This window comes from Ictidomys tridecemlineatus, chromosome 8 (genome assembly GCF_052094955.1).
Source record: "Ictidomys tridecemlineatus isolate mIctTri1 chromosome 8, mIctTri1.hap1, whole genome shotgun sequence".
NCBI classification, from domain to species: domain Eukaryota; kingdom Metazoa; phylum Chordata; class Mammalia; order Rodentia; family Sciuridae; genus Ictidomys; species Ictidomys tridecemlineatus.
In genome coordinates, this window is record NC_135484.1 from 143179247 (window position 1) to 143251335 (window position 72089).

The 72089-nt window shown below is 39.9% G+C and overlaps 1 protein-coding gene and 1 long non-coding RNA gene across 12 annotated transcripts; one reads left to right on the forward strand and one right to left on the reverse strand.

Moving 5' to 3' along the window:
* Positions 1-4846: 4846 nt before the first annotated feature.
* Mak (male germ cell associated kinase) lies at positions 4847-59731 on the reverse strand. Of its 11 annotated transcripts, XR_013425419.1 has the most exons (16): positions 59462-59615; positions 51505-51834; positions 43364-43418; positions 42596-42717; positions 40277-40356; positions 37818-37950; positions 30536-30707; positions 29054-29221; positions 27369-27680; positions 23203-23375; positions 19433-19581; positions 13845-13976; positions 12023-12097; positions 10568-10672; positions 8629-8780; positions 6263-6364 (listed from the first exon to the last, which is right to left on the reverse strand). XR_013425419.1 is itself a non-coding variant. In XM_078020523.1 (15 exons), the coding sequence occupies exons 2-15, from the start codon at positions 51603-51605 to the stop codon at positions 6210-6212; spliced, it is 1932 nt and encodes a 643-aa protein (XP_077876649.1). In that variant the 5' UTR covers positions 51606-51834; positions 59622-59731; the 3' UTR covers positions 4847-6209. The 11 variants fall into 11 exon arrangements, 10 of the variants coding, with proteins under 10 accessions (XP_077876649.1, XP_077876650.1, XP_077876648.1 ...); XM_078020523.1 differs by lacking the exons at positions 8629-8780; positions 59462-59615 and adding an exon at positions 59622-59731 and having other exon boundaries at positions 4847-6364; XM_078020524.1 differs by lacking the exon at positions 8629-8780 and having other exon boundaries at positions 4847-6364; positions 12023-12094.
* Positions 15655-23194, forward strand: LOC120888959 (uncharacterized). The gene is made up of 3 exons (XR_013425422.1): positions 15655-16640; positions 20109-20273; positions 22359-23194. It is a non-coding gene; the product is annotated as an uncharacterized LOC120888959 (long non-coding RNA).
* Positions 59732-72089: the final 12358 nt, after the last annotated feature.

Here is a 72089-nt window from a genome sequence, read left to right on the forward strand (position 1 = left end):
ACTTGATTTGGGACTGGAACTTCTGGATGGTGAGTCAGCTTGGGCAACTTAGCAAGACCCTGTCTTGAAATGAAAATTGCTGGGGACGTGGCTATGTGGTAGAGTGTTACTGAGTGCAGTTGCCAGTACTGCAAGAAACAGCTGTTTCTACCTGTATATTCTTGTAGTTCACCAAACTTACTTATGTTTCACATGGAAAGAAAGCTTATTTAATTGGACACGATATATAGTTGCAGGCATTTAAAGCATATGTAGTTCTTCATCATGACTCCTTTACAATTTATTCCCCTCCCCCCCTTTTCTTTTTTTGCCTGGTACTGGAGATGGAGCCCAGGGGAGCTTAACCACTGAACCACATCCCCAACCCTTTTTATATTTTGCCACAGGGTCTCACTAAGCTGTTTAGGGCCTCACTAAGTAGCTTAGGCTGGCTTTGAACTTGAGATCCTCCTGCCTCAGCCTCCCGAGCTACTGAAATTACAAGTGTGCACCACCATGCATGACTTAATTGTATTTTCAGTAGATATTTTTAATCTGTTACAATATTAAATGATTACTGAATTTCAATCATGTCATAGACCTCCATTTCTTTCTCATTCATTGTTGGTGTTTTATTGGTTTCTTCAGGAGGTATTGCGATTCCCTCATTGCTTATAATCCTTATTATGTTCATACATTTTTGTCTGTGCATTTGCCCTGTCTTGGCCTTTACAGGTGCTCTGTGGCAGGGATAGACCTCATTTAGTGAGCCTGGAAGGACCACTTGGTGACAATCCCTAACAGGCAGAGCCTATGGTGAATTCCGTAGTTGGCTGAGCCACTAACTTCGCTCTGATGCTGGGTGAGATCGTTGGCTGGGCTTTGCTTTGAGGCAGAGCTGGGTACGAAGCTGGTTCTGGGATAGATTCCCGGGCAGGGCATCTTGCTGTTGGGACCTGCAGTTGGGCAGGGCTGCAGGCTGGACTCCAAGGTTAGGTTGAGTTGTTTCTTTGGATGGGCAGGGCCAGAGGTTGTGCTCCTTAGAACTGTACAGTCCAGGATTGTCTCCCGGGTGGAGCCCAGGTGTACAGGCTTTTGACTGAGCTGAATGGCAGTTTGGCCTCCTGGATCAAGCTGGCCTCGCCTCCTCCTTCTCTGAAATATATGGTGGCAGAAGTCTCTTTGCCTGGGTGGGGTCACTGGGGAGGCTTTTTGGCTAAGTGAAGCTGTTGCGTGACTTCCTGGATCCAGCTGGTCTGTCCCCTTCATTTTCTTGAAATGCACAGGGATGGGCATCTCTTTGCCTGGGTCTTTGGAGTGGGCTCTGAGGCTAGGCAAGGAGACAAGCAGTCTAGACACTTAAGCTAGGTTGGAATTCCCATTGTGCTCTGAAGCTCAGCTTCACAGGAGATGCTGGGCTGAGGTTCCCCGTTTCTCTAACCTGGCACCACAGCTGGCAGGAGCTGGTAGGCATGAGCAAGATGCACACACGGGTCGCCTTGCCCACTGCGACCCTGGTGGTCTAGTCATGTCCTTTCATGTAGTATTTCCTAATGAGGGGGGCTGGAGTGGGTTTCTTGGGAGGCATCTCAATGCCAGGGACACTGCAGGACTGGCTTTGCTTCTCCTTTCCCCTGTGGAAACAGTGGCCCAAGGACATCTGCCTGGTGGTGTGTTGATACCAGGCTTCAAAGTCAGGATCATTCCCCCCAGTGCTGAAGATGAAGGCCAAGGCAAGGGCGGAAAGTAACAGGAGAAAGAGACACACACTCTCTCCTCTGGAGAGGAGGGAGCCCAGAGCTGGTACCCAAGGGAGTGGGGATGTTTTGCCTCTTTATAGCTTTGAGGTTTTCTTTCTTCTCATGCTTACGTGATCAAAAGGCAGGAAGAGAGCCTTCCAGCGGGTGTTTGCTTGTATTGGAAAGTGCATGCCTTGGACACGCTTTGCTCTGTTGTTCATGTTCAGGTGACTGAGATTAGGTCACCAACTCTGTTCTCTGGGACAATCCCCCCATTCTGATCATGGTCATACAGTTTTTTCCCAAACTTATGAGATCTTTGCCTTATATATTTGTATTGCTTTAATATTTTATTTTGGAAATTTTCAAATTGGCTGAAAAGTCTCAGCAGTTCTCATAAACACCCTTATGCCTTTCCCTTATTTCACCAACTCACCAATAACATTGCCACATTCTCTCTCTCTCTCTCTCTCTCTCTCTCTCTCTCCCCCCATCTATAAACCAAATCTTCCAACATAATATTAGCAAATCTGAGCCTATAGTGTTTATAAAAAGAATCGCATACCATGACCAAGTGGGATTTTACCAGGCATGTGAGGTACATTTGAGAATAAATTAATGTAATCCAACATATAACAACAGATTAAAGATGAAAATCACATCAATAGATGCAGAAAAAAGGATCTGGCAAAATTGCACATCTTATTCATAACAAGCTCCCCTCCCCCACCGCCAAAAATGAGGAATAGAGGAGAACTTTCTCAATTTGATAGAACATGTCTGCAAAAATTCTACAGCTAACATCATACTTAATAGGGAGAAATGAGATGTTTTCCTGCTAAAATAAGAAACAAGGCAATTCCAGTCTTACCATTTCTACTCAGTACTCACACCAGAAATCCTAGCTAATGCAACAAGACAAGAAAGGGAAAAAAAAGGTGTACTGACTGGAGTGGAAGTAATAAAACACTTTTTTCTTGTAGATGATATGACCATCTGTAGAAAGTTCCAAAGAAACAACAAAGAAACTCCTGGAACTAGTAATTATTAGAATATAAGATTAATATAAAAAATCAGTTGCTCTTACATCCCAGCAATGAACAATTGAAATCTGAATTTAAAAATGGAACACATTTACATTAGCACCAAGAACTCCCAAATACACACTTATGTATAAATCTAACAAAACATGTACAAGATCCGTATGAGAAATACTACAAAACTGATGAAAGGTATCAAAGAAGACCCAGATAACGGAGAGAGATTCCATGTACATGGCTAGGAAGACACAAGGTGAAGATGTCGGTTCTTAACCAAGTTGATAGACTCAACCCAATGCCAGTCAATATTCCAAGTAAGTTATCTTCTTGATGTTGATAAACTGATTCGAGAGGTTATACGGAGAGGCAAAAATCCCATGATTATCAATACAATATCAAAGGAGAGAAACAAAGTCAGAGAACTGACAGTATGGTGTGGTATTAATGAGAAGAAGACAGGCAGATCAGAACAGAATGAAAGGGGCCAGAAATAGACCCACATACATATAGCCAATTATTCTTTAACAACAGAGCAAACTAATTCAATCGGGAAAGAATAGGCTTTTCAACAAACGATGCTGGAATCAGACATTGATATAAAAAAGAAGACACAGAAACTTACATTATTTACAAAAATTAACTTAGAATGAATCAGAGATCTATTTATATAAATGTAAAATACACATCTATAAAAACACCAGATGATAACATCACAGAAAAATCATAAGTGATCTTGGGTTTGGTGAATGACACTTTTTTTTTTTTTTTTTGGTGGTGCTGGGGATTGAACCCAGGGCTTTGTGCATTCAAGACAAGCACTCTACTAACTGAGCTGTATCCCCAGCCCTGGTGGTGATATTTTAAATATAGCATCAAAAGTACTTGTCCATGAAAAAAAAATTGAACTTTACTAAAAATAAAAACTTCCTCTTTACAAAAGACACTGTCAAGAAAGAAAAGCCACAGACTTAAGAGAAAAAAATTGCGAAAGACATATCTGATAAATGACTCTTTCCCAAAATATAAAGAGAACTTGAACAGAAAATGAACAACCCAGTTTAAAAACTAACCAGAAGATCTGAACAGACACTTCATCAAAGAAGATATATAGATAGATGGCATGTAAGCATGTGAACAGATGCTCCAAAACATGTCATTAGGGAATTGTGAATTAAAATGAGACACCACTGTATACCTATTAAAATGACCAAAGTCCAGAAAAATGACACCACCAAATGCTGTTGAGGATGTAAAGCAACAGGAACTCTCATTGCTAGCAGGAATGTAGAATATCATAGTCATATTGGAGGAGATTTTAGCAATTTCTTACAAAACTAAACATAGTCTTACCACACAATCTAGCATTCATGCTCCTTGATATTTCCCCCAGTGAGCTGAAAATGGATGTCCACACAAAAAACTTGCATGTAAGTGTTTATAACATCTTTATCCAAAATTGCCCAAATCTGGAAGCAACCAAGATATCCTCCAGCAACCAAGATATGAATAAACTGTGGTACATTTGTTCATTGAAATATTATTCAGTGATAAGCAGAAATAAGCTCTCAAGCTTATTGGAGGAACTTTAAATGCATATTGCTAAGTGAAAGAAGCCGATCTAAAAAAGTTAACATATGATTCCAACTATATGGCCTTCTGAAAATGGAATGGTTACTAGAGACAGTAAATAGATCAGTGGTTGCCAGGAATTTGGGGGGAGGTAGGGAGGGATGATTGGGTAGAACACTGGAGTGTTTTAGGACAGTAAACCATCTGCATGGTACTATGATGGTGGATACATAACATTATACGTTTTGTCAAAACACTTAAGAATGTACAACATGAAGAGCTGATACAAAATGGATTTCAATTATTGTATCAATATTGGCTCATCAGTGTAACACGTATCATGGTGACATAGATGTTACTAGGGCATATCTGAGTCAGGAGGAGGAAGAGGGGAAACATGGGCACTCCTTTATAGAAATATAACAAAACTGCCCCCCCCCCAAAGGCTACTAATAAAAACAACATTTAGGTCTCAGGGTATAAAATTTAAAAATGTAAAGAAAACACTAGTTAGCCATATTTATTTAAATATATATTCAGAGTTTTAGTTTTTCAGAAACAAAATAATTTTTATTAGCTTTGGGGACATTAAAACTTTACATATAACCATTACTGACAGGTATGTTGCCCTTTAGATTTCAGCATGTGAAACCTGAACAGTTGAATCTTCTATACAAAAATATCATTATTTTATAATGCCTTTGGATAATGCCCACAATATTATACCAGTTACATTAACATTTGTTACAAAGCCATAAAATACATAAAAATGTCAGCAGCTGATAACATTATTTTTGAAAAGGAATATACAGTACTAATGTCCAGTCCATAAGGTGGCAGGTTTAAATAGAATAGCCCCCTAAGTTCAAAATGTCTGTTTTATATACCAGTTTGAGAATAAAACTAAGAAAAAAGCTGTACTAAGTGAAACCACTGCTATGGCAACTGAATGCATCTGCTCTGTCAAGCGAACACGATGGTCAAAGCCGAGTCAATGGCCTGCGGTGGCAAATGTTGCTTTGGGGACCGGCTGGCCCACTTCATCTTTGCCTGTGGTAGGAACATGTTTGAAAAAAGTATTCTGCAAGTCAAATGAACAAGCATCAGACACAGTTTCAAAAACTTTCTTGATGCGATGACAAGAGAACCTTGATGTGTTCAATGTGAAGTCATTAAGCCACTGGGTCAGACAGGCCACCAACTCACAGCCCTTGTGTTGGTCAAGTTCAAACAATGGGCCTTTTCTCCACTAAGATCTAGTGGAGAAGACATCTTCTATGTTAAGTGGAAATTTATTTCCAAGGAAACATACTGCTCAAGATTGGAATTGCCATTGGGCTCATAGTGTCAAAGTAGAAAAAAATTTTACAGTCCTGCCATTGCCAAAGTGGGAGAGCAGAGCAGTAGCCAAGCAAGACCCAGAACTCACAGCTCACAGCAGTCTGCCTCACTACCAGGAAAAAACAAAACAAAAACCCTCTCAGCTGAATCACTGCAAAGTGATATCACATTTCGAGGCCAATATACAACAAAGGAAAATCAACACTTGAAACACTTATTTTCTGGAGGCATTTTTTAAAAAGAAGCGTCTTATTGTACTTACTATCTGTTAATTTGTAGATCAAATACTTGATACTTTGGCAAATAGTTTATTCAATACTTTGTAAAGTCCTACCCACACATCAGCACTGTGGGCAACGATGCTAAGAAAATGCATTTCGTTTCCAGGAAAGAAAATAGGAGATGATTTTTGCTCTTTGAAGTACCCACTATTGCATATTTCTTCCAGATCTCAGTAGAAATAGACATCTGTAGACATTTCCCAAGGTCAGGGACTTGCACATACTCTGTGGAGCAATGCTAAGAGTTCCCACCAGAGGTCCTACCGGTGGCCTCCGTACTTGGCCACCCAGTCTGTCCTCCCGTGCACTGAAGGGACTGGCTGTGCACGATTCAAGATATTTAGATTTTTTGCTGTAGGATTGTAGGTAGGTCCTGAAAATGGCCCCCGGCCAGTTTTTGTGTTCCAAGCATATTCTGAAAGAAATCAGAATCAGAAATTAGAATGTTATTCATTTGATTATCAAATTAAAAACAAGTCAGTTCATCTTCTCATTTTATGGGAGAAATTCAAATTTACCTTTAAAAGATTAAGATCTGAGATTTTTTTTTTCTAATTTTAAAAGCAAAAATTGTAGTAGTACAGTGGCACTATTAGGATTTTCGGTAGCATGAGAGCTAACGTTTCTGATTTATCATTCTGCTGCTGCTCTATTTCCAATAGTTCACATTAAGACAGGCAACATTCAAGAAAGAAGAGAGATTCCTGGTTCAAAGTCAGTGAGCAGTACCCACAATGCAATATTCAAATGCAGCATCATTACAGAAAATATATTTGGTATTGTGGGTCCTATAAAACCTTGGCTTCATGGAAGTACCCATATAGGGTCCTATTATAGATTTTTTTAAATGAAAATATGATTTCTAGAATTAAGAAACTTCATTTTTCTTTTTTTGGGTTTCTCTCTGTTGCCCAAGCTGGCTTCCAACTTAAGATTCTCCTGCCTTAGCTTCCCAAGTAGATGGGATTATAGGTGTGCACCACCATGCCTAGCAAAAAACTTCATTTTTAAAAAAACTGGGACAATTATGGGTCATAACACAACTCCCTTAAGTGATGACATGTTCTAGAATCCCAGACCTTTAATCACAAGTTTTGTTTTATTTATGAATTTGACTACTTAAAAATTTACAAAAAAATTCAAATCTGCTAAATACTTGTTATCTCAACAATTGATAAAGTAAAATTGCTTAAACATCTCAAATAAGTGACAAAACAGTAAGTCAATTTTTACAGAGAACATTCTTCTCTTACCCCTTCCTTACTTCAAATTAGGAGCCAGTTTTCATAGGCATTTTACCTGCGGGATGCTCAGTCTTTCCATTTGGGATTGAATCTTTTCACACTGACTAGTAGCTGCCATTCTGGGAGTACACTGAAATGAATCTAAGCATTTGACACCCCTCACGTGAGCAATATTAGACCTACTGGCATGGTTCCCTTGTTTTTCTTACACTTTACTGTAACACTGGGTAGCAGGAGCAAACCATGTGAGTACGTGGCTCTAACCTCAGTTTACAGTGAACAAAGCATGAGTGCAGAATGCCCTGGACCAAAAGCTGCCCTGACTGCTGTGTAGATTGGCTGGGGCCGGAGGCCAACAGCTCTCCAAATGAATGGGCTGTCGGGTATTTCATCCTACTCTTAGGAAGCCTGAATCTCTCAAAGTCATTCAGAAGCTGGCTAAAAAAAAGCAGAGAAATATGTAAGGCACCGTGTTTTCCAAGAAAAGCCCTTTCATTGTAATCAGTGGAACATAAAAAACATCAATCAGTTAAATGATCAAACTCACCCAAGAGGGCCACAGGTCAAAATGGTACCGTGGGCAGAGCAGAGAGGATGTGAGGTTGGGAGCAGAGGGAAAGGGAGAGATGATAAGCCTGCCCAATTCAGGGAAGCGGAAAGGGAACATGGTCTTAAGATAGTGGGAGAGGTTCCTGGGTTAGATGTGAGGGGTCTGAGAAGTGCCAAAAAGAAAAGCCTTCCAGGTCTCGACAGCCTCTGTCAAGTCCTAAATGCACTTAAGTCCAACTGTGTTCAGGCCAACATTTTTTAAAAACTTCTTAGAAAAGGAAAGCGTTTTGCCAAGAAACTGGAAGTGCTGAGACTTAGGATTCCTTTTCTAGAAATTATAGTGTTTTGGGACTCAAGCACCCTTCAAGAAGAACCTAGTAGCTGACACCAGAGCCCAGATATCACCGCAGGGCCAGAAATGCCTCGATGCCCAGCTGGACCATGACCTGCACGTCAGGGTCTCCCAGGAGCCGGGCAGTCAGCCCCATCATGTCGGGCTGTATGTTTCTTATAAAAATTGCATTTGTTCTACCAAGGGCATTTAACTTTTTGTAGAAAATGCTAAAGGGGTTACAAAGAATTTTATCAATGCCATGATATAAATCAGATATAAAACTTCTGTATGGTGGAGACCATGAGCCTTTGGTAACAGAGTTAGTGTACACAGAGTGCTTAGCCCAGGCCCTGGGCACCCATTGGTGCCTGTATAAGAAGTTACTCCTCGCCATTCCTGTTGCTCCTTTCAAAGCAGGGGATGAGGAGGTATGAGGAAGTTTGCGGGGAGAGACTAGTTTGATTTTTCTTCTCAAAACTTGAGGGTGAGGAAGAAAAGCAGAGAGGGAGACTATGAGAGGAGAGAAAAAAGTCCAATAAATATGGTAATGACCTGGTTTTACTTTCTTGTGGGAAACTGCCACCCAACGGGCAGACTGGAAGACACGTCTCCTACAGAACAGTGTCTTCCTAAGTATTTGCCTGGACCACTTGAGAGTGATTAATATTTACTTCTTTTTGTTTTACCTCTCCTCCTATCACCGTCTGTAGGAAAATAGGATAAGCAGAGCAAATGAAGAGAGGAAAAATTATGGGAAAGTATTTACTTTAAAAATGAAAACAGGAATACACATGCTAATCTGAGAATTAATAAATATATAAAGGCCTGTAGAGTTTTTTAAGACCCACTCAATTTCTAAGAGCAGGTATCCAGATAACAGAATGCTTTGACATGATTTTCTGCTTTTATATTAAAAATTGCTGCTAAGTCATGGTGAATGACTCGTTGAAAGGCCGACTTAAATTATTTGAGGAATTCTAAAAATGACTGCTATATAGAAAATGTTTACTTATATAGATAGATTTTGTTTCAGCAGAGAGATAATGGAACAATTATTTTTACAGATAAAGCAACCGAGTACTATTTAAGACTTTACAGTATGGTAAGAAAAAGTTAAAATGACTCAGTGTTTTTTTTTTTGTTTGTTTTTTTTTTACATTTTGAGCTGTAATAGTATGAACTTTAAAGACTGGAAATTTGAATCCATGGTTTCAATATATGATCCTAGTTAGTTTAGGCTGAGAATACTCTAGGGGTCAAATTGTAAATGAAAAGACAACTTTTTTTGTTGTTGTTGTTCCAGGGATTGAACTTACTTAGGGGCACTTGACCTCTGAGCTACGTCCCCAGCCATATTTTGTATTTTCTTTAGAGCCAGGGTCTCATCGAGTTGCTTAGTGCCTCACTTTTGCTGAGGCTGGCTATGAACTTGTGATTCTCCTGCCTCAGCCTTCCAAGCCACTGAGATTATAGGTGACATCTAGTATCTTTACCCAACTTCTGATTATCTCTTATGCTTATTTTAGGTGCTTCACTAAGGATATCTATTTTAGATTAAAATAATTTAGAGAACACTCACAGCCAGACCTGGGGAGGCTCAGGCACAGATTTCAAGAGTGAACCTCTGCACATGGCTGTCATATGCCATGCCACCAGGGAGCACGTGACTCAGTTAGCTGTGACACTGGAGAATGGAGGAACAAACCCTCCCTCACCTAACACTGCCATCCAACAAAGGCCAGGTGGGAAGGTTCTGCCACGTGGACTCTGTCCTTTGAGGGAGCCTGCAGAGACGCCCTGACGCCCAAGGCCAGCGCACGCTACTGACCAAGCCTTTGCTCTGCGCCAGGGGCGTGCGGCAGGAGAGCGCTGACACAGGCCTCCTCTCACATCCTGGCATGTGGCAAAGCCCCTCTTCGCAAATGGACAAGCCCACTTGTTTCTCTTCTTTCTTTTTGTGTGTCTGCATGGTACTAAGGATTTAACCTGGAGCACCGCCTCTGAACTACACCCCAGCCCTGTTTTTTATTTTATATTGAGACAGGGTCTTTGCTAAGTTGCAGAGGCCAGCTTCCTGTTTGCAGTGCCCTTCCCTCAGCCTCCCAAGTCGCTGGAATGATAGGTGACAAGCCCAGTTTCTGTGCTGGCTCCACAGAACCTTGTGAGCTTGGGTAAGTAGCTTAGGTCAATTTCCACATCCATAAAGAGAGCACCACCCCCCCTGGTGGCTTTGGGGACTAAATGACAATTCCACAGAGCCTTTTGTGGCTGGCAAACAGTGACCACTTAATTAGAGGCAGCTCTTCTTTTAATTATTAGACTTTCAAACCACATTGTTAGAAGAAAAACAGAACATTTTGACAGAACCAGCTAGAACTCCGTTAATAAGGTGACACTGGTTAAACAGTCTCATTCAGAAAAAGTGACTGTATGAACTTTTAAAAGCTCTGCTCTGCTCAGAAATCTCAAACCACCTCTGAGTCACTCTTACCTGAGGCTGTGGCACCGAGAGGTGCTAAGTGGATCCTCTGGCCAGCCGACCCCACTTCTTTTTTGAGAAAGGAAGGATTGTAAGTACTGTAACTTCCAAGATTTCCTAGTGGCGTATCCAAAGTTTCAGAGTCAGAAGGTGAATATTTTAGGGTGCCAGAGAATAACTTTGATTACTACCCCCATTACTTCTAAATGTTATTTTCTGAGCACCTGCTATGTTCTAGGCACTGTGCTGCACTTGCCAGAGACTTATTCACTCCCTAGAACAACCCTCTCAGAAGAACAGTAGACACACTGCGGGTTCTGCAGTGCTCAGAGACTTGCCTGGGTTCCCACAATTAGTAAGGGGATGAGCTAGAAGCCCAAGTCAAGGCCAAGGTATGCTCAGTTCACCCCAAACACACCAGGCTTTATGATGCTAGTTCTTAACATGGGGCTGCATCTCCTGCCAGGAAGCTCTGTCCCTGATGTGTTCTCCCCCTTTTTTCATTTTGTAAGTCTGTTGGAAGTGGACTTATGCTCCTAAGGTTGTTGTAGGGACTGAATAAGATGCATGCAAAGCATTTAGCACAGAATCTGGTATTCAGTGTCCGTCCTCAACATCGTGGTGCCCATCACCACTGTGGACCTTTCTTTTCACCTCCGTCCGGTACACATTTTGAATCACATTGTCTTTCACTTTTAGAAGAGAAGTTCGAAGCCATGATGGTATTCAGTAGTGGCATCAGGACACATCAATTGTTCTCATTCTCACCATTGAACACTTCCTAGGTCCTTACTGTGTGACAAAATTCTATGTGTAGTTATATCGTAATGCCTAGGTAAACAGGCTTTCCTCCATTTTATAGATGGGGAAACTAGCTTAAATCACTTGTCCAAAACCAGAAAAGCGTGTGAGAGACAAAAGAGGGCACATCAGACATTAAAAGCAACGCAGGAGCAGTTACACAATGCAGAAAGAAGCTGCTGAGGAAAAAAATGAACAGAAAGTTAAGTCTTCTTAAATTATTTTGGCTTATTATTTGAAGTCCTGTGAGCCACAGAGTTTTGAGTTGGAGTTAGGGGTTGGCCTTGTTGAAAACAGTGACATCAGCTCCCTATGAAATCCACCATCTCCATTAACTTGACTGAAATGGTTGCTAATGCCCAAGATAGGAACGTCAGAATCAAAAAAATATTAAAGGAACACTGGTCACAAGATTAGAAAGTATTCTTTTAATTCTTTTCAATAGAATTATCTACTTGATTTCTATAAATTGCCATAGTTAATTTAAGAAGACAAGCATAGAGCTTTTTCAGAGTGAGTCAGTCTTAAAATCCCAACTACTAAAGGAGGATAATACAGACGAGAGGAAATGCTGAAAGCTGGTCACCTTGGCCTGTCCTGATGGGATCGGGTGGAGGAAGAGAGGGAAACTAGGCGACAGAGTCAAAGAACAAGCCCAGAAATTACCTTGTGGCTCCTCTAATTTTTCAGGAAAACTTTCATTGCATGATAGTTTTTCAATTGGTTTAATTATGCTTTCTTCTAAAGAGAAGGCAGGTGGAAAGAAAGAGCGAATGGTAAGGAGAATGTTACAGGAAAAGCAGGGAAAATGAATCAGGTGATTAATGAAAAGATCCAGAATGAGCCCTTGAAATGGGAAGACACTCCCCTGTGTCGTCACGGCTTTCCTTTGATGCCAGGTGAGTATTTCCCTGAAACTCAAGCTTCATTCTAATTGATCTGTGTAAATGGTTGGTTCTGTGAATGTCACTTTATATACCCGAGAAAAAATAAGTTAATTACAGGCCCCCAGTGTAAGACACCTCAGCTTTATCAGATGGGTGAGTCCTTTCAGAGTCTAAAAACATTGTGGAAAGTCTAGGTGTGAAAACGTCCAACCAGAACACCTCACTGGACTGCTCCCTCATGAAAACTGCAGTCATCAAACTTGTTTGGCCATTGCCACCCACGTTTTTAAGGGTTCCATACCTCTTCACACACTTGCTGATATGTAAAACTTTTCATCCTAAGTTTAGGAAGAGGATGTTCTTTTTCTTCCTTTTAAAAAATGTTTTTACTTTTGAGACAGGGTCTCACTAAGTTGCCCCCGCTGGCCTTGAATTCTCAATCCTCCTGCCTCAACCTCCTGAGAGTCAGGATTTCAAGCAGGCACCACCAGGTCCGGCATGCAAGAGGATGTCACCGCCGGCATATTGTAATTGTCAATATCCACCTAAAATCAGTGTATTTCTCCTTTAAATATAACCAATGAAATCTAAAGACCATAATGATTTCATGCCCATATTATTGATGTAAAAATACATGAGCAAGTTCTTTTTTCACATTTTATATTTTCATTCATACTTCAGCTTCCAGTTTTTATCCAAATATAATTTAGTTTTAAAAGTCTTTAAATTGATCACTCAAAAATCCATATAAACTTGAAACAAAGTCTGATTTAGGTTAGTTAAAATCATAATGATTCATTGTACATAATTACTAAAAAAAGATGAGTATTATAAATTTTGATAACTAAATAAGAAAAGTTTTCTTAGAAACATCTCTTAATAAGAAAGATGAGACTTTTTCCAAATAGCTTATGTTTCAGCAAATGAATACTTGTTGTCGGGACTTTGCGGGCTCCAATACCAGTGCTACTTCTCTGTCTCTGACTCTCTCTTTGTCTCTGTCATTTATGGAGACAGAATCACTGAGAAACCTTTTAACTCAAAAGGGAATAAAGGGTGTTTTGTGACAGCCTTGCTGATATATTCTTTGTACTCTCTTCAAATTTATGGACCAAGAATCATAGCTCAGATAAAAGGATTTAACTGCCTGTCAACTAACAACCCAATTAGATTCTCCTTTAATTTTTAGAAAGCTTAAAACTAGAAACCCCCTGCCATTAGAAAGGATTTGCTTCACAGGTACCTGGGATACTTACTTTCTCAACTCTGACCTCAACATATCAAAGTGTCCCTTTGATTGGCACCCAGATATTTTACATTGGGGGAAATATAAAAGTCAAAATCTTTTCTCTTGTAAAGCAGAATTCAGAAACACCCTCCAATAAGGAAGATCCATTTAGGAAGGAACCCAGATGGAAGATGAGGATCTGGCAAATGATTCCCTTGGCACTCTTTGTGCTCAATAGTTCATAAGCTTTGTGTATCCCTTGCACGGCCACACCCATCTCCACTGGAAGAAGGTAGGTGCAATGTATTTAAAAGCAAACATCTGTAGAAGGCAGACTACGTACATTTACATTTTAAATCTATTCTTGCATTACCTGCATTACTCCTTTTGAAAGCAAATTCACTGCCAATGGGTCCCAGAGACTTAGGAAATAGGTGATTATTCCAAGCATATGGGTTTATATTCTTTCCACTAGCTACGAAGGATACATTCTTGGGATTCACACCTTAGAAGAACAAAACAGTCATTTCAAAGATTAGCATGTGATCATAAACTTGAAGGAAAAATACACATGTTCAAATAAAGACTAAACATACTATGAACAGAGAGAAATTTAGGTTCACGTGTAGCTTTCGAAGAACCCTAACATGACCCCAAGCGCTTGACACACATCTGAGCACGGACAGACCATACTTGCTATATGGAAAGTAATAATGAACATTTGGCCTTCTTGCTGAATGACTCATAAAAATTGAGGGGGTATAAACATTTTTCTTCAAAACCAAGACAGTTCCATGTCACTCACTCGCTTCTGTACACTAGGGCAGACCCTGGGGGACAGACATAGAGCTGGAGCTCAGGGCAATCCAGGGACTTCCAAAGCAGACATGAATGGAGCCTGCCAGATGCTTCTGTGTCCATGGGATGTCATCACCTGTGGACTGGGAGCAGGTGTTAGAAATGTCCGAAAAGAGGAAAGTTGACATTAGTCGTGAATTGCTGAATCTATGAAGTGTCAAGACAACCTTGGGCTTTGGTACTAGAAGTCAAGGGGGTTGGTTGGAGTTTGCAGTGGCACTCTCAAGATGCTAAAGACCTCGTGCTGCCCACCGCCTTAGGTGCCCACGGTGCTGTCACCAGCCAGTGTAGACATCAACTCTGAGGACTCCGTGATTTAGGAAGTGGTGACTCTCCAGGCAGTATAAGCTTTTGCTTTTCACAAATGGAGTTCCTGGGAAGGCTTCACAGTTATGAAGAAGATACACGATAATTCTGTTTTGAAATCAGAAACACTGAGCCTCAAAAGCCACCTGTCATTGGTTCTCCAAGGAAGCACTCCTGGTGGCCAAATCATGTCCCTTATAGGATATAATGCCTGTGGATTCTGGCTTCTAATAAAACGCTTACAAACAGAACTATAATAAGAAATTACCCAATAAATAAGGATGCAGTAGGTAGCAGTTAGTCATATTCAAAAACCTTTACTCAAAAAGACAAATACAAGGTAGAAAAAAATATAAAATCTCCTTAAGTGAACCCGGTATACATAAATATAGTTCCATAAAGAATGGATCCTGAATATTTATTTTTTTAATCCAGTTAAACTTTTTAATATCCCTAAATAGGTTTTTTAAAAAGTAGATACATACACTATTGAAGATAATTGGTTTAATTAAGATAAAGATTACAACTTTATTGGAAATATATCCTAGAATTGTAAATTATTTATCAGTGTATTAGCTTTTATTGGACACCTATATACCTAACAAGAAGAGGCAGACATTAAGATAATTTGATATTACATTGATGCATATCACATGATGACCATCTCTTGCCTCTCAGGAGATTTTACAATCAGTTAGCAAATATTTACTTAGTACTCGCCACATGCCAGGCAGTGTGTGTGGCATTAGGGAAAAAGCAATGAACAGAATGGACCAGTTCCTACTCTCTGGGCTCTTACAACCTAGTGAGGGAGACATGTATGGTCATAATTAAATAGGGAGTTAGCAGTATGCAGATTGTCTGGAAGGATCTGGGGTGAGGGAGGTAAATAAGAGGACAACTGAGTCTTTCTTCTAAAAAAGCAACTTTGAGCTGAACTGTGAATCCTGACCCAGGGGTGGGGAGGTCAGGGAGAGGTGGCAGTTTGGGCTGAGGGTGGGAGAGGGTGGGAGAGAACTCAAGAGACAGTGTAGCATGGGCACAGCAAGAACAGGGTGTGGAACGACAGGAGGCTGGAGAGCAGAACAGGGACAGGTCACACAGACTGTGTGAAATGTTAAGAGGCAAACACAGAAGTGCCACAGGACACTGAATGAACAGGTGGAGGGAAGAAGGTAAGTGATATGTGGGGGGAGACAAGGATCCTCCAACCAGGGTTTTAATCATCACCCTAGGTACGTGTATGACTGTACACGTGGTGCGGTGCGACTCTACATCATGTACAGCCAGAGAAATGAAAAGCTGTGCTCCATTTGTGGACAATGAGTACAGATGCATTAGCTGTCATAATTAGAACAACAACAACAACAAAAGTGCTATAGAGTAAACTGCTCTGCTGGACAGCAGTGGTGACATCAACTGGATCTAGGAGCAGAGGGTGACACCAGAAGGTACCACTGAGACTATTCCATTGCATATTCTATTTGCAACTCCCTTATGATAATGAAGTACCTAAGGCTTACAAGGTAAACCAGTGGATGACTGCAGTCCCACTGAAAGAAACAGAGAACTGAATCTCAAAAGTCTTGTTCCAAGTACACAGCTGGTCAGTAGCAGCTCAGTAACGATGACACGTGCTTGTGTTCTTTCCCTGAAGGCCAGTGTCACAGATCTGCCAGTCCTTGTGCTATAGTATCATGCTGTCCTGTAATCATACGGTACATTTCTAGAGCTCTCATAGTCCTAAAGGTCAATGCTTAATCAGACCTTTTATACTTGGTTTTAGGGTAAAGAAGAGTCCACAATGATATTTTTATCCCTGAAGACATTCACTTGTGAAATTAACTGTGGATTTAAAATGTCAAGGATTGCTTCTTATCTGGATTTTATCTTCTGCATGGTTACTGCTTCACAACAGGTGCTCAGTAAATGTTTCTCCAAGTGACGGAACTGAGCCCAATTCTAGTTTCTAACCTCTTCCAGCTTCCGACAGGCCATCTTCAAGGTAAAGAATGCAGCCGGGTGACAGGACAGCTCAAGCTTAGATTTTAAGGAATTTTTTGTAATTTTGAATCTAGTTTTTAAGTGTCAATTACAGCCATACTTCTGACCCCAGGGAATTTGCAGAATTTGTTAAGATTTTTTTTTAGTTAAAAAATAAATGATCAGACAGGTCTTAGATACCATGAAATATATTCCTGAAAATCCCATTAGGAAGCAGAATATGAAAATGTGTGCTTTGGGTCCACTTACCCTCTGCCAACAATTTATAGTAGTCACCCTTCAATAAGTCAGAAGACTGATTTGTAAATTTCAGTCAGAGAAGTGGATTATCTTATTTAAACAAGTGTATTTCCACGAGACTCTCATATCCCTGCCCATCCAGGCTGAGTAGAACTCTCACGGTTTCAACACCAAACTTTACAAATCTACCGGTACCCAGAGATGACAACACAGTGTTTTTGCTGCTTTTGAAAGTGCACTCCAAGCCTTGTGGCCTTCAGTCTGAGGCCTCTGCCTTCCTAAGGGCTTGCATCCCTGGCTCAGCCCCTCCTCCAGCACATTAGCGCTCCTCCCTCTCCAGGGAGCATCTCCAAACACCTGCAGACCTGCTCTAGGTCTCCACTGTTGATGGCCCCTGCAGTCCATCCTAGGTTCATTTCTAAATGCCACACCTCCCTTCTAACCTCATCCAGTGCAGAGGGGCCATCGTCAAGACAAAGCATGCCATCTGTGTGACGGGTTTAGATTTCAAACAGTTCTTTGTACTTTTGGGTCTATCTTCCAGATTGAAACTAACTCAAGCTCACCAGGGACCTCTCTCTCAAATTTAATTAGACATTTCTATCCCTCCTTATCCAGCTGCTCAGCAGCAAACTACTCTTTCTGATGAATTTCCCCTTTTTGGCCTCTGGAAACCACCTTCTCTGGCTTTCCGACCCTCATCTGGCTGGCTGTCTTCTCCTTCCTCTACCTCCCCAGGAAAGCCCATGTTCCCCCTCGTCTCTCGGTGGGTGATGGGTCCTGTCTGGGTCTGAGGATGTACAGACTGCCTGCTGCTGGAGATTCCCAAGTCTGTTTTTCTGGGACCTTTTCCAGGCTCTTCTATTCCACTCCCATCCACCTCTCCTTGGTCTGTTTCCCAGGCATCTCAACTGCAATTCCCCACAAATGGGAGGCACAGCCTCTTCCCTACCCACACTGTGCCTCCCGAGTCCTTCCCATCTCAGTACCTGGCTCCACCATCCACCCAAGATTCAAGCTCCAGACCAGCTCCTTTCCTCTCACTGTCCACCTCCAATCCACCAGCAAGTCCACTTCCACCCTGTAAGTCTTCATTCTCTTTCTCCAGGTGACTGCAGGAGCCTCCCAAGCCAGCTCCCTGCTGCTCTCCTTGTCCCTGGGTAGTCTATTATTTATACAGCAGACAGTCTTTTTAACACATACCTCAGGTGCCACTCACCTCCTGCAGTGGACCAGGGATAAAATGCAAATTCCTTCCCCTGCCCTAAAGGCTGAATTCTGCTCTCCCCTCAGCTCAGGGAACTCCAGATGTTAAACCTTCTGTTCTTAAATAAACTCTGTCTTTCAGACCCCCTCCTCCCCAGCCTGCAGTCAACTTTGGTTCCCCTCCTCTGCACCATCACTCCATCACTGTTTCTTACAGTGTATGTTCACACACACACACCTGTCTCACACACACACACACACACACACACACACACACACACACACACACACGATGGTGAGCTCTATGAGAGTAGAGCTGGGAATCCCCAGCACTACAATATACGCTGCTTGAATGAGTAAGCCACATAATGTCTGCAACACAGGTATTTTTAAGAGGCACAGTTAAAAGGGACGTCAACAAAAAAGAAATGGGGAAAGTCAGGAAATGTCTTAGTCATCCAATAAGTACATTTATAAAACAGCTGATAAATGCTATACTTGGCTAAGTGGGAGATCTGTATCCAGCTTTGGGGAGTTTGCAGAGAAGACTCCTTCTGGGGCCTTAATCCTCCTCCAGAAAATCCTGAATAAGAAACTAACAATAAAGCTATCCTGAGACCAGAGTGGGGTTCTGGAAGCTTTTGTATAGTATCTGCCCATGAGAGAACCATGACTTTCTTGGACTCTTTAGGAACCTAAGATGAAGAAGCATCCTGAGTGATGGCCGACAGCTTTAGTCTGATGACAAAGGCAGAGTGGGCAAATTCTCATCTCATAACGTAATGACATGAAGATTCTCTATGCAGAAAATTAGAACTCCAAAACTCTTTTCTCAGTTCAAGAACCAAAATAGAAGGTCATAAATAGCAGTCTTTCTCAAATTTTGACTTAATGAGAATGAATAGGGATTTTAGGTCAAGAATATATTTCCTAAAAAGAGTTTCCAATTTTTCAAAAGGGATCAATCAGGTAATGAATGGTAAAAACCTAGCAAATACCATGTTCATGTCTTATTGATAAAAATTTTACTATAAATGTTCTTTTTTGAGGGAGGGGGATACTTGGGATTGAACTCTGGGGTGCTTGACCACTGAGCCACATCCCCAGCCCTATTTTATATTTTATTTAGAGACAGGGTCTCACTGAGTTGCTAAGCACCTTGCTTTTGCTGAGGCTGACTCTGAACTCACAGTCCTCCTGTCTCAGCCTCCAAAGCCACTGGGATTGCACGCGTGTGCCACCGTGCCCGGGAGGAGTGAATTTTCTAATCCCATCCTTACAAGAATCGGACTATTTTGATGAGACACTTTTTTTACAAGTAATAAACGTTTTATTTTCTCTACTTACCTGGAAGGTATCTTGATTGTTTCAAGTAGTACTGTTTAGCCACTGACGCAGATGACAGCTGGGGGTCAGACTTTAGGTGGACGGCAGCAGGTAAGCTCTTGTTCTCCTCTGTGGAGTGGTGGAAGCCTGAGGGTACTGCCTCTGAGAGCCTTGAAAGGCAACAGAAGGTGGCTGTAAGGCCCAGATCAAGAAGTTCCCCCACCTCTCTGCATCCTTCCATCAGCCAAAGCGACTCACTTGGAAGGCTGCGCCCAGTCCTCTGGCTGAAGGAATGCTGAGCACAGGCCCCCGCTGTGGAGACTCAGTGGCACACAGAACTGTTTCTGTTACTGGATGGTATGTGACACAAAGCTTTACAACCGAGCAGCAACTTGCTTGTGTATGATATGTATCTGTATTTACTGAAATTGCTGCACTTTCAAAATGTGGGACAGTGGTGAGCTGGACAGGAAGGCAGTAAAAGCCCCTTTTCCATGTGGAAATTGAGGATTTTCAGCTCCCAGGCTTAGCTCTGCCTCGTTCCCAAGGCCATCTTGACCACACAGCAGTACACAAGGCAGCCGTCACCACCTGAGGACGGGCTGTCATTTGTTTTGAGACGCACACTCTGGGTTGTGAGGAGCCTCAGGACTGACCTCTTCTCCCCCGCCCTCTGCCTGACTTCTTCCTTTGCCAGGACCTGCATGTACTCCCAGCCGGTCCCCACCTCCAAGCATCTCTGGCTACTCTCTAGAAATCCACACTGCTACAACCTACTCATCAAGCCACCCGTGGGCAAGGGACACTGACTTGGATGGCCTTTGAACTTGGGCCACCCCCTGTGTGGGAGCACTAGACACAGGTAAGGCTGCAGTGGAAACACCTCCCTCAGCCACTCTGGCTGTGCCATCTAGGAAAGTTCTCCTGTTCTCAAATCTGCTTGTCAGAGACCTGTTCACAGGCAGAACTGTGGAGCTCCTGTGGTTGTCTCACAGTGGCACCCAGGACACTCTTGCCCTGTCCTACAGGTCTTGAAGGTCTTGTTCTGCTGTGGTGTATTTGATGGGTTGAGGACAGCTAAGTCATGTTTAGACCTTTGCTTAGTACCTACTACATATTCAATAAAAGTTTACCAAGTATACATGTCTACAGGTACAAATAAAATATAAATATCCTGCTTTTATTCACTTTTAAAAAGACAACTGTTAAACAAAAGGTGTACACTTTAGTATTTGGCACTCTGTATTCTTGCTGGGGAAGCCCTGGCTGTCTGAGACTCTGAGCAGGAACAGCAAGGCTGTTCACTTCACCAGGTATGTGGGCTCCATTGTGTAAGAGGTGGTGTGGCATCAGTGAGGGAAAAACTTGGGTTTGAATTAAGCCTCATCTGATCTTTGGTAAGTTACTCAACCTATCTGAATATCAGTGCCCTCTTCTGCAGAGATTTTTAGTGGAGCAAATAAATTATGAATAACCCAATGCAGTAGTGCATGCCAATAATCCCAGCTACTCGGGAGGCTGAGGCAGGAGAATTGCAAATTTGAGGCCCATCTCAGCATCTTAGGAAACCCTGTCTCAAAATAAAAAAAGATGTAGCTCAGTGGTTGAGTGTCCCTGGGTTCAATTAAAAAAAAAAATTATGAAAAAAGTTTAGGGAAATGGTATCATATTATTAATAATAACCATATGCCTAAAGTTGTATAGGACCACTGAAAGGTACCAGAAAATAAAAATGTGGAAGAAATGCCCACATGAGCATTTTATTGTCATACAGTTTTTATTTTACTAAAGAATTTCAAGAGAAAAGGTTCACTGATGTTGAGAAAATTAACCAATTGTTCCCTTACAAGAATCAGGCAGATTCTAGATGTTAGCTTAGGTCTTGCTTCAGACCTTTACCACCCTCAAAAGACATGAAGAAGTTCAGTAAAATTAAAATGAAGTGGGTTTAAAAGGTTTTCAGATCATCTACATGCTCCACCTATGTTCTTCAAACTCTTGGGCTCCCAGATACAACTAATTAAAAAAGAGAACTATGCAAATCACTGCACATTTTCAAGATTTGGTCTCTATCTATACTATCTGATTTTCATCATAAATGAAATAAATTTATTTTCTTGTTCCTTGCCAAGAGTAGATAGAAAATTATACATAGAAGATGGAACGTTGGGAGGGTGTACTACAGTTAAAGTATTTCACGGCGTGACTTGATTAACTAATCTTTTTTTTAATATTTATTTTTTAGTTATAGGTAGACACAATATTTTATTTTTATGTGGTGCTGAGGATTGAACCCGGTGCCTCACGCATGGTAGGTGAGCACTCTACCTCTGAGCCACAACCCAGCCCCATTAACTAAATTTTAACCACCTTGGTCCATAAAACACACTCTGAATCATCCAAAAAATTATGCAAAATTTTTATCTTTGGGTTTTGCAAAATCAGATAGTCCTACAGAACATTCTAGTACATCTAAAAGAATAGTCAACACTAACCCCTAACCCCTCATGCTCTAGGGTTTTTAAATCACTATGCTTTCCAACAAAAGCTAAAATTCTCTCTCCCTCTCCCTCTCCCTTCTCCCTCTCCCTCTCTCTCTCCCTCTTTCCCCCTGCCCCTTCTCTCTGAGTCTAATTTTTTGCATAGGCTGGTTTCAAGGGATCTCCTGTCTCAGACTCCCAAGTACCTGGGATTAGAGGTATGCACGACTGAGCGCTGCCTCTATTTCTAACGCAGGGGACAACATTAGGAGCATAAGGAACAACGGAAAGCCTCTTGAACTGAAGGCACCAGGCTTCTGGTTTCTCCCTTTGTTTAACACCCCAAAAGTTGTTACATCTTAATGCCCGTGCAAGACCAGAAATATTGTAGAGGGGGGAAACTTTCTTGCCTAAAGTTGGAGAGGGCTTAAATGTAAATGTTTTTCCCTCAATTTTGTGTATTTTAGGGAAGAGGACGCATGGAACCTGAGGATCTGGAAATTGATTAAGAATGACCCCAGCATACATAATATCCTTTAGAGATTTATTATCCATCTCTTTGGGACATGTGTACCCCCTGCCCCAGGTGAAGAATTCAGCACTGCACAGTGCTAAGAAGCTATTAGATAATAAGTGACTCGGGATACTTTCTCCCTATTCCTCTTCTGGTCCAAAGATGAAGAAAACAAAGTATTTTCCCAAAATGTTCACTAAAATTTAACCTAGACTAACTTCAAAGATCATGTAAATAATAATGACATAAATCATAGAAAGAAAAGGAACTGCTAGAGACGTGTAACTCTCAGAAAAGGTTCAGAAAATGGTCAAAAGATGTTTGAACACAAAGGAAACTGAGAACTCATCTGAACACCATCAGAGGAAACCATCAACTCTGTGCACGGTGTTCTGCGTCTGCACACTGGCGTGGGAATTTCAAATGGGTGTAATGATGACCAAGAGTGAGCTGGGCCTGCTGGCGGGCACGGGTAGCCCCAGCTCTGGGAGGCTGAGCCCAGGAGCTGGAGACCAGCCTGGGCAACACAGCGAGACCCTGTCTCAAAAACATAAATGCACCAGAGCATCATGAAAGCTGAAGAGTAACCCTTCCCTACACACATGCAAATCATCATCCATCACTGTGAAAACCTAAGTTTTGTAGCTTTTCAGAGGTAAGCAGAAAGATTCGTGTTTCAGAGAAGAGAATGTTAAGCTACCTCTTTGTCCTTTATGGTATAGTTCATAAAAGGAAATGAGTAAAATAAAGTTGATGCATGGTAAAAATATCTTTTCCTGAGAAAACTGAGATCTTACCGAAGTGGAGAATCTTTTTTCCTCTTTTCTTTGAAAACACCCATGCTTGGCTTCTTGGAATGGGAGGCTCCAAAATCACAGTCCTCAAACTCTTCCCAGCTGTCTCCAGCCTTGAGGATAGTCTGACCCCAACGCCTTCTAGCACTTTTATGAGCCAGTGGACCATTTAGCTTCTGTGGGAAAATCAGTCGTCATAATCCTCAGTCCTTTGTGAACGCCTTTTACACAAGCTAGTCTATCAGGCATAAGAGTCACATTCTCAAGGAGCCTTCATCCAGTCCTGTGCCTTCTAAGACCGGAACCCATTCTGAGAAACGCACCCTGAGGTGATTCTGTCATTGTGCAAACATCACAGAAAGGACTTACACAAATCTAGATGGTCTAGCCTACGACACAGGTAGGCTGTAAGGTGTAGCCCATTGCTCTTAGGCTACGAGTACAGCACACTACTGTACTGAGTACTGTGGGCAGCTGTAGCATAATGGTTAGTACTTGTGTATCTACATACATCTCAACATAGGAAAAGTATAGTAGAGGGGTTGGGGGTGTAGCTTAGTAAGAAAGCACTTGCTCAACAAGCACAAAGCCCTGGGTTCAAACCCCAGCACCAAAAAAGGGGTGTGGAGAGACAAAAATATAGTATAAAAAATGATACAGGGCTAGGGTACAGTGCTTGCCTAGCACATGTGAGGCCCTGGGTTCCGATCCTCAGTACCACATAAAAATAAATAGAGATTATTGTGTCTATCTACAACTAAAAAGTTTATTTTGAAAAATGATACAAATGATACACAGGTTCAGGACACTTACCATGAGCAGAGGCTGCAGGACAGCAAGCTGCTCTGGGTGAGTGAGTGGTGAGTCAATGTGAAGACTGGACATTACTGCACATGACCGCTGACATTTTAGACACTGTATACTTGGGCTACGCTAAATTTATAAGACATATTTTTCTTTCTTCAATAATAAATTAACCTTAGCTGACTATAACATTTTTAACTTTAAAATCTTTAAACTCTTTTGATTCTTTGCAATAATACTTAGCTGAAAACACAAACACATTCTAAATTAACAGGGATCTTTTGGCTTCATTACAATCTTCCGGGGCCACCATCATACTGTGGTGCATTGTTGACCGAGACGTCGCCATGCAGTACGCGAATGTATTTAAGGAGATAATGTGCACATTTAAAAACATTAACAAAAATAGGTAGCACCTGCCAAAAATGTGACATGAATTCAGAGGGAGGAGAAATCTGAATTTAGGAGGAGGAAAGACTTCCATATTTAGGATCTGGATGACTTTTTATTGATGTAAAGGATCCAGAAAACCAAGACTTGACTGTGTCTCTTTGGACAAATGACTTCACTTCCCAAAGCTTTAATTAATGGCCTTCTCAAGTGGGGACAGCCTGAAGGAGGGGGACATGGAGACAGATATTTTCTAGTGTCCTTCATGATTCCGTCTCCCAAGGGCAGAGGCACACTTGAAAGAGCAATGGTCATCTTGCCACCAGAGGCACGAAAGCCACCTGCTAAGGGGTGGAGCTTCTTTGGAAGCGGCAGGAGCTCTGGGTTGCTGCCTCCCAACTTCAAATTATGTGAGAAAGACAATCCCTATGGGTTAAGGCACAGCGTTCAGGTTTGTGTTAAAAAGGCCCTGAATATAATCGTAATGTACAGAGGGAAATGGGAGGGATAGCTTTAAAAGCCTGAGTCTGAGTGTCTCAGAATAGTGGCACCATTAACAGAAAGATGGAATGAGGAACGAGTCCTGGTTTGGGGCAGACAATGAACTGGTTTCATACAAATTTAAAGAGACACAGATGAACTGAAAAATCCCAAAGGCAATTGAAAATTGGGGAACAGAGCTCGGAAGGAAGGGCAGCTATGCTGGGAGGGGATGGGCGGGCTACTGCGTGAACCGATAGCACCATGTGATGATGGCAAGCAGTGGAGCTTGCCAATTTCTCTTCTGTTATTTTCGTGGCCAGGGAGAACAATCTCCAGACTACAGAGAATGAAACCTCTAAAGTCCAGATGAGTGGAGTTGAGGAAGATTACAATTAGTTGCATTCTGGGCTCCTTCCATTTGAACTCTGTGTTAGGTACCAGTGCTGAATGGGGTCAGCGACACCCAAGTGATCCTGTATGTCTGACAAGACTGCAAAGGGGCAAACAGAAATAGTTTTTATTTCAGTTTTCAAAGTAGAAGGTATATTTTTGCAAATATCACATCAGTAAGTTTGATATAGAACGAGGGCAAAGATTTTAAAGTCATCTGTTTGTGAGCACTAAGGAAAAAAACCTGGTGAATCTGTAGGCCACCGTTTTCATAAAAAGCAAGCAATGAATTCATTAGATGGGTATGTGTGGACTTCATTCAACTTGGGGACAGAATGTTTCATATCTTTACTACAATGTAGTAGTGAAGCAAAGGTGGGTCAGGACAAGGGTCAATCATTGGACGAGTACCATTTCAAGGATCAGTGTCAATCTAGAAGGTTCTAGTGGCCTGCTCAAGGGCTCACTGCATTCTTTTCATCATGAAGATACAGGAGGAAAATAAAAAACAAATCTGTAGCTGGCAACAGGTTACATAGAATGGTTAGACAGAAAAGTAAAAGTAAGGGTTCAAGCATAATTAGAAAATTGGGAGGTAAAAACGAGGTCCTGCAACTTTCTCAATCCTAAAGATCAAATGCCCAAGTAAAGGTATTTAACATGTTTCGCAGAAGCGTGTATAAAAAAAATAGATTTAAAAGTTTTAGTTGAAACAATGCTCAAATCCAGTTCTGGAACTTGTTAGCTATGTAAAACTTTAGGGTTAGGTTATTATTGGTACTTGAACTTGTGTGAGAAGGCACACCCACGGGCTTAGCATCATGCCTGGCTTGTAGCTACTTCTACATGTAGCTGCTCAACATATCCGCTTCCTTCCTTCCCTCTCAGATTGCATCAATGTTTGATTTGTCTTCTAAGAAAATAAAACAACCACCACAACAACAAAGAATGTAACCCTTAGTGGCACCAGTGGACCCGTGATTCCAGACAACCTGTTTTTCCTCCCTATCCATCCTTGCTCTAACTCGGGCAGGAAAAGATGGGAGGGGACTTGGAGGCTTGTCAGTGAATGGACATCACATGCAGAGCTCATGGGGGAACCAGGGCTGTTTCTCCTGGAGAAAGGGAAGGTAATGTAAGAGCTATTTTGGCTCTACCTAAAAGACAGCCTTTCCAGAAGAGTGTTCAGCTTTTGTTAAAAGCCAGGGGAAACCAGAGTTCAAGTCAGTATAATAGGCAGAAGCTTCTAAAGTTCAGTACTTTCTCAAAGATGAAGAGGACTCCTAGGACCTTGGAGGTAGTTTTTTTTTTTTTTTTAAATTTCAATTGATCTTTTATTTCATTTATTTAGGAGGTGGTTTTAAAATAGAATGGTAATCACTCTTTCCTTCAACAAATATTGAGAATGTACCACGTGGCAGGCAGCACTTTAGGTTCTGGGCTGTCTTGATAATAAAACATTCCCGATCTCAAAGAGCTTGCACACTAGGAGGAAGGGCCAGGTAATACACAATAAACACACCAAACAAGTAATAATAGTATGCTAGAAATGCTCAGTGCCGTGGGGGATGGGAGGCTCTCACTTACTAGAGGATGGTGAACTGATAAGGAATTAGATAAAGTGTTTTTCAGATTTTTCAGTCCTAACCAAATGCAAATGGATGTGGGGGTGTATACCTGAGTGGGCAACTAAAACCTTCCCGCACCTAATGAGCTCCTGGATCTGCCTGGAAGTGGGAAGAGGAAGTTTTATACTATGCCTGACACTTAAAACCCATTCAAGTGCAATAGAACTTAAAAGCAGCGCAAAATTCTTGTTAAAATTCCTGAAATTTAGAATCAGGACTCTTGAGTACCCAATTATTTTCAGTTCTTCTTTGAGTTCTTTTGTATGGATGTAATTGTTCAAGGAAAACTATGGCATGCAAACTTTTTAACTTTCATTCAGAAAGTTTTTCTTTCTTACAAATAAAATGTTCTCTCACGTCATGCACCTCGCAGAGGAGGCAGGAGCTTTAACACAGGATGATCTTTTATATCTTCCCCAATGTTATTAGAGCTGCCTGGCACTCAATGCATTGGCTCAATCATATGCCACTTACAGTTGGCAGGTTTTTGACGATGCTAGGAAACAGTGTTTGTGGCGGTCTCGGTTGACTCTGTTGCTTTGGAGGCTGCTGGAGGTCCCCGTCCTGTGGCGGCTGAATGGACTGCAGTGGTAGGTGGCTGTGCTTTGGCTGGGGCTGTCCGACACTCTGGTCGGTTACGTCTGGCAGAGGCTTGGGGTCTAGGTCAGCAGGAGCTGGCTTGCATTCTAATGACTGCAGCTGCTTATTTAAAGTCTGTTTTGATTCCAGAAGATGTGAGGAAGGGCCTAACACCTGTCCCACTTGAAAATATGGGTGTTTCAATGCCTATAACAGAAATATTAAATTACATTAACATTTAGTTCATCGAAATGTTTCCAAATTTAAATTATGTACATCCTTAGCTTGAAATATGTTGCCCACCCTTAACAATGCATTCCTAGTGCTGTCTTAAAAAAAAAGTGTGGGGGGGATGAGGATGGGTGTAGCTAAGTTGCCCCCAGGCTCTCTCCGAACTTGTGATCAGCCTCCTGAGTCACTGGGATAACAGGTGGGCACCACCCTGGCTAAGTCCTCCAGATTTTAATTCTTAAGTAATCAAATCTTATGTGTGTTCCCCTTTGTGATTTCTCCTATTACTTTAATACCCATGCTCTTCTTACCTTGAGATCAAATGCATATCCTTTCTTTTAGTTTTTAATGACTTAGTTAAAACACACACACACACACACAGTGATTTATTTGTGAAGTATGGTGAGAGATAAGAACCTAAATTCACTTTTCCTGAAGCGTTAGCAAACTGTTCCAGTGAACTGTCATTCACTGAACAGTCCCACCCTCTCCCTGCCATTTGTGACACTGTGTTTATCTTATCCTGACTTAAACATTTTGCAACATGGGAGTTATTTGTCAATTCTTATGCAGTACTTTCACTACTGTCATTATGATCACTTCAAGGACCATTTTTAATGACTGCAGGGCAGGCTGACCACCTACATGCTCTCTACTTGCTTATTCTTGTTCAATCGTGCCTTGACTTTCTTTCCCATTTGTTCTTCCAGATGGCCTTCAGAAAACATATTCTTAGTTTATTTTAAAGTTTAAAAGAGAAAAGCAATTCTTAGGTAATTTTCACATATGATTTATGTTTAATCATTAGAACATAATGAAACTCATCTATTTTTAACTTATTTGCAAATAAAAACTTGTAAAGACCCTGAGACTTGCAACAGTCACAGAGGAACAAGGGTGTGCCCCAGTGCTGCCCTCTTGTGGTAGCTGGAGGCTGAACACTGTGACTCCATTCTCTGGAGAAATGATTACCAGAGTGTGAAGAGAACAAGAATCCCAAGCCTCAACCAAAGGAGAGAGTAGAAAAGTCTAAAATGACAAATGATTGAAGAGATGCCTTTTTTGCTACCCATGACAAGGTCTTCCAAACTTCTCTGTTGCATGCCTGAATTGTCTTTAGAGATCGATCCCTTTCAGACTCAACCTCCTAGAAGCTTCCTCATTTGAATCCCCAAACAAAATCACCTTCGTGGCTATCTTTGCAATTCTCCCAAGGATCTTCCCTGTCGAGAAGCTGATCGACTATACTAACTGGATGCCCCAGGGATGCATTCTCTTGGTAAGCCCTGGTTAAGCGTGTCTATGCAGGTGAAAACATCCCTGACATGTAACAGAGAGATTTGCCTCACCTGGCTTGCTGTTGGTCGTTTCTTTGGATCCCAATTCAACATTTCCGTCATTAGCTGAATGGCTTCATTACTGGCATTGGGAATAAGGGTTTTTAAGTTTATAGGAACACACTGAGGAAAGCGGAAATTCATAGAGGATGCAAGCTGGTATCCTTCTGGCCAGTCACTCTGTTGAAAGAATATATATGTGGGGGTGGGAAGCAAAAAGAAAATTGTTTTAGTAATCAATTTAAAGACACAAAAGTAATTCAGGTATGAAAATTTGAATACTGATTCATATAAAAGAATGTGAAATAAAATATCAGCCTTTATTTCTGATTAGGTTCTACCAACCACATAGAAAAAAAGAACAATGAATTGAGAGGGAAAAAATGAGAAAGCTCCACGTTTCACAATGTTACACTCTTGTCTGGTTTTGGATCTTGATGATGACATTGGTGACTTTGAACACATAGGACAATACTTCACAAACACTTGATCCTATAGAGATCCTCAGTATATATTATATATTGTGTCTAATGTGAAGAATTACATAGCTGGAAAATAATAACTTTGTTAGAGCTTAAATATGTACATTTACCTCTCTAATATTAACTTCAAGGCACATACTGATTTATTTAGGGTGTAATCAAACATAATTACGACACTACTAAGTACATCCCAGAAAGTAAGGTTCACCTGAAATGCAATATTAATTAAAAAGTGCCAACTACCCCTGGCCAGGGTATGTAAATGGAAACGAGAAAGGGTTAAAAGGAAGTAAGTCCAGGGCCCCAGGGATGTTGGTTGATGCCCGGGGACCTTCACAGAGCAAGGAGGAGTCTCAGCCAGTCACCAACCCCAAGGTACACTCTAAAGAGAACTGTCCCTTGGTTCTTTTTTTTTTTAATATGAATTTTTTATTTTATAAGAAGCAATATCTCAATTACCATGTATAAAAGGAAGGAGAAAGGAACATTACAGTGATTATGATTGACTTCCTTTTTTATTTGAGATGGGCTAGTTTGAATGAGGTTACTTCCATTTAGTAAGTATTATGGTGTTGTCTGCTTCTGAGTTTTCAGAAACTTTCTTAAAAGCAAAGTTTTGCAAACAAAACCAAGAATCTTAAATAGAACCATTATGGAAATTTCTTTTTTTAAATTTTTTATTTGTTTTAATTAGTTACACATGACAGTACTATGACCTTGACATATCATACATTTGAATCAGATGTGATATAATTTCTCATTTTTCTGAGTGTAAAGAAAGGCAGCAACCTCTTACTCCGTCTGGTGGGATTCTGGCTTCTGGTGATCCTCATCCTACTCCATTTTAAAAATGATAGGATTGTGATAAAATCACTGAAGTATAAAACTATTTGAAAATGAAAAAAGTCAGGTACCTAGCCAAAAGTGATAATCAAAAAGTTATAAAATTCAAAGCAAAGTAGCAAGTTGGAAATAATGTAAAGTTAGATCAAATAAGAGTTACTTTACTTACTTTCTTGGGAGTCCCTAAAACTTGGCAGATTTTGAAGATTTCATCAATTTCACTTGTCCCGGGGAACAGAGGTCTTAGGGTATAGAGTTCGGCCATGATGCTTCCCACAGCCCACACGTCAATGGGGGAACTGTACACTGAAGATCTTAGTAAGACTTCAGGAGCACGGTACCTTGAAAAACAAGACAAACACCAAAAAGACTGTTTGGAGCACGACCTCACAGGTGGACGGGCAGTAGAACAGAACTCTAGTCATTAGTTTCAGTCAAGGGATACTTATTTTCTCCCGTGTGCCAGGCATGTGCATGTGTGTTGGGATGGGCTGGACATGACACATTCACAAGGAATGGGGCTCTACAGGAACCTATGAAATGCCCATGAAGCCTGAGATAGGAACTCAAATGAATAACAGGGAAATAAGTACTCTCTGATATTTTAAGAAAAAAACAATACCCCAAGCATCATGTCCAGCATATATTCACATTAAGGGTAGGAAATGAAAGGTTGACAAAGATTATCCCTGAGTAGTACATTTTTTTCTTTCTTTTTATCAGTTTTAAAGTGCTCATACCAAACTGGAAATGGAACCACCATTTGACCCAGCTGTCCCACTCCTCAGTTTAGACCCAAAGGACTTAAAAACAGCATACATTAATGTTTATAGCAGCACAATTCACAATAGCTAAACTGTGGAACCAACCTAGATGCCCTTCAGTAGAGAACGGATAAAGAAACTGTGGTATATATACACAAGGGAATATTACTCAGCATTAAAAGAGAATAGAGTTATGACATTTGCAGGTAAATGGATGGAGTTGGAGAATATAATGCTAAGTGAAGTTAGCCAATCCCAAAAAACCCCAATGCTGAATGTTTTCTCTGATCGAAGGATGCTGATTCATAGTGGGGATGGGGGGGCAGCGTGGGAGGAATGCAGGAACTTTAGATAAGGCAAAGGGGAGGGAGGGGAAGGGAGGGGGCATGGTGGTAGGAAAGGCAGTGGAAGGAGATGAATACCATTACCAAAGTACATGTATGAAAACACGAATGGTGTGACTCTACTTTGTGTACAACCCAGAGACATGAAAAACTGTGCTCCATTTGTGTACTACCAACTGAATTGAATTCTGCTGTCATAGATAACAAATTAGAATAAAATTTAAAACGTGCTCATACCATCAATCCAATCTTCTCTGTAGACAATAATATTTTTTAAAAAAATTTTTTAGTTGTAGGTGGACACAATACCTTTATTTTATTTATTTTTATGTAGTGCTGAGGATCGAATCTAGTGCTTTACACATGCTAAGTGAACATTCTACTGCTGAGCCACAACCTCAGCCTAATAATAATATTTTTAATTGAGGAAAATATGTATAAGACCAAAGGTACCTGGTAAGCCCAGCACAAAGTCTGCTAACTGGACAATATTTTCAATTCTAACTTTTTTTCTCCACATTGAAACATGAAAATATTGCAATATAAATGTTTTGTAGCAGTCTTTTTGTTTTCACCTAGAGTTCTTTGACAAATATTTTTAACAGCTTTCCTGAGAGATGATTCATATAATATACAAGTCACCCTTTAAGCTATGCAGTTCAATAGCTTTTAGTATATTCACGATCAATTTTAAGACATTTTCTCTTTCTTATCCACCTCTCCCTTGATATCCTGTACCCAGCCCTAAGCAGCCACTAATCAAATTTCTGTCTCCACTTGCCTACTGTGTACTAATTTCCTAACAACAGAGTCCTACATGATTGTAACTAGCTCCTTTCATTAAGCTTAACATTTTCAGGGTCTGTCCATATTGTAGCATGTATCAGCCCTTCATTTTTTAAAATATCTTTAGTTGTAGACGGACACAATACCTTCATTATTTTATTTATTTTTATGTGGTGCTGAGGATTGAACTCAGTGCCTTACACGTACAAGGCAAGTGCTCTGCCGTTGAGCTACAACCCTGGCCCAGCCCTATCTTTTTATTGCTGAAAAATATTCTATCAATTTGCCACATTTATTGACCCATCCATCAGTGGAAGGATGTTTGGGTTATTTCTGTTTTTGGCTGTAATGGATAATGCTGCCATGAACATCCATGCACAAGCTTTTGCGTGGACACCTTTTCTCCTGGGTGTACAGCTAGGTGTGGAATTTCTAGACCACATCGTGCCCATATTTAACTACTGAGGAACTGTGGCCTTTTCCAAAGCCTCTCTATCATTTTATATCCCAGCAGCAGTTTATTAGGATTTTGCTAATTTTGTACATTCATATCAACACCTGTTATTATTTTTTGACAAATATTTTTTGTGAGACAAAAATGATTTATGTTTTGCCAAACTTAGACACAGAAACACTTAAGTATTCTCACTTCCATTCCATGTCAATATAGAATCTAAATTTATCCAATTAAAAATAGGATCTCATTTCAAATTCCCTCAAGAGATTTTCCAAATGTAATTACACATTTAACAAAATACAGCTACTACATTATTTGAACTTTTATCATTTCTTCAATTCCGCCCTTGCTTTTGTAGATAAATATTGACTTCCTGTCTTCAGACTTTGTTTTCAGTGACTGCAAGTTGCTATAAGCTTGGATTTTTGGTCCTCTGTTTATTGAAAATTCTGATTAAAAATTTCCAAGTGATTTGAAACACAAAGTAACCAAAATTTAAAGGACTTGTTTACAAAGAAGCTAAGGTGCCATTGTCAAATCACCTAAATTGGGTTACACAGTAATTCTTCAAAGTCAATGGCAGACAGCAAGGAGAGAAAGCACATGCTGCCATGCTCCAGTTCTTCTTAGTGAACTTCAGTATCCTCAAGACTTTGTAGTTCAGTCATTCTCCCTCAGCATGTGTGCGGATGATTGGTAAATTCTGGGGATGGTTTATATGTTGACTGGCAGCTTGTGTGGATGCAGTTCCAAATCAGACCCACATCATAAGCAATCCTTGCCGCTTCCTCGGTTCCATCTTCATTTGGTAAGAACATTGTTCTTAGGAAGTTAGGCTTGTGGAAATGTGTATTTGTATTATCAATGTAAAAACAATACTTTCATTTTCAATGAAGATTTTTTAAGTTGAAATTAAGGTAGCATTCACAGTAATGTCAGATTTTTCCCCTTTCACAGAATGAGCCTATTAAAAGTTTCATTTTGATTCTATGAATCATAAGGAAAACTTAGAAGTCGTTGCTAGAAATCAAGTAACTGAGTTTTTCCTTTGAAGCATTTCCACTTGTTTTAAAATGGCATCATTTAACTATGACATCCTTCCTCCAATAAGGCACGTGTACACGCACAGCCAATCACTTCACCTTTCTACTTGCACAAGATGGACTCAAAGTGGAGAGAAATTAACTCAGCATTGCGTCCTAGAATAATGTGAACTCATCCGAAGCTGCACGTGCTAACGCTGTCCTTACCAGTCTTCTAAAATGCTGCTAACTTTTCAAACAGATGCTAACACTGCCTGGGGAGAGTTGCTTTACTCTAGCTCAGTGACTATGTCCCCTGTGGATGGCAAATGTCACTTAATTTTTTGTGTAAATTCATCAGCAACTTCTCTTTTAAGAAACAAAAAAATACTTTTTTTAACAAGGCTTTGAGTTTTTCCTCAAAGAAAAACTAAATATGCAGTTTTCTTTTGGAAAATTACTGATGATAAAAGATTTCAGTGCAAAACGATTTCTTAAGAAAGCATCACCAAATGTATTCCTCACCTCAGGGTAGTTTGAACAAAGTACCACAACCCAGGAAAAAAACAGGAATTTACCCCCTGTGTCTGGAGGCTTGGTAGGGCCATGGTCTATAGGGGCAGATCTGTTCCAGGAAACCCTTCCCCCAGCTCCTGGTGTTGCTCTGGGCCATCCTTGGCTCAGGACGTACCACTGGACCTCTGCACCCGACTGCTTTCCTGGGAGCCTTCCCTTCTCCTCCCCCTGTGCATGGCTGTCTCTGTGTGTCTTCTTATGAGGACACCAGTAAGACTGGATTAAGGCCCACCTGACCCCAGCAAGACCTCAGCTTGACCCAGTTTAGAAAGAGATTACATGCACATGTACCAGGATTAGGACTTCAATTATCTTTTAGGGAGACACAATTCAAACTAGAACAACGAACAAGAAAATAATTGTAGATTTATACTTTGTAATAATCACCGTAGAAAGAATATTCAATTTTTTTTGCGTCTGTGTGTGTGTGTGTGTGGTTTGAGGATTGAATTAAATAGTGCTCTACCATTGAGCTATATCCCTAACCCTTTTATCTTTTTTGAGACAGGATCTTGCTAAAATGCCCAAGCTGGCCTTGAACTTGTGATCCTCCTGCCTCAGCTTCCTGAGTCACTGGGGGTACAGGTGTGCACCACCCTGTGGGCTTCAAACCACTTTTTTTTCTTTTTTTAAAAAAATATTTATTTATTTTATTTTTAGTTGTAGTCGGACACAATATTGTTATTTTATTTATTTATTTTTATGTGGTGCTGAGGATCGAACCCAGGGCCTCCCATGTGCTAGGCAAGTACTCTGCCACTGAGCCACAATCCCAGCCCCCACTTATTTTTCATTACATATTTTATTTGGAGATGTTTACACAAGTACAGGGAAGCTAAAGTTTTGAGACAGTGGATGTTATTACATAATCGTCAGTTTATTACAAAAGAGACGTGGAAATTCTTTACATGATGAAAGATTTCAGAACTTCAGTGGAATGGACAGCTTCACAGGATGCCATTTCAACAGTGATTTGTTTCAGTCTCCATGCTTTCCAAGAACGTCACCATGTCTAAATAAGAAATGATCCTTTCATCTAGAACACTGTGGTGCCTCCATACTCTGGGAGAAGACCTTCATCTCCAACCTTCACGCTAAGTGGCTGAATCTCCCACCCTTTCCTTTACAGCCTGACCCACAGCTACTACCGTTGCTTGCAATACTTTTCCTTGAGATTTTTCTGGAAGCATAATGCCTCCTTTGGTTACAGTTTCGGCTGTACTTTCAACCAATACTCCGTTAAAAAGTGGAAGAAACTTTCTAAATGCTTGTCCGGCTATGACTCCCGCTGCTGAAGTTTGGACCCTGCTCTCGTGCTGCTGCCCCAAAGAGACCCCTCAAAGCACTTCTGATATGCCCTACAGGTAGTTTACAGAGGAGTGATGACCTCCTACACTTCCTGTGCATCCACGATGCCACCAATTGGCACCTCAAAGCTATGGCTTAGGCCGTGGCACAAGTGGCTGGCCGGCAGAGGGAGCAGTGTCAAATACTTTTGTTGCCACCCACCATGGAAGAGGTAGCTGAGGACCACTCCTGGCTAACACATTTGTCACACTCTTCAGAAAGGCATAAAGAAAGATGGGAAATAACTGGCCATCTTTCGTATTCTGCCATGTGTCAAGATGCAAACTTGGCTCACTCTTCACATGTCTCTGAGTTTATGGAAAAGAGCCCATCGGGAACAGGAAGTGTGTTGATAATGGCACCAGCTGGGACTGTCCTGGGCAAAAGAGACACACAGTCACTCTATCCAGGCTCATCCTCAGACCTCTCCTCTAACTATACTGTTCCTTTGTTGATCTCAGCCAATCCTGAGAGTTGAAATCCTGGGGTCTTCTGAACTGATGTCTCCAGCCCAGCTTTGCCCTTGAGCTCTGGATCACACATCTAACCATCGCTTTGGCGTCCACTGGCTGTCACCTCACTCAACCCCAAACAGGACTGTGCTTTTCCTGCCAAGGCCTCCGCAGCATTCCACAGTTCAATGAGTGGTGACTTCATCCTCCCAGATAATCTGGACAAAAACCTTGGAGGGTTTGATTCCTTCCTTTTATCCCGCACACCCTGCTTCATGGGGAAATGCACCCAGAATCCCACAATTCTCACCATCCACACAGCCAGCAGGTTCAGGTCACCATCTTTCCCTGCCCAAATTATCTGTCTCCCTGCTTCTGCCCTTGATCCCCTAAAACATGCTTCAACATGGCGGCCGGGGTGATGCCTGTAAAGCTGGTAGGTCCTGGCATCACTTCACACAACCTTCCTGGAGCAGCCCCACTGGCTCAGATTCAAAAGCTGGTCCCGACAGTGACCTACCAGGCCCTGCGTGATCTGGCCGCCCTGCAAACTCTCTGCCCTCATTTCCTACTGCTGTGCTCCCCACTCATCCTGTTCTTTACAGAACTTACTAGGGGCACATTTCCGTCCCAGAGCCTTTACTGTCACAGCATGGGTTCAGTCTGAAAGCTCCCACTTGCCCCAGCACTTCCTCCAGGCCTATTCTCAGTGAGACCCTCCATTAAATTAGCAATACTCCCCCTCTCCCCCCATCTCCCCCCAACTCCCTGTGGCCTCTTCATATTTTACCTCTCCATAATCATGTATATCACTATTATATATATATCACTTATACATATATATATGTGCACATATATATTCATTCTTATTTTTATTGAAATATAATATACATACAGGAAAATGCACTTATTATGAGAGGACAGCTTGATGAATTTCCACAAATCGAACACACCCAGGGACCAAGCACCAAGGTCAAGAGGCGTGTTATCAACCTCTCAGAGGACCTGTCACGCACTCATCCCGACACTTCTGCCCCCTCACCTCTGCCCCATTGGGTGATACACTTTACTACTGTGGATGGATATGCAGGCAGTTTGCTATTACAGGTCTTTTGGTAAACAGGTGGGTCTTCCTGTTGGGACTCATGATATTTTTAGCTTGTTTCTAAAAAGAAGCTGTAGTGTGAGCAGTATGAAGCAGACATTTTTCTTTTCTGTTTTGTTCATGTCTGTGTTCCCAGTGCTTAACATAATATTTGGCACATAGTAGGTATTCAATAATATTTGCTGAATGAACAAATAAGATTCCTTTTCTTTCTTTTGTAGCGGTTCTGAGGACTGAACCCAGAGTTTGGCCCATGATAGGCAAGTACTCTACACTGAACTATATCTAACCTAACCTAGCTTTATAAATCTACTTTGAGACAAGATCTTGCTAAGTTATCCAGCCTGGCCTCCAACTTGCAATCCTCCTGCCTCATCCTCCTGAGTACCTAGGATGAAATCCTTTTTCTTTCTCTGATTTTACTGATCAGAATATATGAACCACTGCTTCCCTCTTTCTAAACAATACAAAATTCATTTCTATATTTTCTATGTTTTAAATACCCAATATGGAGCCTCCAGAAAGATAGATAACAATTAATCACAGGAAAACTTCAATATAAACTTGAGCCTCAGGAGAGTTGTACAGAACTACGTACCATCTGGTAGATACATAATCAGTATATGGTGGCTGTGACCTCAATTCTCTTGCAAGTCCAAAATCAGCAATTTTCACAAGTTCTGGGCCCATGCAAAGCAAGTTTTCTGGTTTCATGTCCCTATGGAAAAAGCCTTGGCAAAATAGAGAAGAAAAACGTAATAAATCCTTATGTTCAAACAGTTTTATTTGATTCACAAACAAAACACAACGGAATCTCTCTACTATAATTAAACATGGTGCTGGAAAAACGACCACATTTATTGATTAAAATGATGAGATGCAGGGATGCTGCTTTCAAAGTGATCTGGCAGGATCTGCACTGTCTCCACTAATGGGACAACCTTAATGAAAGCTATTGCTGTCACTACTGGGTAAGAGATGAGGAGTCAAGGCCCAGAGGGAGGAGCCTAATTAACACCTGGGGTCACCTCCTCATCAGCCTTGAGTCCTGTGACACAGTGCAGTGTAACACAAAATACCGTGAGAATAATCACTAATTTCAAAAAGCCATGGACAAAACACGTATTTTAACTTATTTCTTCATTTAAAATTATTTTAGCTCAATTCGCCCCAGCAGCTTCAGTAATGAGAAGCCCAGTGTTTTTATTACCAAGTCAATACATAAGACAGCCCAGTGCAGTGGTGCACTCCTGTAACCCCAGTGGCACAGGAGGCTGAGGCAGGAGGATCATGAGTTCAAAGCCAGCCTCAACAACAGTGAGGCACTAAGCAACTCAGTGAGATCCCGTCTCTAAATAAAACACAAAATAGGGCTGGGGATGTGGCTCAGTGGTCTGGTACCCCAAGTTCAATCCCTGGTACAAAAAAAAAAAAGAAGAAAAGAAATATAGATAGATGGTTAGTTACCCAGGATGATGGGCAGTCTAAAGAAAATGAAGCAGGAAACCCAAAGAACACGAAAGCCCTCCTAGTAGGTCGGAGTCGCAGGGAGTCCTTTCCTAAGAGCCACCTCAGGTTTACTGTTGGATACCAATGGCTCGGACTCCGAGGCCTCGCCAGTTGGAAGAACTGTAGGTGATTTTTATGAGAGGATTTTGTGCAGCTTTGGGGCTAGGATTTTAAAGCCTAAACATTTTTAATCACTTCAAAGCCAGTGACATTAATCCATGAAATCAGCAAACTAACCAATTACATATTTATATAACTGAGATTTTCCTCCATGCATTCTAATCTACTGGCAATATTGTCCTGTTTTAACAAATTATTGGTCTTGTTCTTAAACAGGTACTATTAAAGTATCTCTTTTATCACAAAGTATTACATCTGAGTTGCTTCACTATAGCAAAAAAAAATTGGCTTTTATAAAAATGTCTATTATCCTTAGAACTTTATTTCTCAAATCACTGTGTAGTCAACTATATTAGTCAACTCTGATTATTCAGCCACAATTTTTAAATCCTAAGCTGTCTCCTTAAATCCTTTATGTTAGGTTATAGTTAATAATGCATAAATAAAGTCAGGCATATCAAGAGTTAATTGAGCAGAGTTTAAAATGTACTGAAAATTAGCAACTCATGAACAATTAAAATAGCATGTCATCCTGTATTTCTATGTACTTAAGAAATAACTGACCTTTACCAATGAATTATACTATATTATTATCAGACAAGACATGAACGGAGACTGGGATGGCTGTGTCTGGCTGCAGCAATGATATGATATACACTTTTCCAACTTAATGCCTAAATATCTAGTGTTTCTAAACAAATGTTCTTTAAAAATAAACATGTTAGATTTTTGAACTAATGATTATTCTGGTTTGATAGATATGCAAAAAACCCTACATAAATTAAAATTACATAAATAAGCAATTCATAGAAAACAGGAACAAGCACCTGCTTTAATTTCACTCAGAGAATAATGTAAATCCTAACAATAATCATGAAATATCACACTACAGGGGCTATATGCTACTTAAAAGTTAGTGACTAGTAGAGGATAGGAAAGACAGCAGAATACAACAGACACTAGTATGGCAGTATGTAAAAACGTGGATGTGTAACCGATGTGATTCTGCAATCTGTATACGGGGTAAAAATAGGAGTTCATAACCCACTTGAATCAAATGTATGAAATATGATATGTCAAGAACTTTGTAATGTTTTGAACAACTAATAAAAAATAAATAAATAAATAAAAGTTAGTGACTGCTGACTCTAGAACAAAGAATCCCAGTCTTTCCCAAAAGATCTTCTCACTGTTAAAGTTTCTGTTACAATCAGGGGGCACAGGTTGCAGGATGAATTTATTATGATGACTAAGACAACAGGCTGATGAGCAAGTTATAGAATACAGATACTCCATACAGGATTATGATATTATAAAGTCTGTGCGTATAGATAGGCACGTACCCCATTACTGAACAGTTGGCATACAATTCTTGTGTGTGACCTTGACAATACAGAGACAGGGAGATCAGACTGAAAAGACACCTACCATGTTTATGGATAAACGCCAGCCCTTGCAATATCTGATACATAATATTTCTGATGACTGACTCAGGGAACAATTTGTTTCTGGAAGAAATGAATATACAGTCATGAAACTCTGTTAGCCTTTCTTGGCCTTAAGATACTGGCTAATGGTGTAATTTATAGATTCATAGTGTTAAAGATCATAAATTTAAAGTGTGTTCTGATATTTCATAAAAACGCAAATCCAACAGTGAATGTATTTCATATACATTCAATAGTTAAATTCTTTTTTTTATTGGTTCCTTTTAGTTATACATGATAGTAGATAATATTATACAAGCATGGAATATTTCTTATTCTAATTAGAACTCCATTCTTGTGGGGGTACACAATAGTGGGATTCACTTAGGTATTTTCATATATGAAAATAGGAATATTATGTCAGATTCACTCTACTGTCTTTCTTATTCCTATTCTCCCTCCTTCCCTTCACTCCCCTTTGTCTAATCTACTGAATTTCTCTTCTTCCCCTCTGCCCCCACTCCCACACTACACTGTGGTTTAGCTTCAGCATATCAGTGGAAACAGTCCACCTTTGGATTTGGGGATTGGCTTATTTCACTTAGCATAATAGTCTCCAGATCCATCTATTTACTGGCAAATGTTATAAAGTCATTCATCTTTATGGTTGATGGATATATATATATATATATATATATATATATATATATATATATCACAATGTCTTTATCTATTCATCTGTTATAGGGCACCTAGATTGGCTTCATAGTTTAGCTTCAATAGATAAATTCTAAACTGTCCCAAGAGGAACAAAGTAAATTGGAAAATTGAATCACTATCAGATAAACCAATGGTCTAAGAAATCTGTATTATGTAGGCTCTAAGAGTTTTAAGGGGCATGCATATTTCAGTTTTATATTGCATATTAGTAACTATTACTGTATTTCTGAAGTCCAATAGAAATACACTAATAGTTACAAATGTAAGTCACTAATATACTTGGTTTTCTAGTAGCCACGTTTTTAAAAAAGCAAATGAAGCAGATTAACTTTGAAATTTCTCTAAAAATTTTTATTTTTAACTTATTTTTAACTGATACATAAATACAAAAAATTATACATATTAATTTATTTCAATATGTAATCAATGTAAAATGATTAATAAATTTCTTTTTTTTGTACCAAGTTCTCCAAACTTGGTGTGTAATTTATTGTATGTTAATACCACAGTTCAACTTAGGTATTTCAAGAATTTTCAACTTAGGTATTTCAAGAATTCATTAGCTACATGTGACTAATGGCTACAGTATTAACAATGCGATTTTAATTGTGTTCACATAATGTCTATAGTAAGATTTTAATAAGGACTAAATTAAGGCTGCAAAATATGAATCTCTGCCAGGCCACCAACTGAAGTGACCAACAATTAATATTTTGACCTTTAGAGATTCTGTCTACAGGTGTAACAATTAAAATGAGAATTTCCTTGGGATTGGTAATTATCACTCACTTAGACATTCTCACCAGTGATTTTATTAGGTCCTTTCTTGAGAGCTACTTCAGTCCTTTCTCCATTCTTTTTGGCAGAGCAGTATCGGGCATGGGGCATGCTGGGAAGCACTGTACCCCTGAGCTAGGTTCCCAGCCCTAAGATTAGATGCTTTGATAAGATGCTTGAGAGGACAATAAAGATAATTTCCTTACTTTTGCCTAAGGCCAGATTTATTACTGAATATTATAGTATGGGTAGATTTTTTTTAAAAAAAGCATATATATATTTTTTGAAAGAAGCACATATATTTATTTATATATAAATATTTTAATATTATTTATATAATATATAAACATAAAAAATACACAAATCTCATACATTATATATTATTTAATATTATTTATTATTATGTTATTTATATAAATATATAATAATTATTTATATATAAATATTTTTACATAAAAATATTTACCTTGACTTCTGTAGAAAGTGGCTATGTCCCAGCTGGTCCTTCAGTATAAAGAGCTACCATTCAATAAAAATAATGACTAATGGGGCTGGGGTTGTGGCTCAGCAGTAGAGTGCTCACCTAGCCCTTGTGAGGCGCTGGGTTAGATCCTCAGCACCACATAAAAATAAACAAATAAAGTAAAGGTATTGTGTCCAACTACAACTAAAAAAATATTTAAAAAATAATAACTCCAGTATTTAAATCCACCTCCTGGAGTGATAAATCTATATATCATAATGTATGACATATTGAAAAGATCCAAGAAATTCATGGAAGAAATAATATCCAAAATACAGTTTGTATAAGATTAAGACATACCTGTCTTTCATTAATTGATAGAGGTTTTCTTTCATATATTCAAATATAAAATAAAGATGGTCATTTTCTCTGATAACTTCTTTCAGTTTAATCACATTGGCATGATTAAGTTTCTTCAGAGACTGCAAAACAACAAAGCATTTAAATTCTTAAAGCAAATTTATAGAAGTTGGAAAAATCTTATCAATGCTAGGTATGTTAACTACCTTAAATAATTTTCCATTTCATTTAAATTAGTGAACTGTATTTTAATATCTCCATAATCTAAAAAGAATCTTAGAATATCTGCTTAAAGCAAGTAGCAAATGTTTTAAATAATGAATGCAAAATAAACCAAGTCAATAATGTCCACCAAACATTTTCAATCTGTCACATTTTCTCAAGTCTATTTAACAGGTCTAACTTTTTTTCCTGATTTAGCCATGTGAAACTCCATGTAAAAGTCTCCAAAAATTGTGCCAAGTTATACAGAAAAAATATAAGGAAATAGTATGTTATAGTTTGGAAAGTTGTCTTTCTTTTGATAATATGAATTTAAAATGCTCTTTTAAAAGTGAGAGAACTTTCAAATATGAAGACAGTTATTTTTTGTTCTCCACTAACATCAGAGCAAGAAGAAATGAGAAATGTCTCCAAGAAGGTAAAGGAAAAGCAGACACAATTGTCTTTGGAATGCTTCCCACAGAGAATAGACTGCTCGCCCAGCCACTGTCCCCAGGCCCACCCCAGGAGTTAGGGCTTCAAATGCTTTCCATCTCTAAGATTTACCTTCACTTCTCTCAAGTTCATACATTCGTCCCAAGAATAGAACTTTCTCTTCATCCTGAAATAAATAAAGGAAACGTTTAACATACAGGGTGGAGGAAGACAAGGTACAAATTTGGGTGAGCTGATACTTCTCTTTTTTGTTTAGTTTCTTAACGGAAATCAGCTCCTCCGGCCTCTCAAGGCTGTTGGTAAAGGCTCTTGCCTGTCTGGTCTGACATTCTGCTTTAGCACAAAGATGCATTACCATTAATCTTCCTTTCTGGGTGAGTCCTTAACATTTTCCTAATCAGTTTAGTTATGCTTTGCTCAAAGAGCCTCTTCCATATTTCCTTTCTTTTTTGGAACTTAAAAGATGAATATAAGCAGGTGAGTGGTGCACTCCTATAATTCCAGTAACTCGAGAGGCTAAGGCAGGAAGATCACAAGTTCAAAGATAGCATCAGCAATATAGCAAGGCCCTAGGCAACTCTGTGAGACCCTATCTCAAAATAAAAAATAAAAAGGGCTGGAGATGTGGCTCGGTGGTAAAGCACCCCTGAGTTTACTGCCTAGTACCAAAAAAAAAAAAAGAAAGAAAAAGAAAAGAAAAGAATAAGCAATACTGTACCCCAGAGAGGGACAGGGGAAGAATCACAGTTTTGGTAGCAAATTAGTCAATAATTTGATCAAACAACTTTCATATCATTACCTAGCTTTAGAAAAGAGGACCATAAAGTTAAATGGCTTAAGCAGTGAAGACTCAGAGCGAGAAGGCTTTAGAAGTAGTTTGCTTGCTTCCTTTAGTACTGGAGGCTGAACCAAGCCTTTCCTGGATTTTGTCCTTTTCTTTCCCTCTTCCATCCCAGTGTGGATACCATTAGAGATGCATACCAAGAGTGTATTTAGAGTAATCAAGCAATTCCATTATGTATACCATAGGTAGAAGCTGTGTTTGCATATGAATAGATTTGTAGTCTATTCAATATCAGATAGGAGATGTGTTCTAAAAAATGTTTCTTTAGGGATAGGAATTACACTTGCTGTCTTTTGAAAACTAAAAACCAAATAGGCCCTACTGCTTTAGTTTAGCATTATAATCTCCTACCAAGGTGTTCTAGAAGATCCCCAAGAAGCTTAGTGCTACATTATTAATTGGAATAAGTCTCATAATCCAGAGCCTCTACCAGGGTATAACACACAGTGCAGGAACTGGGGAAAGAGCCGGCAGCACATCACGGTTAAGGACACAGGATGTGAGCTGTGGAGTTGCATGGCCTCGCCGCAGACCTTGGCTCAGCAGCTCACTGACTGATGACCTTGGATGAGTGACTTCATGGCCCCTCTGTACCTCAAATTCCTTAGCCATAAAGTAGAAGCTATTGCACAAGAAAAAGTATATTGCAGAATGTTTAATTCAGGACTCAGTAAACAGTAAATATTCTTATTTTTACCAATTATCTATGATTGACTATAGGACATGTAGCTCATCACTGTTATAATCCCTAAAATACCCTTAATGAATCAGAAATTCAGCTCTAGTCAAGTACTAGAAATTTATGAAGAAATGAAATCAAGGGTCTATCAGTATACCGAAAGATACTTTTCAGTGTTACAGATTCATAAAATTTCTTGCTAAAATATAAAAGATGAATGTAACATAATGCTGAATTTGTAATAAAAATCAGGGCTGTGTTTGTGGCTCAGTGGTAGAGTGCTCACTTAGCATGTGCGAGGCCCTGGGTTCAAAGATCCTCAGCACCACATTAAAATAAATAAATTTCTTTCCCATACTCATATTCTCAGATTGTCCCACCCCACTGGACATCTGCCATCGCCACACATACCCCCACTTCTCCTGGTCACCTCTGTGGTGTGCCAGCCCTTGTCCTCCACTCTACTTTTCAGCCTCGTGGATAACTGAGCATGTCTCATTCTAACAGCACCCACCCCCACACCAATTCCTCGTTCCTCTGTAAAAGGTTTTTAGAATGAAAAATACCTCCTCCCATATAAGCAACTTCTTCTCAAGGGGACACGCTTACTGTCTACTTTGAAGACCAAGGACCGGCAGCTCTTCTCCATCTGCACATTCAGAATGTATTCAGCATAGAATTTATTCTATTTGGGAAAGGGGAAGGAATGGATAGATTTAAAATGTGTTAAACCTAGAATTTTTATGGCCTAAATTGGGAGTGCTGAAATTTTTATGCCATCAAGCATAAGATGATGGTCCTGATCGGATATTATGGGATGTGAGTGGTTTTGGTAAAAAATAGGGATGCATGGAGAACAGAAATCACTGGGTCTGTCATCTGCCATTTTCAGGTGAAGTTCATTCCTTTGCATGGGAATTTATGAGGAAAGGCAAAGTCTTCTCCAGTGGCTCTTGAAGCAACTCAAGGTGAGCTCCACCCCGAGTCTCCCTTCTGCAGACTGAGGAGCAGCCACGCCGACAGTCCTGCCGGCGGCCTGGCTTCACAGTTCCCCACTCCAAGATGTTCTCTTCTGTCCTGTACAGTCACTCAGACACATTTGATCATCACAAGGGACAGTTCTTGAGTGGCTGCTCTCCAAGACCTCACCTTTAAAAATGTCAGACTCTGGCTGCAACCCGGCCTTCCACCATCATTACCCCAGGATGCGTTCACACTCCCCCTTTTCAAGCTTTGCTACTCCTGCAGTCGCCTGCGTGGCTCTGCTGGCCTCATCCAGCCGGCCCAGCCTTTCTTCACTGTCCTCTCAAGGCCCCGCCCTCTCCCAGCTTCCTGCCACTCTTGCTGGGCGTCCTCTGGTCTCTAGTCACCTCGGTGCTGGCAGAGGCTCCGCTTCCACGTCTGTCCACGGAATCTCAGGGGGCCTCTCACTGGTATCCGGCAATTCTTCTGTGATTTCAGTTACCTGGTTACACATTCTTCCCAACTATCCAAAGCCCAGCACCGCTGTCACCATCCTTCCTTCTATTCTTTGCTCTACTGCAGTCTAGCTGATCTCTTCTACAGTTTCATTGGACTGACATTTACTGTAGCCACCAGCTATGTCATAGTCCCCCAATCCAAGGAACACACAGCAGATAATATGGTGTGGATACCAAAAGGCCATTTCTAGCACTTTACTTTTTTTTGCCTTCCACTATAGAGGCTGGAAGAGTAAAAACTGTCCCCTTGCAGGTCCTTGGAAGTAGGGAGACCAAGACCCAATTCTAGCCAATAACATGAGAGGGAAGTCCTTAGGGCTCTGAGAAAGAAATAATACTTTCTTAAAGGATAAGAGAAGAGTTTGCTGGTATTATTCTTCCTCCTTCCCATCTTGAACATAGGTGTAATGCCTGGAGGTGAAGTAGCCACAATGTGGTCATTAGGTGACATATTTGAACAACAACAAAAAGTGTTAACTGCTCAGTATGAAGAAGATAGAAAAGACCTATATTCTTTGGGTACCCTGTTGCATCATTAAAAGAGTTCTGGAATCAACACTTCAGATATGTCAGAAAAACAAATCACTTATCTAAGTCATCATTTTTTAACTTACTTATGTGTTTGTTACTTGCAGCAAGAGGCATTCTTAAACAATACAGATGCATTTCAGTCACTAGCTATTACTTATCTTCCAGTTGAATACGTCTCCTTTTAAAAAATCTTTCCCCTGGGATTAGTCATTTTCTACACTCTCTGGCTTCCCCCTATTCTCCCAGTGTTCTTTGTAAAACCCTCTTCCAGAGCCCACCCTTTCTATGCTGGGGTTTGTCAGTCATCTGTGTGAGGACTTCTTCGCATCTCCCTCTATAGAGTTTCAATTACCATCTGCAGACTAATTCAGGTTAGTATACCTTATCTGAAATGTTTGAGACAAGAAGTATTTCAGATTTTGGATTTTGGAATATTTGTCTATCTATGATGAGATATCTTGAGGATGAGACCTAAGTCTAAATATGAAATTCATTTATGTTTCATATACACTTCATACATACAGACTGAAAGCAATCTTATAAAACCTTTTTAGTGTGCCTGCATTTTAGCTATGATCTCATGGAACTCCACGCATGAAGTGACTGTGGAATTTTCCACCATCATATTCTATTGGTGCTCAAAAATTTCATATATGGGATCATTTGAATTTCAGAAATGTGGATTAGGAATGCTCAACTGATAATTCCAAATAACCAAGCTAGAGCTTTGAGCTTTTAAATGCAAATATGAAATTTGGTTTGCAAATCTGGTTACCTCTATTCATTTTAATAATCTTTTCCCTCCAAAATTTCATGCACACTATTCTTACTGACTGGATCATTCTCCCCTATCCCACCTTTTTTTTCACGTACATGCACATGCTGGGGATTAAATCCAGGGCCTCGTGCATGCTGGGTGAGTACTCTACCAACCCATCCCCCCTCCTGTTTTTTTGTAATTGTTTTCTCATTCTTGAGGTCTCTTTCTATGGGAAACCTTTTATATTACTTTCCTAGCATCACTTCTCTGTGTTCCCCAGGACCCAACATCCCCCCATCATAGGATTTAACATACTTTATGTTGTTGGCTTCTTCAATATGCACAGTAATGTGTCTCCCTTGTCTTTATTTTATCCTGAGCACCAAGTAAAATAAGAGTTTAGCAATTGTGTGCTGTGTGAATTTTTAAATCTTCTCAACTCTCACAAGACTCATTCATTTCTGCTCTATCCTTGCTTCAGAACGCTGGTGGACAGGGAATATAGCTCAGAGTGTCTGCCATATATATATGAGCTAACTATCCAAGAACCCTTCTTCTCATCCTCTTTACTGACAGAGCTCAGCTTTGTTTCAGGGATACAAAATGTCCAGCCAAGTACTCAGTTTCCCAGCCTCCCTTATAGCTAGGTGTGTCATGTGACACAGTCTGGCCAATGGGAAGTAACCAGAACTCCTCTGGATAGGACCATGGGAAAGATTTTGCTTCTCAAATTTTAAAAAAGTAAAATAACTAACTGGCCTCAGCCCTTCCCATTTCTTCTTCCTTAGAACTCATACTTAATGCCTGGAGCAGCTACAGCTATTTTTGGAAGACAGAGGAGCCTACGTGGGTGATGATATCATTGAGACAGGGTACTAGCCTGGGCTGCCTACTCAAGACTTAAAAAAGAAAATAACAGCAGGTTGAGATCTAATTCACGTATTAGAGAAGTCATTCACTTAAAATATATAACTCAATGGCTGACCTGTGCCAAGACTTTTTATTATGTGAGAAAAATAAACCCCTATTTAAGTTACTTTTGGCTGAAGCTTTTAATATTTCAATCGCCAAAGCATTCCTAAATTGCCCCTTATGACCTCTTCTTATCCCTCAACCTGTTTGACTTCTTAGAGTATCGGTTCCCTCATTGCTCCCAACACTTTACCTAGGTCCATGCAAGTGAGACCAGTTCCCCGTTTTATGAAAATGAAGCTTAAAACAAACACCATGTTTTTACCACACGAACAAAATAATGAGCATTTTGTCATAGAGATCCGAATGGTGGGGACCTTCCATGACACCACAAGACCCATCCCTTATCCTTTCTCCTGCCTTCTTCACCAGAAGCCACAGTTGTCAGGAATTTTGTGTTTATCTTCCAGGCCTTTAAAGATATTTTTCTAAAAAAATCTACTGTGTATTAAAAAGTACTTCTTTGTGGGTTTTTACATAATCATCTTAATCTACAAATGAGGAGAATTTCATCTCATTTCTCTGACATGTCCATTTCTTTGGTTTCTGCCCAAATGGTCCAGTCAGGAGCTCCAGGGCAAGACGGATCAGCACAGGGACATGGCTCACCCGGGCTCGTGGCCAGCTTTCCTGGCCCTACTTCTGCTGAATCACACAGCTTTTCTCAGGTTAGGAAAGTTTCTTTTTATTCCTATTTGCTGAGAATTTTTCTTTAAATCATGAATAGGTGCTGAATTTTATTAAGTCACACTGGTACATCTTTCTTTTATATTATTGCACACTGCATACTTACTTATTTATTAATAAGAACAATCTGAAAATATAGTTTCCTTATTCATGTAATGTTTTGTATAATGATATTTTATTTTTTAATTAACTTTTTTATTTATATATGACAGAGGAATGCATCAGAATTCTTTGTGTGTGTGTCTTCACACATGTACTTTGGATAATGATGTCCATCACATTCTACCATCCTTGCTAACCTCCTGCCCCCTCCCTTCCCCTCCCACCCCTCTGCCCTATCTAGAGTTCCTCTATTCCTCCCATGCTCTCCCTCCCTACCCCACTGTAGGATAATGATATTTTAAACTATTTGTTAAGCATTTAAATTTTAGATCATCATACTTCTGGGGACATGGTGATCAGTCTCATCCTGGTGGAAGCCAACTGCCGTGTCGTGAAGAGGAATGGAAGCCTCTTGCCACTGACCTGTACAAACTCACCAACCCTGTGAGTGAGTGTCATGGGTCAAATCGTGTCCTTCAAACATTCCTAGGTTGAAGACTGAATCCCCGGAACCCCAGTGTAACTATATTTGAATACAGTTACAGTCATTATAGAGGAAATCAAGTTAAAATGAAGTCATTGGGTCGGTTCCTAATCCAGTAGAACCAGTGCCCTTATAAGAAGGGGAAACCTGGACGCAGAGATAGGGATAGGGAGATGATGATGCCAAGGAGCGCAGAAACAAGACGGCCTCCGTGGGCCGGGGAGAGAGGCCTGGAACAGATCCTTCCCTCCCGGCCTTCAGAAGGGACCACCCCGGCAACACTCTGACTTTAGACTTTCAGGCTCCAGAATGGTAAGAAAATTAATGTGTTGTTTAAGGCCATCCAGTCTGTGAGTTTGTTACAGTAGCCCTTTATGGCATGGAATGAATTGTGTCCCCATTCACCTCCCCAAAAATTCACATGTTGAAGTCCTCACCCTTAGCCCCTCAGAGTGACTGTATTTGGGGCTAGGGTCTTTAAAGAGGTATTTAAATGAGATTCTTAGGAAGGGCCATTAATCTGATCTGACTGGTGTCCTTATAAAAAGAAGAGGTTATGACTTAGACACACACAGAGGGAAGAACCTACGGAGACACAGAAAGACAGCCATCTGCAAGTCAAGGAGAAAGACCTCAGAAGAATGCAATCCTGCCAGCACCTTGATCTCAGACTCCCAGCCTCTACAGCTACCAAGAAATCAATGGAAACAAATTTCTGATATTTGGCTGGGCATGGTGATTCCCACCTATAATCACACCTAATTGGGAGGCTGAGGCAGGAGGACTGAAAGTTTGAGGCCAGCCTGGGCAACTCAATAAGACCCAGTCTCCAAATAAAATTTAAAATAGAGCCGAGGGTATAGCTCAGTGGTAGAAGCCCTGCATTGGATCCCTAATAAAATTCTGCTTTTCAAGCCAATCAGACTGGCACGGAGCCCTAGCAGACTAATATAGTGAGCCTCACTGCGAGTTGATAGCCCAGCTCCACTCAAGCCTTCAGATGACTGCAAGCTTGGTCAATATCCCAGTGCCAATTCATGAGAAGCCCCAAGCCAGAACTACCCAGTTAAGTCACCTCTGGAGTCCTGACCCTCAGAAACTGTGTAAATTAATAAATATTTGTTCTTATTTTAAATCACTAAGTTTTATGGTATTTTGTTATGCACCAACAGATAAATACAACAGATTAAAAAGAAATAATTAGCAATATTTAATGCTATTCAATTGGCATACTCAGGAAAATATCCTATGCCATTCTGAAGTCAATTTCACACTGAAATACCACCTTACATTGAAGCTTATTGTTTTAAAAATAATAAAAAGCTCTACGCTGTATTCAACTTAATTTTTTTTTTTATTATGGTGCTGGGATTGAACCCAGAGCAGTCACTGCACACTCTGCCACTGAGCAACACCATGGGTCATCAACTGATGAAATGAAAATTACTCATTACTTTTAGGTTGAGTCTAAATGTATTATTCATAAAGAGAAGAGCACTTCATGCTTTTCATTTATCAGAATATCTGGGAAAAGCAGAAAATTAAAGAAATGTATAATAGGCTCCACAGAAGATTCCCTTTTTCCAGAACAGCATCGCTCACTAGTCAAACGAGCATGGGATCTGAACTAGACCGCTCTAGGTGCTTGTTGGCAATCTCAAGCAAGCCAAGGAGAGCAAGACCAGAGCTGCACACGTAAGAATGGCACATACCTCTTGATGGCCACCAGCTCCCCAGACTCGTTACTCTTGCCCATCAGCACACTCCCGTAGGTGCCGTCCCCCAACTGTCTCATGGTCGTGTATCGGTTCATCTTGGAAAAATTATGCAGCAGACGTTGTGGACTGAAATGACTTCCTTGTTGAATATTAATTTAAACACTTCTTTATCTTTACTCGTTTTTGCCCTCACTCTGTTGTTGTTACAGTGGTGACAGGTTTGTCATCCTTAAATTTAGGCTCTGCCTCAGGATTATGTAGATTCATGAGATGCAGCAATAAGGAATCTGGCAAAGAAACACTGCTTCCATTCTTATGAACACCCTATAAAAAACAAGAGGAAAATGAGTTTTAACTCAAGTGTCTCTGCAAAACATGTACTGCAACCTAGAGGACAGAGAGAAATCATCAATAATGACAGTACCATTTGTCAGCAAGTCATTTGTGTTATGTGGAAGGAAGATCCACATAACACAATCCATTCGTTGAATGCTTCATTCACACTGTACTGTGCTATTTATCTTATGATTGTGCAATATTGGTTAATGATTTATTTGATTCCTTTTTAATGGATATAACCTATCTTATTCTCCAAATAAGAACCTGAAAAATGTGACATCTAAACAGTATCCAGGGCTGGGGATAGAGCAGAGTTGGTAGAGTGCTTGCCTCACATGCACAAGACCATGGAGGTTCGATCCTCAGCACCACAATAAAAAAAAAAAAAAAAAAAGAAAGAAAGAAAGAAAAAGAAAAGAAATAAAATAAACAATATCTATTTTTTGAATTAATTTTTGCATCATTTTAAATTTAGCAAATTAATTTAAAATTATACCCTTTGTAAAAATATTTCCAGATGATCAGCTATCCCAATTAGGAAAGGTAAAAATAAAGCAAACTTGTTTTATATGAAGAAAAGAACATTATTAAAGAACTTCATATTTCATTAAGGTAAAATGCCACTTTTATATTAAACCAAGAAAAATTTATGTGCTAATTAGGAATTTGTATCACACTTGGTTCATATCAAGAAATGAGAAATAGAAAACTCTGAAGACTGAGGTTTGAATCTCAGCCAGCTTTCAAATCCCTGCATCACAGGCAAAACTTTCAATCTACTGGACTTGAATTTACATAACAAGGTCATTTCAACACTAAAAGAACCCATGAAACTATAAACATATTTTCTAAACACTTTGAGCCACCCCCTCAAACTCAAGCTTAGTAAAACAGCTTTTTTTTTTTTAAACCATTATTTCATTATTACAATGACACTTTGCTCCAGTGACATACGTGAGTGGCCCTTAGATGGCAAGAGCCAGGTAAAAATGATTTGCTTATTTTATTGCTTGTGAGCTGTGATTAACAATGAAGTCAGCAGAGCATAGGCTATATCACTTCTTATTTTTTTATATAATTTTCTCCTATTTTCCAGACCTTTAATTTAACTTTAAAAACCCTTTTATTTGGAAATAAGTTCAAGTTTACAGATAAGGTGAAAGAAAGAACAATACAAAGAGTCTAGATTTACCCATTATGAATGTTTTGTCCCATTTCCCTTATTATTTGAGCACTTTGCAACCTTTTTTTTTTCCTGAACCATTTAAGTTTAACTTGAATGCATGGTGACCCTGTACCCCTACTAAAGATGAACACAATACTTACATAAATCAATCCTACTCCAGTTTTCTCAGTTGATTCAATCATACTCTTTATAGCACTGCCCCCTCTAGTTCAGGATAGAATCTATGATCAGTTTTTACATTTCATTGTCATCTGGCTATAAAGTTTTGTGGGGGAAGGGGTTAGTTATATAATTGCATGATTTATTTGCCTACAAGTTAGGAAATTTTGTGTGTACATTGATCCATTATTTGGTGGCTATAACGTCTGACAGTGCATGACCAATTACAGATTTAAAGTAGAACATAAAACAGTACCAATCTTAAGTGCATGGAAATTGTATTTTTTTCATTATAATTTGAATGACAGAAGTTTACTTTTAAATATTTTTGAGAGTAAATAAATTTGGAAAGAACTTCTTTATATCATCTTTTTGAATTTTAAAAATAAGAAATTTATTATTAAAAGAACAAGGGACAGGGTCTAGATTCAAACCAGGTATCCTGCAAGTGCAAGCTTCCTTGAAGGTGGATCCGGAGAGTGAATTTGGAACAGTCCTTTGGACAGCGCTTTATCAAATGTAAAGCTTCCACTTCCTGGCTTATTTTCCAGTTTGTATCCTACCATCAGGAATGTCATTATCCGACTGAGCAGGAAAGAATCATGAAAGATTTTGAGCTGGAAGAGTTTGGAATTTTGAATGTTTTGGGAATTTGGGAATATTTACATCTTCATAATGAAATATCTTGGGAATGGGACCCAAGTCTAAACAAAAAATTCACTTATGTTCCCTATGCAGAGCCTGAAGGTAATTATATGCCATTTCAGGATGCTTGTATCTTGACCATGACTAGTAACGTGTGGTCAGGTGTGAAATTTTCGACTTGCATTGTTAATACTCAAAATGTGCTTCAGATTTTGGAGCATTCTGGATTTTGGGTTTTTAGATTAGCAATGCTCAACCTGTATTTATGAAGCAGTTAGCACAGTATTGACATACACTATCCAGTAAAGACTCATGAACCCTATGTGAAACTCCTGGGGGAGATGTATTTTGGAATCCAGAAGTTTCCATATTTCAGAAAAGTAATACGGTACTTATACCAGTGTTATGATATATTTTCAAGCCATATCTTAATATACCTGAAAAAACTACATGAAAAGTATACTAAATAAAATAGGTAAAGACTATAAATGTCCTCATGCCATTTATCTTGCTTTCTTATGAATGAATTTACTCAATTTTATTTTATTATTTTTTAGTTGTAGATGGACATAATATCTTTATTTTATTTATTTATTCTTATGTGGTGCTTAGAACCCAGTGCCTCATACATGCTAGGCAAGTGTTTTACCACTGAGCTATAAAACTCCAGCCCCTACACAATTTTATTTTAAACATTTTAATTTTCAGAGTTTTGTGGATTTCAAAATCATGGATAAGAAATTATAGATCTGTACATATTAGAAGGTAGAGGTATCTTTCAGGTTTTACTAGGTCCTAATTTTATTACTTCCTTAAACAAAGCACACACCTAGTATCTACCTCACTGCAATAACTAATCAGTTTTTCTCCCACTGTTTGATTTTAGTTCTTCATTTTAAGGAAATATTTTCAATACATTCCTATTTATCATTCCTGTTTTATGTTTAGAAATCTCTTATTCTTTTTTTTAAAATGCTTTGCTTTGTTAAAAATTACTTGTATTCCTCATTGAATTTTAAAATTTATGCTCTTTATCCATTTTATTTTAATTATGATTATTAGTGCATACTAATTGTGGCATTTTCATGCTTGCATATAACATACTTTTACTCTACTGAAATCTCTTGTTCTAAGACTTTGTGATTAGTTGCACATGGTTAATATCAAAATATAAGCACCATTAAAAGAAATCACTGATTTTATAATGCCTTTTATAATTTGGTACTTCATTTAAAGATTATTTTTTCTCTCACTGTAGCACTTTTACTTCCACAAAATAAAATTAAAGAAATTGCTTTTCTATTACATATGGGAATTTAGGTGCAACAAGGATATGTTGTAGTTGTCAAAGTACCTAAAGCTTTCGAACCCAGGCTTTCTTGAGAAAGATATACATGTACAGAGAAGTAAAACAACACTGTTTTTCCTGTTCACTGATGGAAGAATTCTGTGGGACCTTTAAATGGCAGAGAGTTTGTATTAATTTAATACATATCCTACTTCACATAGAGAATAATCTCTTCAAAGGCACACGGAAAATAATTTAAGCTATGCTAACTCTGAAGCCAGGATCTTAGAAAAACAAAACAAAAAATGAAAACAAAAACCACAACAGTAGATTCCATTCCTATGTAAGGGTTACTTCATTTTTCTTAACTTAAGCCTAAACTAAATATCATAACAAATGCCAGCAAATGATTTGCTATTTGCCTTTGAAAAAGCAAAGTTTTTATAAGTGGTCTTTATTTATATATACACACTGATTCAAAATATTAAGTTGTTAATATGGAAAAAGGTAAAAATCTTTGTATGTTATTCCAAACTAAAACACATGTTTTTCTTAATTTGCCCTGTATTTATGAAGCAGTTAGAGCAGTATTGACATACACTATCCTGTAAAGACTCATGAACCCTATGTGAAACTCCTGGGGGAGATGTAATTGTACTATGATTTAACAAAACCTGAATTAAAACTTATTTCTTATCATTTGAGAGTCTGTTAAATCAGCATTTTGCAGGTTATCACCAGCACATTAGATTGCTAACCACTCTTCTAAGGTGACATACACCTGTACCTTTTGTAGAAATGTGCTCTTTGTAGGTTTACTGGTCCTTTCTGGTTAGATAGCAATATAGAGAATATATATCATATTCCTCATGTCAGTAATATAGTGAAATAAAACCATGGAAGGATAAATGACCTGTCTATGATCAATCAGAGAATCATTGATGGAGTTGGCTTAATTCTTGCATTAGATTTGAAGCTGTTTTTTTTTTTTAAGTCTAGTCACCAATTATAAACACTGGTTCTTATGCAGTTATGATCACTGATGCAGCGGAAGGAACCAAACCATCCATGCTCTAAAACCCCACAACTTAACATTAAGATCCCTAACCCAGCTCCTCACCCTGAACCACCACCATACTGCTGGCCAGTGGGCAAGCGCAAGGGTTCAACTCCCTACCCTGAAGCCTGAGGCTGTACCTGGGTCTTCCAGATACCTGGAAAGACACTGAAAAATCCCAGAAACAATAAAGGGAAAGTGTGAGATGTTAGAACTTGGAAGGTTAAGGGAGAAGGAGTCATGTAGAACTCCCCTCATAAAAATAATTCAGAAGTGAAGTCGCACGACAGCATCATTTCTTCTTTTAACCAAATGATTTTCATGGTAATGCTTACTCAAGTAAGGTCCTGAGAGGCAGAAGGTAACGAGGCAATTCTGAGAGAGGACATGCTGCTTGAAAAGGAATGGAAGAGGAGCTACTCCCAGAAGATGATTATGGTGGTCACCAAGATGGTGTGGGGGTTGTTATCCAGGAAGTGGAATCAAGTGCAGAGGTAAGAGGGCCACCAGAAACAATCAGCAGGCACCCAACAACCTGAAGAAAAGGAATTAACTGCCTCTCTCTTTCACCCAGTGAGAGCACCAATCACCATCACCACCACTACCTTGAGGTGAGAGGGTGACCCTAAATCTGCACCAGGACATCAGTAAAACAGAACACTGAGTCACTGATGACTTTCTGCATTGGCCTGGAAGCCCCACCATTTTGGGAGGGGCTGTTAGGGAAACTTCATCCTGCCTACCTAACATGGTTTATCTGAAGTAAGGAAGGTTACTTCAATTGAGGAGAGCTATAGGTCAGAGAATACTTAAGAATTAGGGAAGAATAAATATGGAGCCCAACTGTTTCCCAGCTTCTTTCTTTTGAGGGGTGAGTGGGGAACATTATGGATATGACATGAATTTTTATTTATTTATTTGTTTTTGCAGTGCTAGGGATTGAAACCAGGGCTTTATGCATGCTAGGCAAGCACACCACCACTGAGTCACATCCCTAGCCCTGTCACATCAATTTTCTAAAATGTTTTGATTTGTAGGTCTGGAAGAATCTGCCCAGTTTAAGCCCTACCTAACCTTTAAAAACAACTTTGTGTACTGTGCTCTCAAATATAAACTCTAGAAAGGCATCTGCTGAGCCATTATAATTAACAAATAAACAGCTCTTCGGGGTAAGAAGCCGATTACTTCAGCTTTCCTTTCAATCCTCTGAAATATAGGGACAATGGCCTCATGTTAAGAGGCATGGACATAGCCAAGCACAGTGCTGCATGCCTATAATCCCAGCTACTGAGAAGGCTAAGGTGGGAGGATTACAAGCAGAGGTCAGTCTGGGCAATTTACTAAGAGCCTCATCTCAAAAAAAAAGCCAGCAGGAAGGTGGGGCATGGATATGAAGGCAGTTTAAAAAATAAATAAATATTTCCATGTACTTACTCACTGATAGCACATATACAACTGCTTTTATCAGTGCAATATTGCAAGGTCCTAAGCTTATTACTAGTTAAAACTAGTATATGTAACTTGTATATATAACTCAAAACAGATCGCTGTGGTTCTCCACTTCACACATAATACTGCTCTACAAGTTACATCTATTCTTATTTGTTGAGCAATGGAAAGCTAGTTCTGCAAAATAAGGATGTACTAACATGATTGCTTATGTACTTGAATATATGAAATATATATTCAAAAAAACCCTAAGAAAATGTAATACAACTATGATCCTCAATTAAGTTAACAGAATTGTTAGCAACTCAGAATTTTCTACAAGAGAGCTACAATATCTATAGACTTTTCTACAAGTTAAACGCTTGTGATTTTTCAAAAAGACACTTATTTAAAGAGTCTCAATTATAGACTTTCACTAATAAATACCCTCATAATTTACCCCTTATTCTAGTTTTCTTATTTTTATCTAAGTGTACAATTACAGTTTAAGTGCACAATTAGTGTAAACTTGGCCTTTATTCTCAACAGCTTTGTCCAGCTAATAAGGGATTAGATAAGATTAAAGAAGATCAGCACAGAGGGCAAATGGAGGTTAAAACCTGTGTCTGCTAATCACAAAATAGACAGGGTTTAGATGTGTTCAACTTGTCATGGAAAACATATTATCATGGTATCATTTCAATACTGGCATTAATGGTTGTAAAACAGAACTGGAATTAGCATTTTAAAAAAAGACCAACTTTGTTAATGAGCAAAAAAGATGTCAAATTAACTGCGTTATAAGTTTAAGAAATTCGATGCTGGGTTATTATGATGGGAAACAAAGACTCTGTCCTAAGAAAATAAAAGCACAGTGTTGTGTGTGAACATTTACAAATTATTTAAAAACTAAAAGAAACAAACCCACACCAAGCAAGAGATCAAGCATCCTGCCCCGAACCAGCTGTGTGTGGCCTTAGTGAAGGTGGCCTCCTTCAGGTGAAGCTCCTCCCTCCCCGACGGCGATTTTGACTCAAGGGGTTGGGTCTTTTTCTGGTCAAAATTAGTCTGATAACTTCCAGTTCCCACTATGAGAATTCCGTTATCAATAGAATAAATGCTCATTTTAAAAGATTAAACACAACTACATAAATCTCTTTGTAGAGTTGTAATTATAACCACTAAAACCGCCCCCGGACCCCTCACCTCTTGCCTGCCCCTAAATTAAAATGCCTTGTTTGCAGTATTGGGAGAGTTCTGCTCACACACACTGATCTTTCTCCGCAAACCAGAGCCCTTAAAGGCTCCAGAGGCCGGTGTCAAGCGGTTTGCAGCGAGGGCGTCGTCCAGACAGCCGTGGGCGGGGGCTCCCGGGGCACCTGCACCTGCTCCAGGACCCTCCCAGAGGAGGGCTTGGCGGGACGCCCCCCAGGGTCACCGGGTGCCAGGATTCCGCTTTTACCAGCACGTCGTTTAGGATGCACCAGCGAGGGCCGGATTTGGACCCCGTTTCTTTCTTCTCCCTCCTTTTAAATTCTGTAACAGCTCTGAACTCACTTTCGCTTCCTCCCCGAGGCGCAGTCCCGCCCCTCACTCCCAAAGGTAGTGTCCCCTCCATCCCCAGGCTGCAGGGCAAGAGAAGGAAATGGGGTTCTGGAGAAGTTCGGGTCGGGGGTCTCTTACACTGAGGACAGCCCACCGTAATCCTCCACTCCGCACCGTCCCCCCATCGTAGACGGCGGGAAAGTGGTCTAGGGGCTTGGGAAGCCTTGCGTGCAATCCGCGCCGGCCGACCCTCCCCGGCCGCTCCGCCCTCCCGGGACCCTCCTCCCGCCACTCCTTCCCCTACCGGCGTCCAGGTCCGGTCTCTCGGCAGAGATTGGCCCCGATAGGACTGGGCGCCGAGGGGGCATGCCGGGCGGCCGCGCAGGACAAGCTTGGGCTGGGTTGGATACAGGATGGTGGCCCCACAGCCCGCTCGGGATTACCCGCCCGCGCCGACCGCTTACCTCTTTCGCTCTCTTGTGAAGCTCTGGCGTCCTGTGTGTTTCATCTCCTAGGAAACCGCGGGGGCACGGCTGCCCGCGCGCAGCCGGCCGCTTACACCCCGCCCACAGAGGGCGTGTCCCATCTGGGTAGGCACCGCCCTATCAGAGCAAGCCCCGCCCCAAGATGGGCGTGGCCCAGAGACCACCTGGACCGTCCTTTAAGCTTATGTTCTTGTCTGTTTAAGGGTTTGAAAGAGTCTGCCTTCTCAGCCAGTTCTTTACTAGAGTTTGGTTTTGGTATTGCTCAGATTCATTCTAAAAAGTCTTGATTCTTTAAATCTGGTTCCCAGTCTGGGCAGGGAGAGGGAAGGGCGTATGTTTGCCTCCTACTGTACTTTATTTGTATACTTTCTGGAGAAACCTGCTCTTGTATTGCAGTTCCTTATGTTGGTCAATTTCTCAGATATATAGTTTCTCCTGGCTTGCATTCTGAGTTTGTTTTCATTTATTCATTTAGAGAACCCATTCAGTACCAATCACAGGGTTAGCAGCAATAGCAATGTAAATGGATGAATGTGTGAATAAATGAGTAAATAGTAACTAGAGTTGTGCAAAGAGCGCACACTTGTGTTGCTGCAAAAAAAAAAAAATCGTATGGGCTGGCAGAAAGGTCCCATGAATCAGAAGCATGGGAGTTGAGACCATGGTGTATTCATTTAGTGATTTTTTTAAAGGTATCAGGCTTGGATTTGGCACTAGAATGGTGTCAAGGTAGAAGAGATAGACACACTCTTGACCCACTCACATCATAGAGTGAAGCAGGCAGGCAAAATAAAAGAACAGGTTAAATCATAGAGACCTCTATGTCCATTTAGTCAGCCTAAGCCTTAATGTGCACGAATGAAAGGAACCAATTTCCCACAGAGGAAAAGAATTTCCCACAGAAAAAAAGAAAAAGGGCTATTGCTACTGATTGGGAAGAAATGGCAAGGATCCAACTTACCAGTGGTAATGGAAACTGGACAAAGAGGGACACAATTCAAGGGATATGTCAGAGTTAAAATGGACAGGAACATCTGGCTTAGATGAATGGTATTCAGTGAGGTTCATGAACAAGCTGAGATATATTGAGATATATATTGACAAAGCTATATTGGAAGAGGAGAAGTTGGGGGTGGAGGGCATGAGAAATTACAAGCCCAGTTTTGAAAATGTTGAATTTGAGGAAAACCCAATTGGAAGTTACAAAAAGGTAGTTTACAATATAAATTTGTAACTTAGGGTCTGTTAGAGGTGGAAATATAGGTATACTGGGATGCTGTAAACAAAGTCATAAATATGGGTGAGATAAATGGCAAGAAGAAAAGAGGGCCAGGATTCTGGAAAATGTCATCTTTTTAAAAAGTAGTGAAAGAAAAGTAGGGGTGAGAGAGAGAGACTGAAAAAGAAAAGTTAGAGAAGTGAAAGGATATATCTGAGACATATGGCATTTCAGAATGAGGAAAAGTAGATTTTAAAAAAAGATTGAAAGAAATAAGGAAAACAAAAAGAAGATGGATGGTAGACTAGATAATCTGAAGAGCTCTCTGGCTCCATAACAACTAGCTCATAAAGCATATTTTTTTTCATATTGTTGTGATAGGGAAAAGAGAAAGTCTCTAGATACTCCCAACCCCTTCTACAAGATATATAATACGAATCAGGAGCAATACTTTGTATATAAATGGCAAAGGTGGTCTAAAGACAAATCCCATTTCTGCATAGCAACCAGTGGACCAAGTCTTAGGCTAGTAGCTGAGTTAAACAAAAAACTAGAAAATTGATCAAGAGACCTAATTGGAATCATTGCAGCAATCCATTATCTACAATGTCTGCTGTTATGTAAAGTTCAATATTTCTTTGCAGAAGTTTCACGTGTCTTTAGAATACATCCCACTGAAGGTGTACTATAAAGAACAGTTTTCAAAAGTTACTTCCATTGGGGCTGGGTTATGGATCAATGGTAGAGTGCTGGTCTCATATGTGTGATACTGGCTTCCATCCTCAGCACCACATAAAAATAAATAAAATAAAACAAAGGTATTGTGTCAATCTACAACTAAGAATTATTTTTTAAAAAAGTTACTTCCATTTGGGGCTGGGATTGTGGCTCAGTGGTAGAGCGCTTGCCTCGCACATGTGAGACCTGGGTTCGATCCTCAGTACCACATAAAAAAATAAATAAACAAAATAAAGATATTGTGTCCATGTATAACTAAAAAAAATTTTTTTTAAAAGTTACTTCCATTTATATTTGTGTTTGATCTATATAGTTAGGGTGAACATATAGTTAGGTGCACAGTTCTAATTGTATTCAATTTTAAAGCCCATTCATGTAGTAGAACAAATATGGTAGGAAGTTAAAAAGAAAAAAATTACAGGGATAGCAACAGCATGTTTCTGCATGAGAAAGCTCAGTTCCTTAAAGATGCTAATTCACCTGTGCTGATCTGTAGATTCAGTCAATTCTAATCAAAAGCCCAAAAGGGATTTCCCAAGAATCTATTAAGCTGGTTCAAATACTTAAAGAACACAGGCCCAAGAGGTATTAAACACCCCAGAAAGAATAAACTGGGTGAGTGAATGAGTAGGTGGCCAAACTGACCTATTGGATATCAGATTTATTGTAAAGAAATAATAGATTATATAGTGTAGATACAGGAATAGAGAAATTCTCCAAAGGAACAGAACAAAGAGCTCACATATAAACTCAGGCACATAGGGCAATTTGATGTGTTTTGGAGAGGGACTCGAAGCTCAAGGGAGAAAATAGACTATTCAACAAATGACAGAATAAGTAACCCATGTGGAAGAACTGGTATATACACACAATGGAGTATTACTTAGACATAAAAAAAGTGACTTTATGACATTTTCCAGTAAATGGATGGATCTGGAGACTATCATGCAAGTGGAATAAGCCAATCTCAAAAAAAAAAAAAAAAACCCAAAGGTTGAATGGTTTCTCTGATATGTGGAAGGTAACCCACAATAAGTGGGGAGGATAGAAGAGAAGTTCAGTGGAGCAACCAAAGGGGAATAAAGGGAAGGAAGAGGGGGTAGGAATACATACATATTCACACAGGTACATGTAGGAATACACCACAGTGGATCTCACCATCGTGTACATCCACAAGAAATTAATTTTAAAAAAACTACATGTAAATGGCAGAAAGATCAATAGAGGGAAGAGACGGGTGAAGTGAGGGGAGGGGAGAGGGAAGGAGAGGTACTGGGGTCTGAATTAGAACAAGATATAGCCCATCATTTTACAGTTATGTTAAAGTGGATTCTAGTGTCATATATAATTCAAAAGAACCAATTAAAGAACCTGGAATTTGTTCTCTATTTTACACCTAAGCTTAAAGATGCTTGTACTAACTGAATTTGAAATAATTCAAGATTAGAAATAGTAATAAATTCTGCCACATTTAAATGTGAGAAGAATTTAATTGATAAGGAAATATTGTATGTTTTATGGGGTACAACATAGCTTTTGAACATGTGCATTACTTTACATGTTTCCTGTCTATTCTTTTAGCACTTTTCAAGTACACAGTGATATACAATGAATCTCTTGAGCTTTATCCTCCTATCTATAGGAATTAGGCATCCTTTGACAAATGTCTCCATAATCCTCTCACCTCCAAACTCTGGTAACTACCATCTTACTCTCTGTTTCTATGAATCCGGCTTTTTCACACTAAAGACATAAGTGAAAGCATATGGCATTTGTTTTTCTGTGCCAGGCTTAGTTTACTTAACGGACATCCTACAGTTGATCCAGCTTGTTGCAGATCTCTCTCACACACACACACCATGCAATATTATTCAGCCTTAAGTTATATATTGAGGGGAAAGGAAGGGACACGGAGGTAGGAAAGATGGTGGCATGTGATGGACATCAATTCCCTCGGTACATCTATAAAGACACAAATGTGTGACTCTACTTTGTGTACAACCAGAGACATGAAAAATTGTGCTCCATTTGTGTACTACAAACTGAAATGCATTCTGCTATCATGTAAACAAATTAGAACAAATAAACAAATAAATTAATTAAAAATATTCATTGATTCCTAATGCATAAAAACTTAACAAAGGGAAAAGCTTTATAAATGTTTAAACAAATATACTGAAAAATATATTTCTGGCTTTTGGATAGAGAGTGATTTATTAAACAAGAAAAATGCCAGCTCTAATAGAAAAGTAAGGTTAGAGTATACTCAAGGGACAGGGCTGGGGATGTGGCTCTGTGGTAGAACACTTGCCAAATACGCAGGAGGCCCTGAGTTCAATCCCCAGTATCAAAACAAACAAACAAAAGACTATTGATTCCCCACCTGCCTACAGTCACCACCCAGTCAGCCCATTCAAACCAGGATGGACTGATTAGGTTACGGGTCTCACACTTTTATCATTGCTTCTCTGAATTTTCCTGCACTAAATCAGGAGCTTTTAGGGGACAGCTCATATTCAGACCGGAACAACGAATAAACCTAGTTGATTGACAGGCATGTGGGCAAGGATGTAGTGGATCAGGAACACTTACATAGTGCTGGTGAATATAAATTGACACAAGTAAATTTTTTTTTTCCTTGCAATACTGGGAACCAAACTTAGGACCTGGCACATGCTAGTCAAGCCCCATACCACTGGGCTGTATCCCCAGGCACAGCCAATGTCAAAGTTGAATACTCAATTACTATTTGACCCAGAAAATCCACTTCCAGGGGAATTAAAAAAAAAATTCCCAGGCCACACCTCAGATCAATTAAATCAAAGTATATGAAAACAGAACACTGGCATGGATGTAATTTAAATATCCCCATATGTTTCCAAAGTGCTATCGACGTTGAGAATCGACTCTCTAAAGAACTCTCTTAGATATGTGCACGAGAAATCATGTGCCAAAATGTTCACATATACAGCATTAGTAGGAGCAAAAATGGAACACAACCCAACTGTCATCAACACGAGAACGGATATATAAATGATGATGTAGCCACCCAACGACTTATTACAGCAATGAAAAAGAACACCACAGAGTCACCTTAGAGATGATATTGAGTGAAATATATAAGCTGCACAAAGCTACATGTAGTGTGCTAACATTTTTATAAGCCTAAAATACAAGGAAAACCAGATGAGATGTTATTTAGAGATTGGATCAGGAATTCATAGACCATCCCCAGATTTGGAGATTTGCTGGAAGGACATCTAGGACTCCACACAGGGTTGAACTCACTGCTAAGATGTGGAGAGGAGGCAGGGAGATGAGTTAGGGGCCATCTGTAATTGCACAGTTTAGTCTGATGATGGATTAGGGTGGACTGGAGTAGAAAATAGAGAGACAGCAGGAGATATTGGTGGTGTTTTATTACAAATCAACCCTTAGGTAGACTTGACTGATGGATAGAAACCCTAGACATGCAAGTCTTTGCTTAGAACTTTATGAAAAAACTCATTACCTGCTCTAGTCCCAACTTGGGATGGTTTCAACTGGCCAACTTGTCATCCTTTTGTTGAATGGCAACATGACATTTTGTAGTTCCTATTACTTTGAGTTTTATCCATTATGGTCTGTAGAGGACCTCTTGTTTTTACCTGTCCAGAATCTGCCCTGTTAAGCATTTTCTCGATGTTCCTTTGGGCAGACTCCCCTGACCCATTTGTCTTGTGTGGCTCAGCTTCAGGGAAGGCATGTGAGCCCCTTACTCTCAGCAAGTGGCTTATTCAGATAGGACTCGATTCTGAGCTGCTGGGAAGAGGTACTTCCTATCTGCTAGGAATAGGAGGCCCACTGGTTGGAGGCTTTCTTTGCTGCATACGGAATGGTCTTCCTGAGAATGAGCTCAGGGAAACTCAGAGCTCAGGGGAAGTGAGATTGTTTCTAGAGGTTGCTTTTGAGCGCCTGTACAGAGCCGGAATCAATCACGGCTCTTTCCAATGACGAGAGCCCCTGAAAATTCCTCTTTCTTCTTAGTTGTTATTGGTTAGTTATCAAGTGTCCCCGAAAAGCTCATGTATGAGACAATGCAAGAAAGTTCAGAGGTAAAATGATCGGGTTATGAAAGCCTTAACTGAATCATTGCATTAATCCCCCAATAGGGATTAACTGGGTGGTAACTGTAGGGTAGGAAAGGTGTGGCTGTAGGAGGTGGGTCTTTGGGGGGGCATGACTTTGGGTATATATTTTGATCTCTCTGCTTCTTGGTGGCCATGTCCTGAGCTGTTTTCCTCCACCACATTCTTCTGCCCTGATGTTCTGCCTTATCTGGGGCCCAGAGCGACGGAGCCAGCCGTCTATGGACTGAGACCTCTGTAACCACGAGCCCCCACACAAATTTTTCCTCCTCAAATTGTCATGTCTTTGCGCCACAGCAGCAAAAAAAGCTGTCTAAAACATTAGTCATTTGGCTTTTATTTCATTTTGCAGCTGTAAGTGTTCCTAACTTATACAGGTCCATAGAGAAAACGTTTTCCTCCCACATATTAATTCTTCTAGAATTTGCAATTGTCCCGTGTCTCCACACCTTCCCTCACACCCTATTACTATTGCAGAGTAAAGGGTCCTCTCTTTAGCCTGTACGGTCTTTCATCTCATGCTTGATTTTCTCCCCCAGTCTCAAAGTCAAGCATGTAACCTGATATTCAGACAGTGACCGAAGGTTCAGAAATTTCAAGTTCAGTACATTTTAAACAGTATTGTCTTGTCTTACTTTTTCCTCAACTTTCCACTCTGATGCAACTAACATCAAATGTCGTTTGTGGATTATCCTCTATCCTCAGGATTTAAATGAAATTTATTTTCTATTTAAGCTCATGATTAAATTTTAATCGTAAATTTAAACAAATGTTTACATGATGTATTAGTCAGTTTTCCATTGCTATAATGAATGGCTGAGATAAATAAACTTAGAAAGAAGAAAGGTTGATTTTTGGCTCATGGTTCCAGAGGTTTCAGTACATGGACCTGTTGCCTTTGGGCCTGTGGCAGCAAAGGAGCATGTGATGAAGGAGTCCTGTTTACCTCATGACAGCCACAAGGCAAAGGGGATACTAGCGTCTATAGCCCCTTCAAGGGCAGGCCCACCATAGTGACCCAACTTCTTCCCACTCAGCCCCGCCTATGAAAGGTTCTGCTATCTTGCAGTAATGTCACAGGCTGGGGACAAAGCCTTCAATACTTGGGCCTTCAGGGGAATTCAAGATCCAAACATACATGGTCATAATTTTTAAAATGATCGTCCTCATGCTTACCTGAGCAAGAATGCTCACCCTTTTTGCCACCCTGTGGAGTAGCCAGCATTATTGTTTTCTTTTTCTATTCTTGTCAGTCATTAGTTAGGGGATGTTGGTTTTAAGAAAGTAAAAGGAGGAGGATGGGGAGGAGAAGAATCGCACTATTATTTACCTGCTAGATCAGCATTATTTTTTGCTTGTATGGAGAGTTGTTCAATGGGTATAAAGTTCCAAAACATATGCAGAGCTTATTTTTTTTTAAAAAAAGAAAAACTACTTCATATCACCTTGTAAATAGGATTTCTACTAAAGCAAGAATCGTGGATATGTTGATTTTTACCAGAGTTCATGGTTTGCTGCTTTTTTCCATTGCAAGAATGTCCAGGCCACTCGAAGACACACCACAGCACCTCGGCTAAGTGTCATTGCAGAACTGGGCCCCTCTGCACCTGCCTCATGGTGGTCCCCGAGGTGTCAGGCAGAAGTCAGAGAGGGTCCATATCGAGAAGATCAAAAGGCAGCAAACCCCAAACACTAGCGACTGGAACTTCAGGACGAAACATCTGTATGGGTGACTCCTGGAGTCTCCCAGGGCCACCTGGCAGGCTGGGAACCTGAGACCCGTCCTGTCTGTCAATAGGCTGCTGCTTCCCTGGTGAGTTGACTTCATTCCTTTCGCAGATAAGTCTCCAGGTTGTCCCGCTTAGGAGGAAGTCATAAATTATGTCACCTCAAGTATGTTTGCTTCTGTCAAAACGACTGTGGGGCTGATCTTTATCATGTGTTCCTAAGTCCAGCAACTTTGTTGATAGGTCTTACTCACTGACTTGGAAGATTTTTACCGTAATATGATCTATCACCAAGTTTTTGCCCAAAATGAAGTTCCAGGGCTCTGAAATGAAATTTAAGACCTACCACAGGGACATCATAAAGACGAGTCACTAACGAAATTCTGATTTTCATTTCCAGTCTTACAATGCACGATACGATTCTTGAATTACGTCACAATAGGACATCTGCAGAAGATTGTGTCAAAACAACAACTCAGGAAATTCATGCAGCTTTTTTTATTTTCAATATAGAAGATAAATATGACCTTGATACTTTAAAAACTATACAGAAACATTTGGTAGATATAGTTTTTAAATGGCTTCATACTGAGATTTTAGAGGAATTGATTAAGATGTGTATTTTTGTTCAGGGAGATAAATAGTCGTTTGCAGAAGAGAGTTTGCTCTGTTAAATTTACCCGTCGTGTAAATTAAAAATGCATCTTTGAGAGTCCAGTGTTTACCACCAAAACACACTCAGTAGGATTAAAGGATATCTCTAAAGTTATTTCATTGCTGGAGGAATATTCATACAAAGGCTACTATTTTGTTCTGGGAGATCTAAAGAATTTACCTTTAAAAAATTTGAGGTAAAGCTTGTTAAGAAACGCCAGATCTTATGTGTATGGCTCATTGGGTTTTTAATGAAGGTATACACTTAAATTACAGCCACCCTGACCGTGACCTAGAGCCCCCCATACCCCAGGAAAGTCTCTTGTGTTGCTGACCAGCCTTCCTAGCCATCATCTAATCTCTGTTATCATAGATTAGTTTCACCTGCTCTTGAACTTAATGGAAATGAAATCATAGCGCTCTTTTTATGCCTGACTGCATTGGCACAACACAAGATTTTGAAACTCATCTGAGCTGTTGTGTGACCAGTAGTTCATTTCTGAAATTGCTAAATAGCATTCTCTTGTCTGAATTTACCAGTTCTAAGTGATGGTGTGCTATTTATCAAATTTTTTTCTATAACATTTAGTGTTATTTTGTGTCCTTGCTAAAAAAAAAAATCTTTGTCTACCCTAAGGTCACAAAGGTATTGTTGTAGTGAGCTTTTTTGCTGCTGTGATGAAAAGGGCCCAACCAGAACAACTATAGAGGAGGGAAAGTGTATTTGAGGGCTCACGGTTTCAGAGGTCTTAGTTCATAGAAGGCTGGCTCCATTGCTCAGGGGTAAAGGGAGACAGAACCTTACGGCAAGAGAGTGTGGCAGAGGGAAGAAGCTCACATGATGATCAGGAAGGAGAGAGAGAGAGAAAGAGAGAGAGAGAGAGACTCCACTCTCCAGATACAAAATATATACCCCATATCCATGCCCCCATAAACCTCCAGCCACACCCCTCCTGCCTCCAGTTACCACCCAGTTAATCCCATCAGGGATCACTTCACTGATTAGCTTTAGGCTAAAACCCAATCATTTCTCCTCTAAACTTGAGCTTTTGGGGGACACCACATCTGAACCTTAACAGATATTCTATGTTTTCTTCTTGAAGCTTAATAGTTTTAGTGTTTACATTTAGGTTTATGGTTCATCACAAATTAATTTATATGGATAGTGTGATGTAGAAACAGAGTTCATTTTTTTTCTCCTGATGAATATCTGTCAAATTACACTGATTTTTTAAAATTAGAGCATTATAGTTATAGATAGTAGCTGGTTTAACTTTGATAAAATCATACATGCATAGAATTTGAATTCAATCCCTGCTCCCCTCTCCTGTCCTCCCCTCCTCTCTCCTCTTATTCTCCCTCCTCTACTGATCTTCCTTTCACTCCCTTATTTATTTTTGATGGATATTTTCTACACACATGTAAAAGTGAGATTCCCTATGGTATAGTTATATATGCATATAACATGATTTTGTTGAATTCACTACATGTTTCTTCTCCCTTTCCTTCCCTTCACCCTCCCTCTCATTCTCTTCCTTCTACTCTGCTAATCTTCCCTGTCTATTTATGATATCTGATTCACCACCACCACCACCTTCTTTCCCTAATTTTGTTCTAACTTTCGTATATGAGAGGACAACAGTCGACCCTTGATTTTCTGAGTCTGGCTTATTTCACTTGGCATGTTCTCCATTTCCATCCATTTACCAAGAAGCCAAAATTTCATTCTTCTTTTTGGCTGAGTAAAACTCCATTTGTGTATATATATATCATGTTTTATTTATCCATTCATCTCTTGACATGCGCCTGGGCTGGTTTGATAACTTGGCTACTGTGAACTGAGCAGCTATAAACATTGATTTGCCTGTATACTATAGTATTCTGATTTTCATTCTTTGGATAAATCCCGAGGAGTGGGATAGCTGGGTCACATGGTGGTTCCACTACTGGGTTTTGGGGGAATCTCCGTTCTGCTTCCCATAGTGGTTTTACTGATTTGTAGTCCCACCACTGAAGCATGAGAGCACCTTTTTTTTTCCACATCCTCACCAGCAATTAATTATTGTTTGTGTTCTTGATAACTGTGATTGTGACTTGAGATAAAACCTTAGTGTAATTTTCATTTGCATTTCCCTGATTGCTAGAGATGTTGAACATTTTTTTCATATATTTGTTGTCCACTGTGTCTCTTTTTTTGAGAAATTTCCTTTTATTGATGGGGTTGTTTTTGTTTTCTGCATTAAGTTTCTTGAGTTATTTTTATATTCTGGTTATTAATCCCCTTTCAGAGGAGCAACTGGCAAAGATTTTCTTCCATTCTCTAAGCTCTGCCTTCATCCTCTATTTCGGGGGATGGGGTACTGGAGATTAAACCCAGGGTTCTTACCCACTGAGCCACACTCTCTCTTTTTTTTTTATTTTGAGTTTCTCCTGATCCTCCTGCCTCTACCCCCACCCCCACCCCGGCCCAGCTGCTGGGATTACAGGCGTGTGCCATGGTACCTGGTACCTGGCTGCCTTCACATTCTTCAGCATTTCCTTTGTTATGAAGAAGCGTTTTATTTAATGTCATCCTGCTTATTGATTCTTGGTTTTATTTCTTGAGCTTTAGGGGTCTCGTTGAGGAAGTCTGTACCTGTATCTATATGATCAAGAGCTAACCCTATGTTTTCTTTAGTAGTTGCAAAGTTTCTGGACTAATTCCTAAGTCTTTGATCCATTTTGATTTGACTTTGTGAAGGTGCTTTTCTCTGTGAATAAGATTGGATAATTTGGAAAAAAAAAAAATCTTCAAATTTACAGACTCTTGTGCCATCTCCAAACTGCGATTAAACCCACTCTGTGGTTGGGTTTTTGTTTATTTTCATTTCAAATACGTTACTTTTCAGTTCTGCAATTTCTGTTTGTTTGTTTTTGCTCTCCTTAATTGCACATATTTCTGCAGTGTAGTATGATACTTGGTTACATGTGAATGATGTGGGATAATCAAGTCAGGGTGATTAGCACTTCCATCTCCTCAAATGTGGATCATTTCATCGTATTGAAAACTGGTGAACTTCTCTCTTTTTGTTATTCTAAAATACGTAATAAATTGTTAAAAAAAAACATAGTCACCCTGCTGTGCCGGAGAGTGTGAACCCTGATTTCTCCTATGAAGCTGTATTTTGGTAGCTGTTATTCCACGCTCCTCCAGGCTCTACCTCCCCAGCCCTTCTTGGCCTCTAATGACCACTTCACTCTCTACTTCTATGAAATCAACTTTTTAAAGCGTCTACTTGTCTTTCTGTGTCTGGCTTATTTCACTTACCATGATGTCCTCTCATTCTACCCATGTTGCTACAAATGACAGGACTTTGTTCTTTTTATGGCCAAATAACATTCCCCTGTGTATGTTTGGCACATTTTCTCTATTCATTCCTCCATGAGTGGCCCTTGACTGACTCCATATTTTGGCTACTCTGAATAGTGCTATAATAAATATGGGTAGGTAGCTATCTCTCTGATGATAATTTCATTTTCTTTGAGTTTATACCCAATGTGGGACCACTGGATCATCCAGTAGTTCTGTTTTTCACTTCTGAGTGCCCCCTGAACTGTTTTCCACAGCAGTTGTACTAGCTTACATCCTCACTCCCTGAAAGTGTCTCAGTCTCTTCTCAGCATCCTCGCCAGCTCTTCTTATTTTGTTCTTGTTGCTGTATTTTGATGATAGCCATTCTCACTGGGTTGAGATGGAATCTCACTGTGGTTTTGATTGCGTTACCCTGATAATTAGTGATACTGAGCATTTTTTTCACATACATGTTGTTCATTTGTTTATTTTCTTTTGAGAAATTTCTGTTCAGCAGACCATCTGCACATTTGCAGTCAGATTTTTTTAAACTGTTGAGCTGTTTTAATTTCTTATATATTCTGGATATTAATCTCTTATTGGAGGAAAGGAATGGATGGCAAATATTTTTTCCTATTCTGCAGGTTGTGT

Bases quoted from the DNA above. Each gene is read 5' to 3' on its own strand.
- Mak (XM_078020523.1), bottom strand. From the start codon at position 51,605: ATGAACCGATACACGACCATGAGACAGTTGGGGGACGGCACCTACGGG. The intron at 43,419-51,504 runs GTATGTGCCATT...TATTTATTTCAG, and splicing joins GAGCTGGTGGCCATCAAGAG to GATGAAGAGAAAGTTCTATT. The intron at 27,681-29,053 runs GTGAGGCAAATC...TTTCTGTTATAG, and splicing joins AACGACCAACAGCAAGCCAG to GCATTGAAACACCCATATTT.